This window comes from Callionymus lyra, chromosome 13 (assembly GCF_982586985.1).
Source record: "Callionymus lyra chromosome 13, fCalLyr1.hap1.1, whole genome shotgun sequence".
Lineage (NCBI taxonomy): Eukaryota > Metazoa > Chordata > Actinopteri > Syngnathiformes > Callionymidae > Callionymus > Callionymus lyra.
Window position 1 is genome coordinate 10,801,435 of NC_141830.1, and position 65,048 is coordinate 10,866,482.

The window sequence follows — 65,048 nt, forward strand, 5'->3', positions numbered from 1 at the left end:
CCCTTAAATGAGTCAGTTCTCTAAAAGAACATCTGGAATATATGGACTAGAATGTGGTTTGAGAGCAAGTTATTTATCTATAAGCTTAAAAAAAAGAAGTAAATGTTTACGCTACATTAAGCTACATAGCTTCACTGCGCTTATGTCTACATTAAATAAACACACTAAGCTATATTTTAATGGAAACCTATCTTTAAAAAACGAGTCTTTGTGATTCTCTGCTGAAATTCTCTGTTGTTTTTCTGTCTCGACTCTGGACCCGGGGTCACAACCTCAACCTGTCTAGGGGCCACCAGAGGTCATTCCTGGTCGGGACTTTACTGTGGTCGGGCAGTATTCCCATTGTTTTTTTTTCCTGCAATTTTTATCTAACTAGATTCATATTTGTCCTTTAATTTTTTGTAAATTTTTGTGTAGTTTAATCGTACATTTGGACGAAGTTTGTCAAATAATGTTTTTGTTATAACTTATATATAACTATATACTATAATCAAAGCTATATAATTCATAACATTTGATTTAATGATCGTAAAAACTAAACCATCTGACAAGATAAAGTCTCTTGTTCGGCCCAGATATATAAAAAAATAAAACTCATATGGGGGGGTGCCGCAGAATATCATCTCATAGGCTGTGTAGTCGTCACACTTTAGACTTATATAATTAAAAATAATGGCCTTAATAATAATTTAATATTTTTTTAAGCATTTGAAATAAGTCCTGCACCACGGAGAGTGACTCATCCTTCAATGATTTGTGGATCCAGATGGTGATTCAAAACTCGACAGGGATTTTTATTCATCCCTAAATCTGTTAGTTTTGTACACAAAAATACAGACAAAAACAAAAACCACCCTGGCAGAGGCAACACAACTTAAGTGCAGGAAACCCAACTGGAGAAAAATAAATACAAATACAGTTCTGGAGGTTTTTTTTTAAGAGGATAAGTTCGGGTCATAAATGTGCTCAGAAAACTTGCAGCCAAGCAGGACTTGGCATCCAGAAAAGTCAAGTGGTTTCATGCTAGCTTGAAAATGTTGTCACCTTTTCTCCTCTTAAAATGTGAAACACTAAACACGTGTGAGAGGAGAGAAAAAAAAAGACTTTTGAACCGCTATTAAAAGAAAAGACAAATTATTTTTCTTCGTAAAACGCCTTGATTGATTCACGGCGCTCGTTACTCCGGTGTTACTCTATTAGGTTTCATGGTTTTATGTCAAATGATGTCAACTTTTCCCACGTGTGAATTCGCTCCGGCGCACATTCATATCGCGGGGAAATGACGGCGCTAAATCAAACGAAAAGGTCTTTATAACGCTCCAATAAAACACGGAGAGAGAAGTCTGAGAAATGTGCGTAACATCAACAATCCGCTGTGAAGTGAAGAAAGTGACCCACGGGCGCTCGCCGCGCTGCCATTCATCAGCGCGGAGGCTCCACTAAAAGCAAGGCTTTACAGCCGCTCGCTCTTTAAAAGTGTGGATGAGGTGGTGTTTCTCAGGCCCCACGTCTTCTCCGTTATCACAGGATGTGGAGCGAGGCAGCAAGAGTGGGGAGGAGTGCAGCCCTAAAGCATGATTTACTTGACCTCGCTCTGCTGGAACTGGCGGCCAGAGCCTCATTCATTCCCAGGGTCATTCCTCTCGGACATATTATGGGTAAAAAAAAAAAAAAATCGCAAAGGCATGGACGAGTTCCAGACGAGAGTTATGAAATCTCTGCACCGCTCCCTCGCCGGCGTAAATCACGCTCTCCTCATCCCGATCGCCGGGAGGAGGCTGACGGAACATTTTGTGCTTATTAGGCAGCATTGTTTTATGAGATGATCAACTCCGAGTGATTCTTCTGCTCTCGGCCGGTCCAGCGTCTTGGCTTGCCTGGTGTTTTTCGGGGAGACAGAAGAAGCAGAGAAGCCAGAGAGGGAAGCCCAATAAATTACACTAATGCACACGTTTTAAAGAGGCTCATGTTCCCTCTGGCCCGTTATCAAGACGAGCGGCGAGAATGTAAACCAGCTCGCTCACAGCTCCCTTGTTTTCATCACCGAGATGGACGCGGATCATCGTACGAGGATTATACTTTATGGCTGGATTTATGAGCGGCGAGTATGTTGTGTGTGTTTGGGTCAGCAAGGGTTAGGAGGTCTGCTCTCATATCTGACCCAACACCCTCCAACAACATTAGTTTATGCATTAGGATCATTTCATAAGCCCTCTAATAATTCCTAATCCCGCAAAGGATCGACGAAGATCCATCCATTCATCCATTTATCCAAAATTGAAGCGATCAAAACTATTTTCTTAACCCTTGTGGTGTTTCCAGGTCAACGTGAACAAAAGGGATACCACAAACACATTTGACCCTGAGATAGGGTTAAGCATTATGAATGACTAGTTTGATATCATTGCAATTGTAAATCTACATTTATTTAGTTTTTTTTAGGAAGAACTTGGACAATTTACGCACGTCTGGAAAGTACAGAATAAGACACAAATAATAAAAATGTAACCGAATTCCAGTTATTTCATTACGTCAATAATGTTATTTGTAAATAAAAATAAATGTTAATTCTGATATTAAAATTCTGATTTTTGCCTTCCCTCGGGTTTTATGTTCGCCCTATAATTTACATGTTCTAGCTATTAGAAAAACACGGTTTCTTTGACAGCATCAGGCACAGCAGATCATGGCTGAAACTCTTGTAGGAGCCAAGGTCTTAAGCATGCATTAGGACGATAAGAACCTTAATACTTTTATCCTTATTTAATTAAATGACATTTATTATAGTATCAAATCAAATGGAGGACACAATTAAGAAGTGAAACATTGAATGTTTTGAAATAAATAAAGGCTTCATGAATCAAAAGGAGTTCATCCTTACAATACACAATACAATAAAATAAAAAAGATAATATTGGATATTTATGCATGAGGGGGTTTACTAACAACCACTGTTAGATAAAGTGAGTCTTAATACTTCAATAGTTTATTTATAAATCCCATTGAAGATGGAGGATTGACTGAATGAACATATAACCATTATGACGCGTCTCATTCTTATCTACAAACATGTTTGTATAAATGAAAATGTAAACAGGCTCAAAGTGGAGGTTGTGATAAGATCAACCTCAGGTGTGTTTCACTGGTGAAAACCAAATCAAGCAGTCAAAGCAGGGAAATTTAGACCATAAAGTTGTTAAATCTGACAAGAACATTTCAACAACTAAAAATAAATAAACTGATGTATTTTAAATGATGGTTAAATTATCTAAATTGATAGAACCTAAAATTCAAATTTCAAAATGTTTGTTCATTTTAATGTAGCGTCTGGAGCTAAGTTGTCTTCGTCTTCATCTATTAACACTTCAAATACCTCCATACTGCTCGTCTGTAACGTCAATCTTGTATTGAAGCCTCGACATTAGTTAAGCGAGTCTATATTTTAAGTTTGATTGTAGCATAAGCTACCATGCTACATGGTCAATGCTAACATGCTATACAGACAGGATACACCCAGTATGCTAGCTCAGCATTCTGAGATAAGATTGCTGACCATGTAACACTTAACCTATATTTTAAGGATTAGAATATATATTGTATATCTGTACATTTCCAACAAAAAAAAAAAAAACGGTTTAACGATCTTTGTGAATTGAGAGAGCACCACATCGCCACCTACAGGCCTGGCATACGCACTGCATCTAAATCAGTGTTCAGTGGGTCTTGTGTTTTGAAAATGGCAGGAGAAAAGATCCGATAGGAATAGATAAGAGTTGAGATTACTCCACAGACTCATCAGGCACGTCGCTGTCAAGGGTAGGGATCATTCACTGTGGCAGATAGACTGGGACTCGTGTAAACATGCTGGTGAATCACACCTCCAGCTTACAGAGACCAGACAAAAAGGGGGGGAAGAGGCTCTCACGAGGCCACACAGTCGTGGAAAGAAAAACAAGCATAATCCCGCTGATAAAAGCAGGATTGTTTAAACGTTTATTTGGATACGCGGTGCCAGGCCCGGGTTAGACCCTAATGAGACAGCAGCCTGTCCAGAGTGGATTCATCGCCCCGAGATCGGGGTTATCACCCACCGCTGTGCTCCTCTACTTTTAATCAGGCTCCTCTGCGGTCACTCCCTATCAGCGGCGGTCCATCGCCTGGAGCTGTCGGCATCTGTCACGACCCCCAGACAGAACCAGGGAGCGGCCCGGGAGTGCATTAGTAAATTATGGCCCCGCGGTTTAGTGTGAGCCCAGTCACGAGACGTCCGTGAAGTGATATATTTATGACAGAAACTGATACAGACAAGAGAGGAAACTCTATACGTCCACGTCGAGTTGAGGAGTTTAGCTCAGGCGCTGAAGAGGACAAACTGTCTGAAACTTAAAACTATTGTAAAAGAATATATAAATGTAAAGCGCTATATAAATAAATATTACTTACTTACTTACTTACTTACTTACATGCATGATGTTAAAATAAAATACCCTCTTTCTTTCTGAAAACATTTTGGGAACTTTTGATATTTGTCAACAATCTCTTTATAGTGGGAACTTTCTTAGCACGACTAAAAAACGACATCTTTAGTAAATCTATAGCAGTCTTGCGGAAGTTTCGGCACACTCCCGCCAGTCTTTCCTCAGTTTTGGACTTCGTAACGTGACGTGGCACGATCAACAACCAATAGATAAGCACTGAGGAAAATGAAGATCGAGCATCAGGTGAAAGAGAACTTTTGAAGTTTCTTTTGCGGCCAGAAAGCGTTTGTCTGTGAGTTTTTAAACTTTCAAAAAGCTTGCTGTTTTAAGAAGTTTTTAGTTATTTTCAGTAAAAGTTTATAGAAAATTTGAGTTGCAAGATTGCCAAATGTTAGCGTCGCAATGCAATCTGCCATTGAAGTTAGCAATGAGCTAGCGGACCTTTTCATTGGAGATGATACAATTTGTGTTTATTAATGTAAATATGAAATGACACATATCTGTTTGTTGGTTTAGTTTTTGAAACCCTGTTCGCTATCCGTCGAGCTGATGTAGCAGGCTGCAATGTTCCACACACAACAGCAGGGGCAGAATTCATATATATATATATATAATTACTTGGTATATTAAAAAGTATATTACATAAAATTATATTGTTATTTTAAGGCTAAAATAATCAAGTTGTAGTCTTGAAACAAGATTCAGTCTTCGCAAAATCTTTAGTCTGAGACTAGTCTGGGGATTTAAAATGTTAAACACTAGTCTTTAAATATGAGCCAATAATCTTTAAGAGTAGAGGTCGATGCTCAGTCATCCAAGAGAGACTCAGAGTGGAAACAATCATCATCATCATTGAGAGAAACCAGTTCATGGCCAGATTCTGTCCCTAAGCCTTAAACAACAAAGGTATTAATATTTTCGGATGAACGTAGTTACAAAGTGTTGACCATCCAGTTTGTACTTGACAAAATAAAAACACATTTAACCGTTATGAACTTGTGTTTAATTATTTTCAAAAGTAGATCATTTTTATTGGTTAAAAACCAATTAAATGTAACTTTGATATAAAATGCTGTCAGTGAAAAGTGCCCATTGGAGGATCAACCTCAGGTGTGTCTTGTTACACAGGTGAACCCAATTCAAAGTAATGACAAAACAGAAATGCAACTCATATTGTATATATCATATCATATTGTATATATATATATATATATATATATATATATATATATATATATATATATATATATATATATATATATATATATATATAAATAAAGTAAATATCAAGATATAATTAAAAGCAAATAATCAAATTAGAATTTATTATCATTATTATTAATTCAAAGCCTGAGTTGACTCAAACTTGGACCACAATTCAAGCTAATAACTGCTGTAGAATCGAGATATTGAACAAGAACATCTCGCTCACAGCTTTCACACGTTGGTCCAGCGCAGACGCACTTATCTCCGGCCCTCCTTCGCGTCTGTCTGTGTGTGTTTGCTGTCGGATTCGTTTAGCTTTCCAGGTGATTTAGTGATGTTAGTGTTGCTCTCGCCACCACGACCCGACCCACCTCATCAACGACCCCCTTCTAACAAGCCAGTCCCGACAGCTCGTACCGTTGTCTGGAGGGCGACGACCGGACCGACGGGGTGGGCCGCACTTGTCCCGCATCAGCCCTGAGCTATTTCTCAGACTACTTGAGGTGGTTAAACACGTCGAAAGAGGAGGCCGTAAATCATTCAGCGGTGATGTTTAGGCCAGTTAAGTCAATAATCTCCATCGTACCACAGTGATAATTGATATAGCAGAGACACCACGTTTTCCTCTCTAACAGCTCAGGGACCACATACACATCAATGTCTGAGGAAGACCAGGTTCTGAAAAAAAAAAAAAAAAGTTCAAGGGGTGAGAAATGATTGACACTTGACATGTGATGGTCTCTTTCTTGAGCACAAGGTTGAATGATTCTTACTTCTGCCCAGGAGGTTGTGTTTTTGATTCTGGTCTTAAAATAATTCACGATGTAAGCATCATATACATGGATTTCTTTAGGGGATTTAATTATTTTGGTGTTATGGTGTATAGTTCCATCTGGATTTAGGAGAGTTTTGAAGGAGCAACTTGAGTTTCTTCTAATCGCTGCTGCTTCTTCGTTCAGAATTTATGAAAAAAGAGGAATACATGGACAGAAAATATAATTGAATCACTAAAATACATTCACTTTTGTAAAGGCCTTCGGTGGTCTAATGTTTCAAGTGATAGTTTACTCAAAATTCAAACTTAGATCATTTTCCACTCGCCCTCATGTCGACTAAGAGTTGGGATTATTTCAATGTAATAATCAAGTGTCTATTGTCTACACACTGAGCTCACACAGGATCTATTCAGGGTGTTTCCTGTCCCTGTAACATGTTAGCCTTTAGCTTTGGCTAAAAACAAGCTTAAAATATAAACTTGAAAAAAATGTTTTCGAACAATTTATCATATTGGGACTTTAATAGAAGAGGGGCGTTAGAGATGAGCAGTATGGAGGTGTTTGGATGTTTTTAAGTTGATCTTTTTGGACAAAGCGGATAAAGCAGAACGGGCGTTGTCATACATTTACGCCTATAGCTGCAAAAAGACACAGATTGACTTGAGGGCGAGTAGAAAATGAGTGAAATTTGAATTTGGGGTGAACCATCATTTTTCTGTCATTGAAATTGTATTTTTTTAATATGAAATTAAAGGTGTTGGTGGAGGTATGACCCGTGTTTCTGTAGCTTGAGATGCTAGCATAACAAAAGAACAATCTAAAACCTTGTATCTGGTGTAATAAAAATAATTGTGCTGTGTCTCAAATCGCATACTTCTCTTAGTATACTAGAAGTTAGTATGCATCAGGATAGTGTACGTACTAACTAGTACGCAAATTCTCAAAAGATAGTGCGTCTCAAATCAAACACTGTCGCTACGCACTAACAGGAAATGACGCGACAGCTTCTTCTTCTACTACTATTTAACGATGTTTCAAGCAGCTGTTGGAACGCTTTTGCAAGTTTGGAAGAAGAAATAAAGAAAAAATATGACAAACGAAACATTCGCGAGATATTTACGGCGATATCAGCACTGAAAACATGTCGTCCTTCTACTGCTGGCTGAAAATGCACCTGTAAGTATATGCATATATATATATATATATATATATATGCATATATATGACATAACTTCCGTTTACAACGTCACTAAGAGGGCGGCTGTTTAGGGTGGTTTGTGTCCATCGAACCATACTTAGTTTTGTGGGCGTTTTAGTACGCCAATTTATTGTGCATGAGCACTAAATTTCGCATACTAAGAATTGAGACGCATTGGTTTCCTCTTAATTACCCTGTTTATTCAGCGTTATGTCAGAAGTAGACGTTCTCAGAGCAACTTCCGCTCGACTCGCTAGACGTGAGGGCATCCCTACCGTGGGAAAGTTAATAAAACTGGATGATTGTGGTGAAGTTGACGATGAAAGTACCTCACCAGCCGTCTGGCACTGTCCCTCCTCTGAACCACAGAAGCAATGTGACAGTGTGAGATAAGAAGATGGTGTCTCCGCTCGTACCAGCCTTCTTCACGCACTCTTCTGTCTCAGAGATCATTAATACACTCGGTGATGCCTGGTTAGATTGTTTCTACAGTGTTTTCTCGCCATATCAGTTCATGCAACGTAATCCCTTTTCAAATAAACGAGGGAGCAATGTACTCCAAAATCATACTACTGTCCATCACGATTTATTAGCAAACAGCCTTATCAAGTCGAGATTGTACTATTGAAATGTCAGGTACAGCCCATTCGGAGTGATTTCACTCTCCCACCCCCCCAATGTTTGGCTTCCTATAAACATCTAAAACCCCCGAATCTCAAATACATTTCCTTCCTACCAGGCTTCGAGAAGTGTAGATGAAACTGCTTTTGTCGTGACCCTGGCGAGGCCTCGTCCACACAAAGACAAAACTTATACAGACAACCAGTATTCTGCTGTATATTTTCTCTGCTGCGGTTTCCAAACAATACTGCCACACATCCACCGAAAATATTGGTCAGTACCATCAGCATAGTGAATGGTTGAAACTTTGTTTTTTTTTGTAAACTAATGAATTTGTTTTGTTTTTTCATAGAAAAATGTAATACAATAGTTTGTATATCGAAAGTATAATTTACAATTCAATAATAAAAATGTTATATTTTTAAAATTATTAATTTATTAAGACATTGTTTGATATTCCTATTCCAAAAGTTGAAAAATAATACATTTAAATTCTGTTAGTTTTAATTCGTAGCATCTTAATCCAATAGAAGAATGTTGGTATAAAAGTGCAGGGAGTATATACTTTATTGAATATTGTTTTGATTGTTTAAGCGCTTTGTGACCCTGGTCTGGAAAAGCGCTATACAAATAAAAATTACTTACTTACAACATTTGTATATATTGATTGATTTTAAAGGCTACATATATCTTTGGTATGATTTTTTGTGTAATATAATTGTAATAAAAGTGCATCCAGAAAATATTGAAATTCTATTTAGGTCACTTTTGTGAGTTTTCTACCCACAATAAAGGCCCCCAAATGCCGCCGCCTGGTGGGGGAACGTGCCGCCTGGACCGGTTCTATTTTCGGTCAGTTTTGTGAGTTTTCTACCCACAATATCATTTTTTGCATTGGCAAAATGCTCAAGAGTCTGAGAGTTGCATGCAAGGAACAACTTTGTTAACATGGCAAGCAAAATTAAAATATTATTGTAGACGTTAGTGTGGACTGACTAGGGCATTAAACTCTTATTGTATTAAAGTTGTCAACAAATGAACAAAGCATTTAAAGGCGAGGGACACTAACGTGTAGCCGGCGAGCACTAGCCCACCAAATTGAGAGCTTACCATAGGAAAATCTAATATATATCATTTTGCATTAGCCCTCTTGGTGTTTTTAACTTTTAAACAAATGCGCTGACTCAGCACTTGGGTTGCCGACTCAGCACTGTTCCTGTAGTCACTGCCGTCCTTGTTGGTAAAAAGAACAGAGAGGCGGGGCTACAACATTTCCAAGGGATAGTTTTTTACTCTTAGTTGGAAGCATTTCTTTAATATCTTCGTGTGGGTGGGTCCTAATATCTAACCGATAAAGACGACAGGTGTTTGTCCATTTCCAAATTCCTACAAGTACCACATCAGACCCCGAAACATACTCTTTATTTTCTCTCTCAAATGTACATGGAGTAGCTGAAATGGAATGCACAGGGTCACACTACTGACCTCCTTCAGCGCCACTGGTGACTAAATTCACTGAAACCACGACTCAAGGTTTAACTGACAATCGAGGGCTTTCGGTCGAACGGAAACTTTGCTATTTATGCTTGGAATCGCACACGGCATCAGCCCTCACGGCTAAGATCTTCCCTCACGGGCATTAATTACAGGCTGTGTAACATGTGTCTGTGCATCGTGTGGCCTCAGCGCCGGCTGCCGAGGAGTCCTGCTTCCCATCAGCGGCTGTAATGGAATCCAGATGTCTCTCTGTCTGTTTAAGTCTCTTAATCAATAGCCTCACTGAGAGCGGCTCTGGCCTTCCCTCCCGCGACAGCTTGTTATGAGAAGATCAGTGAAGGAATGGTGTGTCCGTGGTACTAACAAGTGAAAGTGTGCCAAGAGTGAGATTAACTAATTGGATTCCCCTCATGAGTTTTTGTTTAAAGGAGAAAAAAAAATAAAGGGTGATGTGAAACTGAATCCTCTTGATTCCCTCAACGAGCAACACGACACTGCACGCATGTTCACCCGCCGACTCGGGGATTCCAAGAGCGAAAGAGGAAAGGGAATTCCCGTGCAGAAAAAAAAAAAAGGGAAAAACTGTCCAAATAAATAACCTGAAGTGGCAATCGACACGGTGCAGTGCATCTCCATTTCCTGCGACTGTTTCCTGCAGTCAGTCAGGTTGGCTTTATATCTTCATGCTCGGGGCCGGCGTCCAGGGAGACGTTACGAGGATGATGACTTTTTAAGGGAAGGAAAGGCTCAGCGTTAGCGCTGGTACAGGCAGAGGTGTAGGGAGATGGCAGGTCGTGAACTCCAGCGTGTAATGATGACATTGTGGATGTAGCGAGGTCAGATGGGTGTCAGGAGAGCGGGTGAAGGGAGGCGAAGGAACCGATGGATGAAAGGTTAGGGGCCTCTATGTATACCTGGTGGTAGAAGTGATGCTTTACCAATTAAATTGAGAGATTGCGAAGGCTTGTGGAGTTACATTGAAAGGATGGCGCAAAATAAACATTTCCCTAACCCTTTTAATATAATACAAATATACTTTTTTTTTTTTACAGATTATGAAAGGGTTAGTATTGTATTTGGATGAATGTCGAAAGACCACAGTAAAGTTTTATTGGGTCACCCCAGCCTTCTGGCTCTTTACGAACCCTAAACCAGGCTATCTGAGGCATCCAGCCAGATAATCCCAACACATCAGGATACTGTCCCCCAATCGGTCTAGAAGATAATCCTCCAATTCAGAAATCTCACCTGATAATGTGATTAAACAAAGATAAAACATTGCAAAAATTGGGATACAAAACTCACCCTTTTATTCAGGGGTATTCCAGAGAGAAACAAATAATTATTAGGGACAGTAACAGCTGATTTAATGTGTAATGGTTGGCTAACCTGCTCCCTTGTTTCTCAGTCAGCTTTTGCTTCGTGGTTGGTTGCATTCCATTCCACCTCACAATGAAGTCGGACACTTTGGTTTACCCCACAAACGAATTATTGGGCATGTTTAACATTTATGATTGTCAACCAGTTTTAGGAGCCAGAAACATTTTCACATCAGACCATAGGATTATCTTAAAGAATAACCTTTTTATAAGCAAAGACAACCAGGACTTTCTTAACTCGGGATATGTTGAAGTTAACAAGACAAACGTGATCAAGTGAGTTAAGTGTGCACAAGCGTAAGGACCAAAAACAAACTTCATTCCACTCCAAAATCCATTCTGTTCTCCTTGTTCCAACACTGGTACAGTAGAGATGAGGGGAATCAGACCCAGGGTTACTGTTATAATGCCTCGTGGGATTGTCATTCCTTTTGACTGAAATATCTCCCACACAACTTCCACAGTAGCTACACAAGAATACACTCTTTACAACAGAACAGGACTCGAACCAGTTTTTCCAGAAGCAGAGGGAAAGCCAAAAATAGGAAATCAAAAATGGCAACGTGGTAGTTATAAGATAGATTTTGTTTCTGAGAATTTTGATGAATTTAAAGTAGATGTGAACAACTTTTGAGGTGCTTACAACAAATCATTTTTTCTACGAGAACCATAAAAAATAACCATTTGAACTATTTGGCAAAAGTTATTGGTGTGGCTAAGGCAGACACAAACTGAAGCAATATGTACCTAAATCTAAGTTAGCTAAGGGTTTAGTTATAGTACCCTGAAAGTCAAATTTGAATATGAGACCAACGTCTTGATGTTCTGATGAATTTGTTGAAATTACCTTTATTCCTTCTACTTTGGGGATATCAACATAAGCAGTGTTCATTGAAAGACAATTTGATTTGCCTCCTCTTGGCTTTCAAGCGGCCATAAACGTTACAGCCGAACAGCCTGATTGAAGGCTGCATCTCAAATCGCGCACATTACTTGCACAGTGCACAAATTTCGAGAGAGTAGTACTGTCTCAAATAAAACGCTACCGCTATACCACATCGGAAATGACTCGACAGCTTATCTTAACTACTTTTTAACGCTGATTGCAACCGGAAGTTGTTATCCCCAACACTTGACAGCTATTTTCACCAATCGAAAAAAGTTATTAGGTTGTGTTCCATTGTGCCATCATAGTTGTTGTGTTGTTTTGTAGTAAAATTAGTGTTTTCTCAAGACATTTACGCCGATATCTGCTCCGAAGACGCGTTGTCAGTGACGTCCATCGATCCACACTCAATTTTTTGGCCGTTTGAGTGCACCGATCTAGTTTACATTACTCAATGTAGACGCACTAGTGTACTCAAAATATTAAGTGTAAGTGCCGAAGTGCACGATTTGTGACTCACCGAGAGTCTCCACCTCCGGACTACTCTTCGCCTCAGAGCCCCAACTTTGGTTCAGCCATATGGATTCTTCAGTGTTGTTGTTAGTGCTGCCACTTAGCATTTAGCTACAGGCAGTATGCATGGCATCGATTGTCATGCAAACCCTGCATTGCAATGCATCCCATAATGGATTATTGTTGACACCACTTATTAGCATTGTGTATTTTACCTTAGCGCAATGTTAAATCATTCTTTTTTGCATCCCATAGTATTCTAAATAATCAATCATAAGTATTTTACTGAAGTCCGTCACGGCCCCTTGGACTGATCTTGAGGTTCTGGTCATGGTTTTTAACAATTCTAAAGCTGACTACAGCATTTTTTGGCTTAAAGTTGAGATCCAGTATATTCCGATTATTTATCGTGCGGCGTGTTGGTAGTAAAATGTCGTTGGCTATCACATTCTGCTGCGTGTAAAATAAAGAGCGATTTGTTGGCGTGTGTCTGCGAGTGAGAGGTTGATTTATTCGATATTGCCTCCCCTGTTATTGCTCTGTAAGGTGGAGTCCGATATTCGGGACGACTGTTGATATTTGAACTCAACATGCAGGGAAATCCACCTCGGCCCTCAGGACTCCTTATAAATCTACCACTCACAGTTCGCTGACTGAAACAGAGAAACTTAAGGCTGCTAAGAGAAGCGAGTGAAAGAGAAAAATATCAAATTATGGAATATCTGTCAAACTAATAAACAGTCTGGATAATTAAATTCCGGGCAGGAAACCAAGAAATCTCATCCATTCTCGTTACATAAACTTATTTTTTCACTTTCTCTCCTTTAATATTTCACTACTTTTGGATATAAATAACAAGTAAACGCACAAGCATTATTCAAAGTCCATTTCCTGTTGGAGAATGTCATTCAGGCCAATTCTTTGAGTTTCGCTTCCATCATTGCTGGGGTTAGTTTCCTCTTTTGTTGTTTCACATTTACAGAGCCAAGCTTGTTTTTGAGCGCATTCTTGTGGGGGCTTCCTCAACCGTGAGTACTGTTATGATTGATGAAGCTACAAAGAAATGGGGAACAAGAATGGTTTCTTTTGTTGTTTCAATAATTGTACTCAAGTGATGAGAAATAGTTTGGAGCTGCTCATAAAAGTGGCCACAGATGAAGCTCAACACCGCCAGCGTAAATGTTGTCTCCAGATGAGCACTGCATTAGCAACCCCGTTACAGACATGCCAGACGAGTCTTCCTTTCCAAAAGACGTCACATCGTAATCATAACAATACAGAGTCGTGCTAATTCTTTATCAGATATCTTTCATTTTAAAGGACAGCAACCATTTGTGTTCACAACACTTTAAGCTGTTAAAATAGTTAAGGCAAGTAAGTAAGTAACTCATTTTGATTTGTAAAGCCACTTCCAAAGACCAGGGTCACAAAGCGCTTAAACAACCAGACATTACACAATTAAAATTAATAGATATTTAACATACAGCCCCAAGAAAATTAAGAGTAAGCCTGCACAAATAAAAAGGAGGAGTCAGTAGATCCTTCAAACACAGAGGGAGAGGAAGATCGTTCCAAAGCTTAGGAGCAACAGTCTGGAAGGATTTCTCTCCTCTGGTCCTGAACCGTGTTAAGGAACCATCAGTAGATTCTGATCCACAGACCTCAGAGCCCGAGCTGGGGTGTAAGGCTGGATCAGATCAGTGATGTAAGGAGGAGTCTGACCATGAATAGATCTGAAAGTAAGAACCAGAATTTTAAAGTTGATCCTGAAAGAAACTGGAAGTCAGTGAAGAGTTTTAAGGATCTGAGAAATGTGAGTTCTTCTACTAAAGCGGGTCAGAATTCTCACTGCAGAGTATTTGTTTTTTGACTTTGGAGCAAAAATTAAGACGATGACAACTGAGCACCAGTTGCTACATTAAAATGAACAAACATTTTTGTCTATAAAAAAGAACATGTTACTCCGAAAACAATTCCAAACCTTAGTAGACAAGTAAAAATTTTGGATTTTTTTCTTTTCTTTTGTCACATTTCTACTGCGTTTATCTTGCTCACTTTTTACCGTAACATAAATATCATCCATTATGTCACATATCAACTAGTCTTTCACACTGGAGGTTGTGTCGTAACCAAAATTTGAACAAACGGTTCACTCTCATGTCTTTGAGTTGTTTTTTCATCATGTTAATAAGTTGGATAAAAAGTAATGAATACGTTTGAAATAAATATGTTACTTTCATCGCGTAAACTGCTAGAAATTATAGCGTTAAAATCGTCAGAGTGAGCCATCATCATATTTGAGGATCGTTTAGTTTCTTAGTAGTCGTTGATAGTTGACAGTTTTTAACATACTGTATTTATTCTGGCGTTCTAACTTCGTAGTAGAATCAAAAACTGACTTAATGTGTACCAACCTCTGGGAATGTTCGTCTTTGTAAGTATTTATCTGTTGAAGGAAACTACTTCCTGTTCGTTACGTATTCTCAACGCTATATATTCTTGTATTAGTTTCAATAATTTATCAATACAAGGAACATCAAGTAACATAAAGAAAATAGAGATTTGTGTCTGGAGGTCAGGTCACCACACTAGTCACTTGTTGAGAGGACAAAACATTCAAGGTCACAATGGGGTCAACGACGCCGGGATGTTCTGGTAACGCTGCTCAGCACTTCCACTTTTTTTTAAGTTGGAAGTTTGGGCTCACCATGTGAATTATTGTTTCTAAACTGTCAGGATATCTGGACAATCGTTTCAGTCCAATTTTACTTTTATTATTATTTTATTTTCAATGGAAAAACCATGCTACACTTATTTAATGTCCTTTTTATGAGGAGATTTAGAAAGTCTTTGGTCAATCTGACTGTAGGATTATCATTATTTAAATACTCTTGTGTCCTCCTGGCATGTGACACTACAAGAAGTATAGAAATCAAGGACTTTTTCGCTGTATTCTTCAAGCTTGATGAGAAACGAGGTGCCTCTAGGATCAACTGTTGGACCCTTGTAGTTCACTTCAACGGAAATCCTATGAAACCTTAACAAACGTTCCATGAAATCCTAAAGATTTAATAAAACTGTCCTGCATTCCGCACTTCCTGGGAGGGACTCTGGAGGTCGGGCGGGTTGAGGCCTCAGTCAGTCCGGAGAGGGAATAAATCCATCTCCTTGGATAAAAGCAGCTGGCCCGGCCGACGCTCGGTTAAGTTTTATAGTCAGATATGCACAGATGATTAGGCCAGCTGTGAAGTGTCGTATAATTCTAAACAAACCCTGCAGGAGCTGAACCCTCAACCCCCGGACACATGTGGGTTGCAAGTCTTGCGCTCTTATTCATGCACTTAAATATGTGCAAACATTACACACACAGACATTTATACAAGGCCCCTGACGTCACCGTCTCCGACGAGAACCGCACAGATGCGAATCAGCAGCAATCACGATCCGCGGCCACATCTGAAAGTGTCTCCGGCATCAGTTGAAAGGGAAGTGGGAATGAAGGATGTGAAACTCAGCAGCGCTTTCTATAAATCACCTGTTTTCCTCTCCTATATGGTCGCCACGGTGACGAGAATGCAGTTCCCTCAGTATCCACCGTCGAGCTCCGTGTTTATTTTGAAACACAAACAAGACTCATTTATTCCACGGCTCCTGCCCTCACCTCCCAGAACAAGGAGACGAACTCGACGATCCATCAGTGTTGACGCCACACGGTCGCACAACACTCGCGCTGATAGCGAGGGCGAGAAGAATGATGGCTTCGTAGGTGGTCCACAGCTCACTTGAAAACTGTTTTTAAAATAAGATTTAATAATTTTATCTGTTGAATTTAGAATTATATTTTTATACTCTATTATTTAACCATTTTTAAATTATGTTTTATTAGTGTTTTTTCTCCAATTGTGTGTTATAAATCACTAGCTGAAGTACCTGGTGTCACCCAGGATTTTAACAAGGTACAAAACTGCGAAAAATCTGAAAAATGACACGAAAGCTGCTAAGGTTTGAGGACTTGCAACTTTTAAAAGGCTGTAACTTTTCAAATATTCTAGTTCAAAACCTTCCTTGGACAAAGACGAAGAAAATATATTCACGCTATTGTAGCATACCATTTATAAAAATAGATTTTGTCAAAATTCAATCAAATATTTTGTTTACTTTATAAAAAAAAAAGTCCATTATGTTGTCATTTTTCTTGTGTTCAAAATGCTAACTTCATTTATATTTCTAAATATTCAGATAGAAACGGACAAGAAGATTTACTTTTTGATCCCACTACTTCCTGTCGTATAATTTAGCTTAGCCTAGATTAGCCTGCGCAACCTAGCTTGCGTTAGCCTAGCAATTCTCCTCCGAAACAGTTTGAATTTTTTGTGTCAGTCACTTCTTTAACAAATAGGTTTTGATACCAATCTACTGGAAAGACATTATCTCCGACATAGTTCCACATCTGGAACGTTCATCGTCAGCGGCCGAAGATAGCGAAACGATTTCGACAGAACGCATTGAAGTCGCAGTGAAGCGGCAAAAAACCCTCTTGGGGGCAACAGAAAGGTCACTTTTAAATAATACGCCTGACTTTGACTTGTTCCCCATCAAACGGGGCCTGCGAGCCACGATAAGGAGCAGAAAGAGGAAACGTGGAAACCTCAGGCTAAACTTCACTTTTATCTCCCGAGAGGACGTCCAGGTGACCTCGGTTGCATCATAACTCAAGTTTGGCTGCGGCTGTTGTCGTTTTAATGTGTTTATAATTGTGTAGTCGAAACCATCAATTCTTACCGCACGAGATGATATTTGCATTACTGGAAGAATAAACAATAATCTTGGTGCTGCTAACTTAAACACAGCAGCCGCTCTGTCATTTGCAGCCACATAATGTTCCTGCGATCTGATGCGGCGACCAAACGTGCCATTATTTTGAAATCCTGGTTTTACTGAGAGATGAGTAGAATGTTGCTGCTGATGAATGGTCGCGCTAAATGAAAGTGTGGTATTCTCTCTTCTTATCCACTTGAAAGGGTTTTATTTTGAGATTTATTTATTGCGGGCTTTCTTTCAATAAAGTGTTAAATCGTTTTTTTTCTGTGTGTTTTATTTGTTTTCTTTATTTTTTATACCATTAATTATTATTTAAGGAAAACTATTTTTTATTCTATTTGTCCATGAAGTATATTTTCCAGGAATTCATTTTAAAATTTGTATTTATTTTTGGAAAACTTCCCTTTATAATTAAATGTATTATTTAATTTTAAGTATTATTTTAGTGTTCATTTAAAGTATATCAGTATGTAATATTGTAATTAGTTTATAATTGAATAATTGAATTAAATTATTTCTATATTACATTTTTTATTATTATTAAATGATTTTAAAAATGTTTTTTTTTTACACATAGAGTTTGATAATCCCAATAATCCACAAATAAATGTTCTAAATTCCATATTTTTGAAATCGTAGCCTTTTAAATTCAATATAAAAATGTTGGGCTAAAAGTGCCATCAGGAAATACCAATTGAATACCGAGCTACTTGAACTAACTTTCAGCCAATCATGGTGGAGCTAAAACTGCATTTCAAAGTTGAAAAAAGGAAGTATAAAATTAAATATTCAATAAAGAAAATGAGTCATGGGATTTAGTCTGGGAAATGTACAGGAACTTGTCATCTTTGTGGTGCTTATGTGTTTTATTATGTTTTATGTAGAATGTTTAAATGATTTGTTTCTATTGTTTTTTCTTAAGCCAATCTAAATGTGCATTTCTTTAAATTATTATTATTATTGTAATTTGTTCATTTTATTATCTTCCATGTTGTGGTTGTGCATGTGTTTGGATCTAATTTAGTATGTATGCATTTATTTAAAAAAATAAATAATATCAATAATATAATATCAATTTAATAATGTATTTTCCGCAACTTTTAAAAATTAAAAATAAAGATTTCCAAGATTTTTCCTTTTTTAAACAGTGTTTTTTGCAGAATCAGTGGCTGCCAGATACATTTTTCACTGATTTAATAGACTTTTAAAATAATTCAATGAGTAATAAAAATGTGTTTTTTTTTTTTTTTTTCAGAATCAGTGGCTGCAGAATACCTTTAGCTCCACTAATTCTAAAGATTTTTTGTTTATATTATGTATATTTTTTCAAGTATAATGTAATACAATAAACGCAGAAATACTTCAGGAAGTAATAAAAATGTGTTTTTAAATATTGTAAAACTAAAATATTACATTCTCTCAATTGTTAAAAATAACAAAATATGTTAAATACTCAATTTAGGGAGACAAAATTGCAATTGTTTTCAGAAACCAAGACGTTTCCAGGATAAACACTGACGTCCAAAGCCTGCTGCTGCAGAATATTTAATTTGTGACTTTGACAAATGGGTCTCGGGACCGGCTCCAGCTGCAGCATGTTCACCGGGGGCGCCTCGTACAGAAGCTGTCGCCACATTTCCAAAAAAGCCACATTATTGAGAGTTTTTCTAACATGGTTGCAGTTTCCAAGATTCAGAACTCGACAGAAAAAAAAAAAGAGTTAAATTTAAAGATGTGTTTCTCTTGGACGCTGCTCTGCTATAAACCAAGGGAGACATTTTCATGCTCCACATTTTTCATGGTTTCTCTCCTTGTCCCCTCCCTTCCTCTCGCTCCACCTTGGCTCCTCTGGTACCTTCGGCTCGGGAACCGTGAGGGAGGGCGGCGGGGTCTGAGCCTGGACCTCCCTTTCCCGCTCTGTCCTTGGATGGCTCCGACCGATGTCCCACCTGAAGGCCTCTCTTTCACCAAGCCTTCAACCCAACTGCTCCGGCTTCATGTGAAGGAACCGTTTTATTGCCGGCTGCAGACTGTTGTCATAAGTGTGGTGCAGGCTGTAATTTGTGAAGAGGTTTTGCTATTAATTAGAACCCGAGAAATGGCGGCGGTTCAACCGCGGCCTTGTTTTCACAGAAGTCCACCCGTGTTTCGTCCACACCGCTGTGCTTTTTGCTCTGTTTAGAAGCAGAATCTTAAAGAGCCCAAAGAAACAGATCAGTTTGAGATCTGGAGTCTGATGCTAGGTGGCTAACGCTAACAGGTGATTGGAGAAGATGGTATAGAGATGTCGTCGAAGAGAAGGCGGGTTGACTTGAGGCATCTGGCTACTCAACTAGTTTCTTTCCAGAGTCTAAAACCACATGATCGGTGAAACCGCCGCCCATTTCTTCACTCAGTGGAACTATTATTTTGACCAGGATCTCTAAACAACTTTTCCCCGCTAGGAGAGTCTGGATTTGTAAACAACTGGACACATTGGAAAATTGGCAATTGGTGAACTAGAGAGAAGTCATTGCAATGACCTATTTCTGCCATTAGGAGGAGCCAAAGACGATCTTTTTAACCGTACACCTTGCTGCTTTAAGAAAGCTTTATATAAACAGCTATTTTATTTTATTATTTTTTCATCTGAACATAATTTCACAGCAGAATGACTGTACCTAGCACCGACACTTACTAAAGTATCTTAACTAAGGTCTGATAATGGTTCACTTAAATAACCTTATTGTCCTGTTATGCTTTTATTTTGGTTTTAATTTGTAGTGAACTTCCTGTTCATCCCTCTCTTGCCTAGTGATCCTTCAAAAGGCGTTAAAAAGTAGTAGAAGAAGAAGCTGTGGATTCATTTCCTGTAAGCGTGTAGTGAAAGTGTTTGATTTGAGACGGTACTACATGTCGAAATTTGCGCACAGGCCAAGTACATGCACTTTCTTAATGTGTACTGTAAACCAGTGCACTCGGAGAAGTGTGAACTACAGTGAACTACTGTGTTTGGACTTTGTTTTTGGCCTTTTTCGTCCGCAAAGGTCAAAATGGCCGAAAAATGTTTGTGCCCTTAGCTACATCTAGTACAATAGGCTAGTTTTGTTTGTCGAAACAACACAACAACCGTAATAACAAAATAAAACGGAACTTAAAAACTAGTTTCAATTGGCAAAGTGCTGTCAAGTATCAGCGTTAAAAAGTAGTAGAAGAAGAAGCTCTCGGTAAATGTGTAGTGAGAGTGTTTGATTTGAGACAGTACTACCCTGGTAAAATGTGCGCACTGGGCAAGTAAGTGCACTTTCTAACAGTGTACTGTAAAGCCGTGCGCGATTTGAGACACAACATGATTCGTTTTTTGCCTTTTTAGCTGTTAGCATCTGCTACGTCGTTTTTCGTCTTGATAGGCTGGAAAATTATGCTAACCCCCTTACAATGCCTTTGCTTTTTTTTTTTAAGTACTTCAGCTTGAAATTTAATGAATGAAAAAATGTTTTTAAAGTACATTTTGAACACATTAGCTGCTAATTCCATGTGTAACTTTCCAGACGTAGAAAACATGTCCATGTTCTTAATAAAAATGACTAAAAAGTGTTTTTATGAACGATGACGTTGAAACATGAATCACCCTTTCAAATGAATTTTCGCCCCCAAGTTTCTGGGACCGACTCCAGCGACGCACAAGCCAGTTAAAGGAATAAGCAGATGATTATGAATTAATGGAAGATGTCCTGATGGTGCGTTCGGGGACCACGTAGTTTCCATTCGTCGGATTTTATTTCCAGTGAATTAGACGTCTCCGAAAAGCAACAAACTCCCGCTACGCAGCTGAAGGAGAAAAAGCGAGTTTTTGTTTGGAACGGAGACATAAATAAAAGACTCAATTCTGTTTATTCCGCTGAATTGGATTTAAATGACAGGGGCAGCTGGAAACGTTTTGGCCCGCCATCAAATCGAAGGTCCAAAACCGTGTAATAATATTTTGCTAGTCTCAAGAGGAAGCCATCTCTCATGCTGATGATTCGAGGCGCATTTAGGGAACGAAGAGCAGCTCTCGCTCGTAAATCAGCGTTTGATGGAACAAACATACCTCCGAAGGAAGAGAGTGGCGGCCAGAGTCGCTCACTTCTGGTTACAATGATTAAATAAAACGCTCCATTGCTCACGGACACACTGGGCTGTAAATTGCGACGCTGGTAGGATTTAAATTGACACGTCTGAGCGCAGAAGGAGAAGTGAAACCTGAATGTTGAGTTACAGGGAGATAATGTAAGCTGAGCACGAGCGTAAAGAAGCGTGAAAGTGACGCGTCGTTATGTTGTACTACTTTTATTGTTTCACTCATTGACATCTTTTTTTTTCGTTTCAGAATTGAAAAATGAATTCATGAACAAAATAATTTTTGGTTTCCAGAAAATCTACTGTGGAAACTTAACTTTATTATAAATCAACTGATCAATTATGGGTTTTTATCATAAATTCAAATTAGGTATAAATAATATTTAAATAAGTAGGTGAATACTAATCAAACATTATAATACAACTGTATATACTGTATATATTGTGTATATGTTTGCGTGTATAAACGTGTATGTATATTGTGTATGTGGATATACGTGTATATATATTGTGTGCGTGGATATACGTGTATATATATTGTGTACTTGTATATATATTGTGTACATGTATGTACGTATATATTTGTATTGTGTATGTTTATATACGTGTGTATGTATTGTGTACTTGTATATATATTGTGTACATGTATGTACATACTGTATATATTTGTATTGTGTATGTTTATATACATGTGTATGTATTGTGTATGTTTATATACATGTGTATGTATTGTGTATGTTTATATACGTGTGTATGTATTGTGTATGTTTATATACATGTGTATGTATTGTGTATGTTTATATACATGTGTATGTATTGTGTATGTTTATATACATGTGTATGTATTGTGTATGTTTATATACGTGTGTATGTATTGTGTATGTTTATATACATGTTTATGTATTGTGTATATACATGTGTTTATATACATGTGTATGTATTGTGTATGTTTATATACGTGTGTATGTATTGTGTATGTTTATATACGTGTGTATGTATTGTGTATGTTTATATACGTGTGTATGTATTGTGTACAAATATATGTACGGGATCTTTTTAAGAGCAGCTAAAAAAATGTTAAATAATTATTTTGTACGGAGAAATCGTAATTAGTCATCTATCTGTTGACATCTGGCTTGTCCACTTCCTTCTTAATAGTTTTAGCAAATGAATATTCATTAATTATGTATATTAATGGTCATATGAGCTCTTAATCATCGCGCTGTATCAACTGGTGGAAATAGAGCTGAGCCAAAAGAAAAGGCTCTACACAACCACAATTTCAGCAGTTTGATAGATTTTCCTTTATTAGTCCCACAGGGGGAAATATTAGTCGTCTAGTTAAGTGTTAAACTCAATCACACAGTGGCCCAAACCTTTTTTCGCGGGACAAAAAAAGTCTTTATTCACAGAAAAGTTGAGTTTTCATATTGTTTTATTTCATTCTTTCAGAAAAGGGAAGATTTAATGACTCACTCTCATGTTTCAAATGTTGAAGTCTTTCTCTCCAAGATGCAGTAAGTCCCTCATCATGACCATGTTTTTAACTTATTCCTTTATAAAGTTCTCCCCCGTCTGAAATCTGGGCGAACGAGAGGTTACGAGAGCGGAGTTTATTATGATTTTTTTTTTTTAATATTCAAATTTTTTTCCTTAAGTCTCTGAGACCATTTTTAATCCGACCTTTATGGCTGTGATGTCAACACCAGTGAATGACTAACTTACTTTGTGGTCAGTTTTATTTCATTCCACTAATGAACCTCAAATCCTCGAAGACGTCAGAGGATTCAGCCCCCCCGCCCTCCTTCTCTTCCTTTCACGGAGGTCATTTGTTTGACTTTTTCAAAGGCCTAAATGTAGGCAAATGTGCAGAGCTGCTTTGTTTTATGGGTCGCTCCAACTCAAGTTGCCAAGGGGAGGTGAAGGGAGGGGGTGGGTGGGTATATATGGGACAGCTTTAATGGAGTCTGACATTAAATACAGGCCAGATGGACTTTCTCCTGTCCGGCTCATAAAAGTGGCAGGACAGTTCACAAATCAAGACTTCGCAGGATTTCCTTCAGCGCTCGCATCGCTATCAGAAGATGTTTCGCTTGAGCGTCGATGGGTTGTTGATCGAGGGGCGCACAGCTGCGGGTTACACAGTAACATGTTGTCGGCAGGTAGAAGCAGGAAGTCGGAGGGAAGTGAAATTCAAGATGGAGAGGATACATCGCGGCGCTCTCCAGGGAGTTGTGGCTCGTTCTTTTCGTCCCTAGAAAGTGGGGCTCGCGCTCGTGTTGGGGGTCAGTAAGATAATCCTGAAATAAACACTCGCTGCATCACAATCAAGATCAGCACCAACACCAACAGTTTCATCTGATACACTTTATGTTCTTAAACTTTACTGGTTTCAAACTCTGGGCAGGACCGGTCTTACCATTGGGACATGTAAGGTTATCTACTGTAACCATGGTTCTATGAACATTGCGAAGTCATCAAACCAAGCTTCACTATTGGTTAAAGTGCTCACGGGTAGAACACCATAAACAAGCAAATAAATAAAATTTATTATGGATTTATTAAATTGTCACAATTAAATAAATTACGAGAAATATTAATTAAATTTGCTCAATATGCAATAAAACATGGTTGAAAACAAAATACTTTTCATAAACTTCTGATTAATTAAATGCTCAAACACAAAATATTAAACATTGTGGTCTGTTGTGCAAAATACCTTAATCTAGAAACATTATTCAATCGTTTCTAAAAACCTGTTTAACAAGATTAGATGGTGATATGTCAATCACACTGATACGATCTAAAAAGAGGGGCGGGGCTAAACTTCGGAATTCATAATGTAAGTAATTGATATTGTCCCCTATATCTCCTTCAAACAAATATAGTGAGATAATAGACAATAAGCCTTTTAATTTGTATTTTCTGAGGGAAATTAATTGTAATTAATTAGTAGTGGAATATTGAATTAAACACGTGTATCAGGGAGGGTAAGAACTCGATGACATTTAAGATATTTTATCATTTATAATATAGAGTTAAAGTTAAATAAAACTTGAGTAGAAATTAAGTAGAAATAAAAACAAGCTTCAAATAAAAGAAAAATTAAGACTAAAATAAATTATATAAATATAAATTATAGGATAGGCATTTGTTTACATTTATCATTCTAATGAAATGATTTTTATAAAAAAAATACACCAGTGTTAAATATAAATAAATGCGTGTTTGCGGTACAATTACCTAAATAGTATTTTTTTAAAAACTAGCCAACAAACCCTGAACATTTCTCGAATCAGTTTTCAATTCTGTCATGAACGAGTTCAGTTTATTTATAATTTCTTGTCAGATATGTGGTTTGTGTTTTTATTTCATTACGTTTATTGACCTAATAATAAGACATTCACTGTTTATCTCGGTGTAAAGTCGCTCAAAGTGCGTTTCACAGTGACTCAGATCATCTCCATACGCAACAAAAACAGAAGCTATCGTCGAGTTCTGGTCATCATGATGGCAGAGGTTGTGAAATAGAATTACAACATGTTCACGTTGATGTAAAGGCTGCAGTGGAGGAGGACGTTTGATAAGCATGGAACCATAAATGCCTCATGAAGGTATGAAGCTGCTGGAAACTGTAAATTCACTGCGAGGCGGAAAAGCTGCACAAACTTTTTAAAACTTTTTTCATATGGTCAGGTAGAGGTTGTGGAACGTTTAAATGAAGTTTGTGTGTTAGTTTTAACAAGAATCCATAATAATTTACTTGAAACGTTTAATTTATTATTTAAGGGTGAACATGACCTTTTTGTTTATATAAATAAATGTATTTTTAAGATTTATCCACGAACCTTAAAACAAGACATAAAGTGTAAATATTCAAAAAAACTATTACATTTAAATCTAAATTGTCATAAATGATATTTTAACATTTAAGAGCGTGATGTCAAATAAAACCTAAATCAATATGACATCGTAATAAATTTGAAAGTGGGAAGATCCACATAAAAAACTGAGAATCTAATATTTTTTCTTTTTATATTATATATATTATGCTTTTTTTTAAATGTAAAAATAAAAACATGTATTTATTTTCCCTACTTCGTTCATGTATAAATATTTGAATCTATATATATATATATACATTTTTACTATCTTTTTTTTTTTAATAAGCATTGATCGTAAGTGCATTTACGACTATACGCTAATATTAAAATGTTAAACATTAAATTAATTTACACCCGTGAACAAATCTAATAAAGCTATAATATCGAACTTGTTTAAGCATTTTGTATAAATAAGTAAAAAAAAAACTCCGTAGACTAAATGATTAAAGAAGCGCTACAAATCCATTCAAATAAAGAAAACTTTATTTACACAGAACCAAACCATTATTCAATAAATACAACTTCCGGGAAAAGGAAATAATGAAAATATATCTGACACGCGATTTAAATAATCGTCTCTTCAGGTGATCGTTTGTCCGAATGAAAGTCCGTTTCACCTTCACTATACGAGCACCGGGGAGGAGGCCGGCGTGTCGCTAATCGAGGCCGCTGCCGGTGCGCTGCTCCCGGCTGCGCTGCTGCTGATGATCACGCTGGTTTTATGGAGCTCGGAAACGTCCAAATGTCCGGAGCCGGTCTCGTCTGGACCGTCGTCGGATTCGCACTCGCTTCTGTCCTCGCTTTCACACTCGGACTCCGCCGGATCTTTGGGGTCCCTGGTGGACTCTGGGTTCTGGTCCGACTGGTCCTTGTCCTTCTGGGCCTGGGCCTCCTTGGAGTGTCGCCACTTCATGCGCCGGTTCTGGAACCAAACCTTGACCTGCAGACACCAAGAGCGTCAGAACCGCGAATAAACACAAAATAAACGAACATTTGAAAGCGAATATTTACAGAAAAATATTGGCCTCTAAGGTTTTACTTAATAATATAAGATGTTCTGACACATTTGAAATTAATAAATTAAAATAAAAACACGAAAAAAGGATCAAAATGTTCATAAAATAATCCACATTGGTTATAAACCTTATTTTCCTTCTAAACAACTATATTTAAATACGTCTCTAATGTATAACTTTTCAACAAATAAATAGTATATGAAATATCACATTTAAATTATTTTTATATTTTCAACTTGACTTCCATGTTATTTTCAAACCGAATTTTGTAATTAAAATGTAGATTTGTAATTAAATACAGCAAATAGCATACAATAAATAATAAAAAAGTACAATCATGGATATAAAGTGTGATACTTTATATTGCAAAAGTGAAGCACGTTTGCATCCTCACTTTTTAGATGCTGTGGTTTGTGGGGAAAAGAGAAAACCTCACAATATTAACTAGAAAATTGGGTTTTAAACAACAATGTCGAGTTCATGTTTAGACCATTAAATGCTACGACTTTTATTTGACCACATCTGAGAAGAAAAAGCTTCTTACAATGACATTTCTTCTAAAAAACACTCCACACGTGTGAATAACTTGCTTATTAACAGCTGGATTTATTTGTTGGAGTAACATTTGTATCTTCCACGATAGAATGGAGGTTTGAACACATGTTCACTGTCATGCAGTTGTTTAGAAGGAGGTGTCAGAGCGAGGAGCTGCTTCGGTGCCTCGCTCCAGTAGACGTGCAAAGACGGTGAACTCACAACATTTTCATTCCTCGACTCTTCAGGAAGTGAACCATTAACCCTCCGTTCTCTGAACCTGACTCATCAAGGATTGTCATCCCAAGGAGGCCGTGGAAGTTTTTCTGTTACAATTATGGTTCATGTTTCACTTTAATTTTTTTGGACCTGGTTTTGTTTTCACCGTCAAAGTGTTCAAAACATTAAAAAGAACATATTTGTCGGAATAGATTAAAAAAAAAGTCACAATAAAGATAAATATATGTTTTAATATTACATTAAATGCAACATTTTAACAAAATGGATCATGAATATTGTTTAATTAAATTGAATGTATTTTGATTTCTTTTGATTGTATTCATATTCATATTTAATTTTATGTTGCCACCTCAAAACAATCCAGTGCTGTGTTTACAAAACTCGAAATAAAAGTTTTATTATTCTGAAAAATACATATTTTCTGAACACATTTGATTTTTAACCAACTTTTTAAATAGCACTTTTGCTAATTCTGTTGTTTTTTATTTACTAAAAAAGAGAACATAACTCATACGTGTCTTTGCAAACGTCTTCCACTGGAATTCCCGACTCAAGTTTGTTTCTCACCTGAGCGTCCGTCAGTCCCAACATGGCCGCCAGCTGCTTCCGGTCCGGCTTGGTGACGTACTTCTGGATCTCGAATCTCTTCTCCAGGCCTTTCCTCTGCAGGTTGGAGAAGACGGCTCTGGACCAGGAGCGCTTCCTCTTGTAGGTCTGCGGCATGGTGTCTTTGGTGAGGACGGCGTACGGACCTGCGAGGAGGAGGAGGGTGAGGCTCAGGTGAGTACGCGAGAACAGAGGACGGGGTTTTTCTGTCTAGCCGTCTACCTGGGAAGGAGTCCTGAAACTGATGCTGGCCTGATTGTCTGCTGCTGCTGCCTAGTGAACTCATCATGGACGAGGCGTCGCTCATGCCGGCCTCTATGGTCGAGAAGTACTGAGCGCCGGCCGCCGGCTGAATGAGGTGCAGCCCTGACTGACGACCGGAGCTTACGATGCTGCCGAGATCTGGTGCAAGAGCAAGAGACGGACTTCAGTCAGGACGCTGGCAGAGAGGCTGACCTTTGACCCTCGCTGACAATACAACTCAACCTTCGCTGGCTAAAGTCAACCCTGAGACGTACGTGACTCGTTGGGTGAGAAACCGAAATATAATCTGGATTAAATACATTTATATCAACGATTTATCTGCTTCTTTAATTAACATCTTTAGGTGAAATAAAAGCTTAAATAACTCGCCTTCTTTTTGAGTTTGGCTCCACTTTAAGTGCTTTTAAAAATTTAAATTCTAATCTTCATATTCATTTTTAATTGTAATAAAATGATTAATAATTTTAAGTGTTTAAACTAAACTTTTTGAACCATATTTCTTTCAACATTTATAAATATACTAAAACATATTTATAATAAATATTTGTGATAAATGATCTAAATGTATAAATGAGTAAATATAAATGCACTTGTTTAAAAACAAAAGTTTTAATTTTATGGTACAACATAATGAATTTGAAATTGCTTAAATAAAGTTCTCTGTGCACGAAGACATACTTATATTGTATGGACAGTGTATTTACAAATAAATAAATAAAATGTATTATTGACTGGAATCTTCAGCTCGCTTCTCGTAAACACTTTGACTGACATGGAGATTTATTGCGTCTATAAAATAATACAGTTTTTAGATTTCGAGTTCGCAGCTGTTTGGATAAGATCCCGAACTTTAGAGTAAACTATTTATTGGAAGATTTGTAAACATCTTGAAGCTGAAATAAGATTTGTTGACCCACTTGATGATGCTTTTCTAGTAAATGATGGTTTCACTTATGTATTGTTTTGTTAAATTACAATAACTAAAATGTTCTAGATTATATTTGGCTTAATATTGTCAAAGCGTCTGATGAGTGTTTGTTGGATTAAAGGTTGACTCGTGAATCAAAACTTATTTATTTTCAACTGACTAGTAAACATGGTTTGTGATGAATTTGCTTTGATGTAAACGTTAGGAAAGTCTGCGGTTGTTTAGAGATGTTGAACTTTGACCCTTAGTCGTCGCATGCTTGCTTCAATAACCAGGAAGTTGTGATGGTAATAAATGTATTACGATGATTAATAAACCACATAAAAGAAGGCTTAATAGTAGTATTGTATCTTAAGAAATATTTAATAATTTATACTTGTTATTTATTTACTAATTGACCATCTCGCTTTGTCTAATTGTTTAATGCTGTTGTTTAATGTATTCTTTAATTTTTTTTGTTTTTTTTATTAATGACCTCCATGTTTATGTTTAAAATAACTCCGTATTCCCATCTTATTGCATCTTATATAGTATTATATAAAATATTATACTACAGTCAATCAATCTTCTACAGCGTTCTTTCGTTCTGACCTATTCCAGAATATATTGCCGTATGTCTAGTAATATTTGCGCAACAGGACTAGAAGATAAACAGTGTCTAGATCGAGTAAACAACAGAACACATCCCATAATATCATCTCCTTCTCAACATCTGCGTAAAATCTCTGCTCACCTCTCAGACACGAGCGCTCTTTGCTCTTCGGGTCGAAATCTGACGATAATATCCGATCAATTCCGAACTTGAGGTCTTTGCTGGAGGTCACGGGGACGTGCTGGGAGTTGAAGGCGGGGGTCCTGGAGCCCACCTGCAGTAGTCCGTGCCGGTGGTGGTACGCGGCGGCACCGGGACCGACCCTCGCTCCGCCGAACACCGCCGAGTCCGGGGCCACGGGCGAGGGGCGCAGCGGGGACCCCGGCACCCGGTGGTGGTGCGCCATGTGGACCATGAGGGTGGGCGACCCCGGGAGGTTCTCCGCGTCTCCCGCCTGCAGGATGTCCGCGATGCAAAAGGAGGGTTTCTTCATGGAGTCCACGGAGAAGCCCGCGGAGCAGTACGCGGACCACAGGCTGAAGTTGGAGGCGTAAAACGGGCTGAGTCCGGTCGTGTACATCCCGGAGGTTCGAGTGGGTCTTAAGTCGTTCTGGACATGAACTAAGATGAGCTGGAACCTCCTCTCCCCACCGTGTGTGTTTTCCTGACTATGTGTGTGTGTAAAGGAGAAAGCAGTGTGTGTGTGTGTGAACTCTCAAACTACACACTTCCATCTGGACTGCGATTGGCTGACGTGTAAGCCAATGAGCGTTCGCGATTCATCCTCCATCACCATCAACACACACACCCAAATAGTCCACTTGTGGTTATAATATTTTATTTCAATAATTATAGTTGAATTATAGAACTAACTTCCGTTTGATTTTGTGTTTACTAAATATACATTTTAATTTAAATATCAGGGTTTTTATTAGCCAGAAGTAGCTTAGGAAGTAACTCATCACCGTCAAAAACTATTAAATAAATATAACCTAATATTAACGTTGATAATAAAATCAAATATTCTCACTGATGATAATATTTAGAATCGTCTGTTCAATTTTCGAGTTTTAAAGCGGGAAATAAGGCCTACAGCAGGTTAGCGTTGAATCATATTGGAATAGAAAATAAATCCTTATATTTTAAGGATTAAATGGAATTTAAATTATTTAACTGCGTTTTAATATAATCACCGATCAAAGACCCAACGAACTGTATTCATCCTACGCCTTACAACGTGATGCTGGAGACTTTCCCAGCTACCTAGGGTGAGGAGCGGGAGACACCCTGGGCACCAGTTGACCCGCAAATTCGGACCAGTGCGTGGAATTTTGCGTCAATTTTCCAAACTTTTATAGCATTGACTATATTTTATCGAGCGGCACAAATCAAGTCTTGTTTGAAACAATCGAGAGATAAAAATAAAAACGCCATTAAAGGTGGAGACGATAACAGGGAGTCGCTGCTAATAATAATCTCCTTCTATGAGTTTCCTGTTATTGATGGACTGGGCTTCGTGTTAAATGAGCGGATCTTCCTGCGAGATTTCTTCCCAAAATAGAAGATGTTTAAGTATTTTAGGATGCGACACAAATCCTTATTTCTTCCGGAGCAGCGGGGGTAAAGGTGGAGGGGGCTCTATAATGACTGTTAGAACTTCCCTTTTTCAATATTTGTGCAACTTTATCTCGACCTGCAAGTTGCATCATGACGCAAATCCGCCGCCAGGCTCATAATAAACAGAGGAAATCTAACACACAAACACGCACGCACGCACGCACGTATCTCAAGAATAATTCAAAAACACAATCAGCTAACATTTATGTTTTCACTAAAGTGTAAATGTTGTTACTTGTACTTAAAGGATGTTTAATTTTTAATTATTATTGTCTAAAGCATCATCTTTTATACGTTTTTAGAAGTAAAGAACATATTCATTTCCAACGATGAAATTATAATTAAAAAAAATACATTTAAAAAATAAAATGCACCAGTTTTATTTAAAATAAATAGATAAGGGCATTTATAAGTACCACATAACTGAATAATAATAATAATAATTAAGGGATTTAAAAACATTTTGGGGAATTAAATACGTGTACACAGAGTTTTTAAGCCATTTCAGGTTGATTAAATAATATTAATATCAGTATGGAAGGCATTGCCCCCTTAAATTCCATTCAAAGTATAAGAAAAAAAAACACTAATAAAAATAAATTAATAAATGAATACATTGAAAATCTGTTGATGAAAGTCAATTAATGAACAATATAAATATTACGCACTTGGGAAGTCAAAGCAGAACGATGAATGAGTTTCCATTCTTTAACAACAAAGATATATTTATTTTTGTTATTGTTTTATTTATTTTTTACGCCTTGCTCTGTTCTGGAACAATGGCCTCTGAAGTCTGTCTCGACTCATCCAACCCGTGACCCCGACTGCCTCCTATCATGCTGTTTTTTTTTTTTCGAACCGACGCTCTTCCAGGTTTAAAATTAGACAGAGGTCTCCTCCAGCGTTCGTCCTTCACAGAGCAGTCAAAACAATCCAGGGAAGAGGAAGTGGCAGCCTCTTGTTTAGGTGCTTCAGCTGCAGACCTCAGATCAGCCGCACTGATCGGTTTCACTCTTTGTTCAGCCATCGACTCGCGGAAAGTTCAACTTCTCAATCCTCAATGGCGCAGGATAAATACGAGCTTTTCCTGCTGGTTTGTCCGTCCATTAAGGCTTCATCCATCCATCCATTGTTAAGCTTCTCCATTCATCTGTTATTGGTGGGTAAACCCATCATCCCTGTATCCATTCAGTAATGATCCATCTATGGATCCATCCATCCAAAGTAGGCCACTTTATTTGTTCATCTGACAATTAATGTGGCCATCTTTGAGTATAGGTACGAGTCTATATAAGGGTCTAAGTCCAATTATAGTGGTTTTTTTTAGCCTTTTTTTCAAAGTGAAAGTTTTTATTTTCCTATGATCATCTACGTATTCCTCCCGGTAACAGATTCATCACATTTTGAGGCAAACAACCTGAAACTCTTTTTCTAGGGAGGTTGATATGTGAGATTTAAACCTCCCGTGAAAGTAAAGTATCCATCCAGAGCTCTGCTGGACGCTATCATTCACCTTTATTTCTCTTTTCGGCAGCTTCTCTGTGGATTTGTGTAAATGATTACAGCTGCTGGTGCCATCGAAGAGCGTCTCCACTTTCACTGTCTGCGCAGAAGAAGAATCCGGCGTTTTCCCCTTTTTTATTTGGAAACGGATTGTAATGTTTAAATAAATCTTTCATTGGTTATACTTTTCCTTTTGACATCGTTTTTATTCACGGCGTCGTTTATTACAGATATAAAAGATATACAAGATATATGCTGGTTTTTGGATGAGGCGCTCCTGCTGTCATGTCATACGAAAGGATTCAGTTGGTTTTTTAGTTATTTTGTGAAAAAAGTAGGTGGATTTATTTAAACCCTGCTCCTCCATCAATACTCCTGAATATGTAGTTCAGTAAACAATGCTGTTCCAGATAATATTTCTCTGCTTAATAATTGTCTATTTTTGTGCTAGCATTTAAACTAACAAGTAACTACAATGCCATGTTGGTGTAGTTTACTATGTTGTTAACAAATAAGACGCTAACGGCGTCATCAATCTTGTTTGGATCATCGAATGTCACATTATTGACCAGTTTTGACAGATTTGATCAAATTTATATCCACGCTTGGGTCCATGCTAACAAACAAAATAGCTTGTTAGCAGCTGCCAACAATAATGAATTCATGCTAAATCCCTCCTTTGCCACATACTTGGTCAATATTAGGGGATTTTACAACAGACAAACTTGTTCAGTTGTTAGCATCTTAGCTAACAGTAATTAGCAATAGATGCTAAATCTTTTCTTATATCTTCACTAGCTCGATCATTGTTTTGTTTTTTGGTATGTTAGCATTTTAGCTACCGACAATAACTAATAGAGGCCATATCCTTAGTTTGATTATCATATGTTTGAAAAATATTGGCTCATTTGACGCAACAAAAACTAACTTTTTTAAGTTAGCAAACAAAATTAGCAATATACGCTTCATTCTATTACACTAGCTCCATGATTGTTGGTTGATTTATCAAACTTAAATCTATGTTCAGATATGTTCAAAATTAATTTGTTAGCATTTAAGCTTCCGAAAAAGTAATAGAAGCTAATTTCTTCGTCACGTTTGATCAATATTGGCGGATTTCACACAACCCAGTCAATGACAGCAGACAAACGTTTTTAGTTGTTAGCGTCTTAGCTAACGGCAATTGGCAATAGATGCTATAGCCTTTGTTCTATTTCACCAGCTCCATCATTGTTAGTTGATTTTTCAAACTTAAATCCATGTTCCCCAACAAAACCGTTTGTTAGCATTTTAGCTACCAACAAAAGGTAGTAAAAGCTAAATTATTCGCTTGATTTTTATGTGTTTGAACAATATTTGCTCATATATTACCACAAAAATACTATTATTATTTAGCTTTTTTTTCTAACAATTAGCAATAGATGCTACATCCTTCATTCAATTGCACTTGCTCCACCATTTGTGGTTGATTTATCCCACTTAAATCCATGTTGTATTAGCAATAGAGTTACCGGCAACAATTAATAGATACTAAATCATTAGTTTGATTATCGCATGTTTGATCAGTATTGGCAGATTTTACGCAACCCAGTCCATGACCACAGACAAACCTTAGCATCTTAGCTAACAGCAATTAGCGATAGATGCTAAATCTCTCATTTTATTTCACTAGCTCCATCATTGTTGGTTGATTGAACTTAAATCCATGTTCCCAAACACAAACAACAAGTAGTTTGTTAGCATTTCAGCTATTGACAATAAGTAATAAAATCTAAATCCCTTGTTTGATTATCACACTTTTGATCAGTATTGTCGGATTTAACGCAACCCAGTCCATGACTACAGACGAACCTTAGCATCTTAGCTAACAGCAATTAGCGATAGATGCTAAGTCCTTCATTTTACTTCACTAGCTCCATCATTGACATCACATGTTTGATCAGTATTGTCGGATGTAACGCAACCCAGTCCATGACCACAGACAAACCTTAGCATCTTAGCTAACAGCAATTAGCGATAGATGCTAAGTCCTTCATTTTACTTCACTAGCTCCATCATTGACATCACATGTTTGATCAGTATTGTCGGATTTAACGCAACCCAGTCCATGACCACAGACAAACCTTAGCGTCTTAGCTAACAGCAATTAGCGATAGATGCTAAGTCCTTCATTTTACTTCACTAGCTCCATCATTGACATCACATGTTTGATCAGTATTGTCGGATTTAACGCAACCCAGTCCATGACCACAGACGAACCTTAGCGTCTTAGCTAACAGCAATTAGCGATAGATGCTAAGTCCTTCATTTTACTTCACTAGCTCCATCATTGACATCACATGTTTGATCAGTATTGTCGGATGTAACGCAACCCAGTCCATGACCACAGACGAACCTTAGCGTCTTAGCTAACAGCAATTAGCGATAGATGCTAAGTCCTTCATTTTACTTCACTAGCTCCATCATTGACATCACATGTTTGATCAGTATTGTCGGATGTAACGCAACCCAGTCCATGAGCACAGGCGAACCTTAGCGTCTTAGCTAACAGCAATTAGCGATAGATGCTAAGTCCTTCATTTTACTTCACTAGCTCCATCATTGACATCACATGTTTGATCAGTATTGTCGGATTTAACGCAACCCAGTCCATGACCACAGACAAACCTTAGCATCTTAGCTAACAGCAATTAGCGATAGATGCTAAGTCCTTCATTTTACTTCACTAGCTCCATCATTGACATCACATGTTTGATCAGTATTGTCGGATGTAACGCAACCCAGTCCATGAGCACAGGCGAACCTTAGCGTCTTAGCTAACAGCAATTAGCGATAGATGCTAAGTCCTTCATTTTACTTCACTAGCTCCATCATTGACATCACATGTTTGATCAGTATTGTCGGATTTAACGCAACCCAGTCCATGACCACAGACAAACCTTAGCATCTTAGCTAACAGCAATTAGCGATAGATGCTAAGTCCTTCATTTTACTTCACTAGCTCCATCATTGACATCACATGTTTGATCAGTATTGTCGGATGTAACGCAACCCAGTCCATGACCACAGACGAACCTTAGCGTCTTAGCTAACAGCAATTAGCGATAGATGCTAAGTCCTTCATTTTACTTCACTAGCTCCATCATTGACATCACATGTTTGATCAGTATTGTCGGATTTAACGCAACCCAGTCCATGACCACAGACGAACCTTAGCGTCTTAGCTAACAGCAATTAGCGATAGATGCTAAGTCCTTCATTTTACTTCACTAGCTCCATCATTGACATTACATGTTTGATCAGTATTGTCGGATGTAACGCAACCCAGTCCATGACCACAGACGAACCTTAGCATCTTAGCTAACAGCAATTAGCGATAGATGCTAAGTCCTTCATTTTACTTCACTAGCTCCATCATTGACATCACATGTTTGATCAGTATTGTCGGATTTAACGCAACCCAGTCCATGACCACAGACAAACCTTAGCATCTTAGCTAACAGCAATTAGCGATAGATGCTAAGTCCTTCATTTTACTTCACTAGCTCCATCATTGACATCACATGTTTGATCAGTATTGTCGGATGTAACGCAACCCAGTCCATGACCACAGACGAACCTTAGCGTCTTAGCTAACAGCAATTAGCGATAGATGCTAAGTCCTTCATTTTACTTCACTAGCTCCATCATTGACATCACATGTTTGATCAGTATTGTCGGATTTAACGCAACCCAGTCCATGACCACAGACGAACCTTAGCGTCTTAGCTAACAGCAATTAGCGATAGATGCTAAGTCCTTCATTTTACTTCACTAGCTCCATCATTGACATTACATGTTTGATCAGTATTGTCGGATGTAACGCAACCCAGTCCATGACCACAGACGAACCTTAGCATCTTAGCTAACAGCAATTAGCGATAGATGCTAAGTCCTTCATTTTACTTCACTAGCTCCATCATTGACATCACATGTTTGATCAGTATTGTCGGATGTAACACAACCCAGTCCATGACCACAGACGAACCTTAGCGTCTTAGCTAACAGCAATTAGCAATAGATGCTAAATCCTTTGTCGTATTTATAGGAACTAGTTTTTGACACTTTGATTTGACGGATTTGTTTCTGGATTACAAGTGAATCATCCTCTAAACGCTGAGTAATGTTCCCGCCCTGGACCGACTGAGAGTTGATCAAACTGACATGTCAAAACAATAGCGAGTCACTCGACAAAAACAAAATCTGCTGTCGACCACCTGAAGCCCGGCGTCCGCCGAGGCCATTGTTGGGGCCTGATTGCTGTCCGGGTGTTTTTCAGGAAGTCTTATCAGCCACAGGAAAAGTGAATGAGCGCCGCGGATCAGCAGCTCTGTGAGATCAGACAGAATTAAAATGATTTCCATTATTACGCGCAGAGTTATTGCTCCCCTTCGTACGGGCTCCGGCTCGGGTCCAAGATTACTATTTCTGGCAATGTTTTGCCTCAGGAAGGAAAACTTTTGGCAGATTTAACGGGGAGCCATTGTACACAACCTTCTGTGTGGCACGCCGCCATCGGCCCCGAGCAGAAGAAAGAGATCGACTCCATTGGAGACCAGAGAACCGAACACATCCAGTCGTCCTCCCTAAGTTGAGGTCAAAATCCTCACGAGCAGGAGCTGTTTTTTAAAAAAAAAATCTCGCTGCACAGGAAGCGGCGGTCACATGTTTGAATCCAGAGAAAGTTGCAACAAAAAAAAAATGCCCGCGAGTTCACCGGTGACTGGCAGCTCGGCCGTGTCACAATAAAGTCATTAAGTGGTGGTTAGTTGGACGCTGGAGTGGCCCGGCTCATCACACTCACCCCTCTGCTGTAAACAAAGCCAAGAGGGAGCTTTTCATGGAAGCTTTTAAATATGACGCTGACTCAGAGCCCACGAGCAAATCCGTGTGTTTACACCAGGACAGATTAGTGTTACTTACTTGTGTGCGGGAGGGGAGATCGGAGGGGCCGAGGGGTCCCCACAGTCACGAACGTACACACGGCTAAATCACTGGAGGTGACTAATGGAAAAGGTTGTGGTAACAAACCATTAAGTGTGACGGTTCTTCTCCGCAGGTCACTGACAGGGACGGAGACTGTGGGAAAAATATATCAACGCAGGAGAAGAAGTATTTCTGTGTTGTTGTTGAGAATCTATCACAGACGCCTTTATTGGTTTCTTTTTTAAATATTCACAAAATTAACTTATATCAAAAAACACATTTTTTTGGGTAAGACATATTTTTAATAATCGTTATTAATTATCCAGATTATAAAAAAAGATGGTTAATCACCATCTATTTTAAAATGTAATTTGTTTAATTATTTGTTCAATAAAGCATGTTTTAGGCTGTATTTATAACAAATTCAATTATGAATTACGTATTTTAGTAAATATTAATACAACATTTATGAGGGTAAATCATTTTAATGTGTGTATTGAATTATATCATCATCGTTTTCATACCGTTTTAGTCTAAATTCCTCGGCCCACCAAAAAAATACGTTATATAAACGTGTTATTTTTAGTTAAAAAAAATAAAACGACCAAATCCCAACAGAGCCATTTTGACCCAATAAAACTTTCCCTCAACAATGTCCCAGGAGCCTGATTTGTTTATAGTTATTATTATTATTATTAAGTACAGACTTTATTGAAAGTTGAGTTTATTAGTTGTGGCGTTTGCATCACGTGATTAATCAAAATACGTTTTTTAAATACAATTTAAATTACAATGTTGTTCTTGCGTTCATGATTATTTATCTCATAATATTGCTTTATTTTTCTTTGGTACGTTATTTTAAACATGTTCAATGCGTCTATTATATTTTAGTTAAACCAATTTTCTGTTGACACGCTGTCCTCTAGTGGCCATTATTAACATTTCTGACAAATACATAAACGTGTGAAAACATTTAGTTCCATCATCATCAATTAATCATCAATCAATGATGCAATTTAAAAATATGTGGTTGAAAATATTTTAATTTCAATGAGGAAGGAAAGAGTAAAAGAAAACAACAACAATATTAAAAAAAATCCTAAACTGCAACAACACAAGTTGATATTAAGACATTAATTAAATATATATATATATATTTTTAAGCAGAATAATAAATACTTTCATTTAAAAAAATGTTTAAAACGTTTTTTTCAATGCAACCGCAGTGAATAAGATATTTTTGGACAAATGATTTTCTAATGCATGCTTCGGTGTAAATATCAAAGCAAGTATTTTCTTTTGGATCCGTCCTCCTGTGAGATTAATTAACATGTTTTCTTGCGCTGGGCTTCTGAAGGTGGACGAGGTCGTGAGGACAACCCACGCGGGGTCTCACCTTTGACCTCAGTTAGCGGTCCTCCGGGAGGATGTGCGAGTCGCGTCAGGAAGTGCGAGTGGCAGGTGTCAGCTGCCGGTGACACTGGACTCTGTCGCCACTTCTGAAGGTTCGACAACACATTAGTGCGCGGCAGGTGGTGTGAAAAAGAGCTGAGCCAGAAGCCTCACTAAACATGTCCTGTGATTAATAAGCATGATTATATTCACCCTGGTCGCGTTTTCCTGAAAGGTCTTCCCCGAACTGTAACTTATAAAGTAAATTTTCTTACCGTGAGTCAGTTATGCTAACATTATATTGCTATGCTAGTTAATAAGTTTCCCTTTATAAGCTACTGGTCAATGCTAACTTATGGGAGTCATTTTTAGATTTATTTTATTTATTTTTTACACGGATCTCTTTGCACATGGAAATGTAGTCTGAATTATTTTTTACTTTCAAAAAATAGACAGTCCTGTCATTTTTTTATTGTTGTATTTCTTTCTCTTTTTTTTTTACATAGAAATTTATTTTAATTTACTTCAATTAATTTTTACATTGAACAAAAATAGATATAAAATTATGGTATTTTTTGTTAACAAAGTAGAAATAAATTCAGAGTAAATTCATCTTGAACAAAAGTTTAAAAAATAATCAAACGCCATGAAAATAAATGTAATTAAAAATTAAAAGTCTTAATAAAAAAATCTGTGCTATAAATGTATGTTCAAAGATATGTATTTCTATATTCCTTGATTGCCTGAAGGTAAACCCAAATTTCCCCAAATTATTTTTTTTACATTGCATTTTTTCAAATTTAAATATTTTTACATCATATTTGATTTTAAATTGGATTTGTTACTTTTTTTTTTACAATAAATTATTAGAAATAATGCAATTTCATATCAATGGTCCAAAAAAGTCTGATGGATTCTTCTTTATACGCTCATTAACAACAACCAACACATTATAATATATTTATCTTTAAAAAGTTATGATTTCATTTACACAACAAGGTTCCATGTAGAGAAAAAAAAAAACAGCCATTGTGATTGATTGATAGATAGTTCCCTTTGTTGTTCAAAAGCTATTATTTACAAAAACTAGTGCGCATCACTTGTCTGAAAACATTTCGATTAAAACAGTTCATTTACAATCTTTTACAACACAAAACAGCAGGATTCCAGTAGATGTGGCGCCCCCTCCTGGCGATGTATTAGATTGCACATGTAGAAATGGCTTTGGCACAAAAACACCACTGCAAGTAAAAAATAAAAAAATCTAAAAATTGCTGTAAATCAGTGTAAAGTACCCAACATGAGTCAGTATTAAGAATTTCAAGAATAAATATCTAAAAAGTGAATTTTTAAATCAGAGGTTCAAGCGTGAAGGTGCAGCGTTCCGTGTCGTCGTCGTTTAACTCTCTTCCTGAACGTTCCCATTACCCAGAAGTCTTTCCGTCTCACCCGCGCTACTCTCAACGTCCAGGCGGAATAACCGAACGCAGAACGGGAACCTGCCCAGCAGGGGGCGGTGCAGTCCGTTGTAGAGCCCGGCTCCCAGGAGCAGGATGATGAACCCCAGCACCTGCAGGTAGTGGAAGTGTTCCCAGCCCAGCGCCAGGCTGACCACCCAGATGACCAGCGTGCGCAGGCTGTCCAGGACCATGCGCGTGGTGGCGCTGATCTCTTTGGTCACGCTGATGCCGGCGAAGTTGAAGAAGGCGATGCTGACCGTGTTGCCCAGCAGCGCCAGCAGGATGAGCGGCTGGTTGCCGATCTGGCAGAAGGCGTCCAGGGCGTCCTCCAGCACGTGGCGAGGGTTCTCGCTGAAGGTGCCCACGTAGATGAAGTACATGGGGATGAGCAGCAGCGACAGGACCACGAAGCCGAAGCCACCTGAGTGAGTGAGAGAGAGACGACTTTAAGACACAAGTATTCCCTGGTTTACACGTTTAAAATATTAACTTCCGTAGATTCCACATCATCCATAACAATTATACACTTAAAATCATATACCGTACCAATATTTAACAGCAATTATTACAAAATAATGACTTTATTTTATTAAAAATGATTTTATGGTTTTAAATTTAGTACAGACAACAATATCATTCTTTTATAAATACAGTACATATAAATATATTCACCGTTTTTGTTCATTTTTGAGTTGCAATTAATCGTCCGGCCGCTAGATGGCATTACTTTCCCTGCTCAACCCTCGAATTATCTCAGTGTCAAAGTGACCCGAAAATGTGTTTGTTCTATCCCTTGTGTTGTCTCTGGGTTATGAATGTCTTTGTTGATATTGTTGCAATTTTAAAACTACTTTCATTGGTCAGTTTAGCAAGAACTATTTCCTCATGTCTGGAAAGTCATAAGCTCACACAAGAGTTAAGGAACAATCCAGCGAAAACCCTGACGATAACTGAGGACGGGAGGATACAGTCAACTCCAGCAGCTTTTAAAGCTGATAGTATATGGTTATAGTAAGTACTGTATAGCATTTACTTAATTTAATTTGTTGTAAATACAGCCTAAAACATGCTTTATTGAACAGTTTCTATTTGTCTAATGTTTAAACTAATAAATGTATTTTAATTGAATGATATGTTCTTAATAATTGCATTTATAAGATTCTAAAGTCATTTTTTGTTGTTATTTAGATTTGGCTTTTGTTGGCATCGTTTACTTAGCTTTAATTAATTACATCAGTAATTATGAAAATTACTAATTTAAGATTTCAAATGTTGAAATTTTGAACCTGAATGTTTTTTGTAATGAGATGAAAGAAAGGTTAATGTAAATGCTCTACCCCCCCATCCTTCCTCCCAGCCGGTCAAAGCGGCAGGCCGTCAACAATGAGTCTGGTTCCGCTCGAGGTTTCTGCCTTCTAAAAGGAAGTTTTTCCTCGCCATTGCTCACTGTACAGTGTTTTGTTTCTTGCTCTTTGTTGAATTGCTGGGATCTATTTTTCCTTAATCAACTATAGTCTTATTTCAATTGTATAGTGTCTTGAGATAACTTTGTTATGATAAGACACTTTAAATAAAATTGAATTGAATTGAAATGATTGAATTAGAAATGTGTAATATTTTCAAAATAATATTGCTTAAAAAAATTAAAAAAAATTGAATACAATTTAAAATGCTTTTTAATTTAATTTAATTAATTTAATTAAATGTTTTAATCAAATATTAATAAGTTGATACCATTAAGCAAATGCATATACATGTTTATATTAAAAGACTACAAATGAATCTATTATTGTTTTTATTATATTTATTCTTTTAATTTGGTCATTCAAAAAGAAAAATCAATGCTTTAAACAACATTTTAGATAGAAAAGCTGTTTGAAATGTTAAATTCAACCATAATATTCTGATATACTTTGGAGCTCTATTTGTTCTGTGTCTGTTGTTCGACCTCAAGTATGGATCTCAGAGTTCACAGGTGAAACTTCGGCCACGTTGTGTCATAAAAAAGACGAGTCAGCAAACCTTCGGTCCCGACAGCCTTGAGCGGATGCACGTCATGTTTGTAGACAAACTTCTCCTCCAGCACCATCTGCACGGCCACGATCACCTGCGCCGTGATGATGAGAAGATCACCTGAGGAAGGAGGCGAGGAAGAGTCACGCGTCTGCGGCCATCGAGCGAAACCGTGCGAGCGGCGCCGCCTCACCTGTGATGACGTCGCTGAGCTTGTGCGAGTCGTCGCGGTTGCCGTTCAGGAAGTCGGCCAGTCCCACCACCACCAGGCCCAGGATGGTGATGAAGATGCCCGTCCACTGACTGGCCACCAGGCGGCGCCTCAGGAACGCCACGGAGAGCAGCCCGGTGAAAACGATGACGGCGCCGCGCAGCATCTGGAAGCTGGAGGCGCTGGTCATGTTCAGAGCTGCCGGACAAAGAGAAGGTTTGAGTTGATGGTTCTGATCCTGAACTCTTGGCTGCTTCTCACTCACCGATATACATGGTGGACGTGGCCGTCATGTCGCACATGGCCGGAGCCAAGAAGAGGATGGGGTTGAAGCTCTGGCCCGGGTTCATGGTGGGCTCTGGTTTACGCTTGTCGAGGCACAGCAGGATGTAGAAGACGGCGAGGCAGCTGAACTCGCCCAGAAACATCCCGACCGCCTGCGGAATCAACGGTTAGTTCGTTTCACGAGAGATAATCTGTGTCGTTCCTCGCTTTACCTGCACAAACGGGTGAGAGAACTGATGATCGGGGACGTCATGGCAACCCTTCGCTGAGAATAAATCTGCCCACCTGTGGAGGAGAACAAATGAAATGATATTGTTGCATTTTAATAAACGTAAAGATACGAAAAACATAAAGTCTGTCCGTGAAGGTTCTCACATTTTAAACAGTCAGAAGAAGTTATTACAAGAAGAATTACACGAGGAGGTAGAGATTGTTGACATGAGGAGGTAGGAAGCATTTATACAAGGAGGTAGGAAGCAAATATACAAGCCAGTAGGGGGCATTAATATAGAGATGTAGGAAGAATCAATAAAAAGAGGGAGCATTAATACAAGGCGGTAGGAAGCATTAATGCAAGATGTAGGGAGCATTAATACAATGATGTAGGAGGCATTAATACAAGGAGGTAGGAAGCATTAATAGAATAATGTAGGAGGCATTAATACAAGGAGGTAGGAAGCGTTAATAGAATAATGTTGGAGGCATTAATACAAGGAGGTAGGAAGCATTAATAGAATAATGTAGGAGGCATTAATACAATGAAGTAGGAGGCATTGATACAAGGATGTAGGAAGCATTTATATAATAATGTAGGAGGCATTAATACAATTAGGTAGGAGGCATTGATACAAGGATGTAGGAAGCATTAATACAAGATGTAGGAAGCATTAATACAAGATGTAGGAAGCATTAATACAATTAGGTAGGAGGCATTGATACAAGGATGTAGGAAGCATTAATACAAGATGTAGGAAGCATTTATATAATAATGTAGGAGGCATTAATACAATTAGGTAGGAGGCATTGATACAAGGATGTAGGAAGCATTAATACAAGGAGGTAGGAAGCATTAATAGAATATTGTAGGAGGCATTAATACAAGGAAGTAGGAGGCATTGATACAAGGATGTAGGAAGCATTAATACAAGATGTAGGATGCATTAATACAAGATGTAGGAGGCATTAACACAAGGATGAAGGGGGCATTGATACAAGATGTAGGATGCATTAATACAAGAGGTGGGAAGCGTTAATAGAAGATGTAGGAGGCATTAATACAAGGAGGTAGGAAGCATTAATACAAGATGTAGGAAGTATTAATGCAATAATGTAGGAGGCATTAATACAAGGAGGTAGAAGGCATTAATAGAATAATGCAGGAGGCATTAATACAATGAAGTAGGAGGCATTGATAAAAGGATGTAGGAAGCATTAATACAAGATGTAGGAAGTATTAATGCAATAATGTAGGAGGCATTAATACAAGGAGGTAGGAGGCATTAATAGAATAATGCAGAAGGCATTAATACAATTAGGTAGGAGGCATTGATACAAGGATGTAGGAAGCATTAATACAAGATGTAGGAAGTTTTAATGCAATAATGTAGGAGGCATTAATACAAGGAGGTAGGAGGTAGGAGGCATTAATAGAATAATGCAGAAGGCATTAATACAATGAAGTAGGAGGCATTGATAAAGGGATGTAGGAAGCATTAAAACAAGATGTAGGAAGCATTAACACAAGGATGAAGGGGGCATTGATACAAGGATGTAGGGGGCACTAATACAAGATGTAGGAGGCATTAACATAAGGATGAAGGGGGCATTAATACAAGGATGTAGGGGGCACTAATACAAGAGGTAGGAAGCATGAAATGAGGATATAGGAAGCATTGACATAAGGGTGTAGGTAGGAGAGAGAGAAAACTGATTCGCAGTAATAAGCGTTATATCATCATCAACAAGGTGTGTATGAGTACAAATACACGCTAAATGTCAACTGGGATGGTTCCTAGACTTGTCGTGGATCAGTCAGAGTCAGACGTGACCTCAGGACCACATGATGTTCTCGTGCTGACCGAAGAAGTTCTTGTTCGTAACGACTCATAAACTCACATTCATTGACACGGACTAGTCAGAACCAGACTTGATGACCTTGCACTTCCTAATAAAGTTCCGGTGGTCATAATGAAAGAGTTTCTTCTTCCTCCCAGACGTATTTGTACCAAAAGGAGAACTTGATTCTGCACTTCAAGAACATAAGATGCTGACACTTGTGCGGGCGAGAAAGCTGAGGAGGCAGATCTTGGAAAAACCTGCTGACTTTCTACACTTCCTGCCGTGACCATCTTAAGATGAATTAGTCATCATGGTCACGTGATTTACTATAATACGACTTCTAATAACAATTAAATAATATTATTTTTGACACAGTTATTCTATGTAATAACAGTGTCACATCCAATAATAAAACTCACTTCCTAAAATTCAACTAAAAGATGATTTCAGGTGGATTTTTTTTTTTAAAGAAGGGAAGTGAAAATAAATCATAAGTGAGCCTTTTTTAAAGTGTGTCTTTGTGACCTTTTCTCACCGAGTTGCGACACTTCCCAGCGCCAATCCCATCCCCGATCATCGATATCGATTATGTTTAACTTCCGAGCAACAACAAAAAGGTTGCAGCATTGTTAGCTTCCATTAGCACCGGCGGCTAACTGCTAATGTTGTAGTTATAACGTGATAACAAACGTGTAACGACGGTGTAGTCATGAAGCTAACCATGCTAAGCTAGTCTTTGTTTTAAGGTATTTGTTTGTGTTAAACGTAAACAAAAAAGAAACATATGGTTTAACAAAAGAAATAAGAAAAAATACTCACTTCGCCGATAACGTGTTGATGGACCCGGTGGTCAGCATGAGTCCAGCGAGCAGATACTGGTATTTGGTCCACGCCATGATGTCTGGAGTCCAAAACCCAAACAAAAAAAGAGTGGGTTCTGGTCGGAGCTGCTTGTTATTGAGCAGGCGCTGGCTGTAAACGCCACGTGACGATGCAGTCAGCTGACCTCGGTGCTTTATTGTATGCTGCGTTCACGGACCATAGGAAAAAACCTTCGGCGTCTTCACCAATCGCGCATAAGTGGCGCTGATTAGCACAACAATGGCTCGGATGAATAAACAGCTATTAGAGTTGATCAATGGGTTCAATCCCTGTTCGCGATGAGTATTTGCTGATAAAAATGCGTTTTATTTTAGGTGAAACACCTCTTCATGGAAGACAATCTACCCACTAATGATTCCATTAAACGTGACCATATAGCTTTATATAAAGTGGTGGGTTTGATGATAGAACCTTTAATGAAATACATTTTCATTTTTTGTATTGAAATGTATTTTCTTTTCTGTCTTTTATAACTGAATACAAAAATAATTTGGGATTGGAATGTTACACTATGTTTACAAAAGAAATGTTCTTATAAAAATATTTCAATACAAACTAATTCACCCTTTAAATAAAGATATTATTTAATTCAATTATTTAATTAAAAAAAAATAAAAAATTAAACGATTCTGATCCGAACTGATATACACTTTCCCTTGTAATTGTCTTTAAATGTTGATGCAAACTGACACTACAACTAGATGTTTAAAATAATACTTTGTTTCACATTTCTCATTGTTATTGTACCTTATTTGATGCCTTAACAAGTTTAAGGTTCATTTAAAATATAAATATAAATCTATATAAAAAATAGATTTGTCGTCATATGGATGAGATAAACAAACTTAATTGTTCATTTTTAAATATTGTCAATATAGCCCCTTCATTTTACAAGTCATTTATTTAATTTGTTTTTAAATTTAATGTTTAAAAAACAACAGCAAATTATTAAAATAAAATGTAAATCTATCTAAATATGCTTCAGATCAACACTAGAGGGAGACATAGACAAAGAGAATTTTTATTTCAAGTTTTTAATCATGGTTTTACTTGAAACACACTTAAGTAATCCAAAAGTATACATTTAAATAGAATCAAATTACAATAACAAGTAGAATGATCATCCATAAAAGTAGAGTTGGAGATGTTCGCAGATAATGCTATTGTTCTATGACACTATAATCAAACTGACACGTTACAACCTCCATCTGACGTTTAATCACTGAAAGTCTTCATCAATTAGTTTGGTGTGATTAGTATCCGCTCTTTAATAAGAGAGATGAGAACTGAAAGAAGATCAACCGTCTTCATCTTCAGCCTTCAAGTGTGAAGTGGATGATGCGAGTTAGTTATGAAGCTTGTTCGAAGTCGATCATTTAACACCAAAAGAAAGTATTATTTTTATTGTGCATATTCAACAATATATTTACACCGAAACGATTTTCAGTTTCAATCTCAAATATTATTTTTACTAAACTGATATTAGTCCTTATCGTACACATAAAACATATTTATATTCATTTACAAACATGTTCGTTTTCACTTTTTACTTAGTTATTCACAATCATTTATTTTACGTCATTTTGTTCATTCCTTTCTTTCTTTTTAAAAAAAAATAATGACAACACAATCTGGGTAACAAAAACATTATAGTACAATAATACAAAAAAAAAAGCATTAAACCACATTAATAATTAAAAACATTTATACATTTCTGAAAACAAAAAACACAAAGATGAAAACATTAACATATACATTTCTTTTGAAAAAGTAATTTTCAAAATTAAAAAAAGAACAAACATTTTCAAACCCTTATAAGGTAAGGTAAAACTTTATTGATCCCTCAGGAGGTCTCCTTATCTGAGGTTATGAGAACTCCTTAATGTGTTGTGAGGGAACAGCAACATGTCCTCAGGTCTGCCCTCGGGTATTTGTGACAAATATCTAGAAAATGATAAGTAAATGTTGCAATCAATAAAATGAAATGAGAAATATGTAAGAAATGGAAAAACTGAGTCGAAAAAAATGTGTTTTTCTTTCAAGCCAGTTCAGACTCTGCTTTCCATTTAACTGTGAAATTTTAATGAGCACTTTAGTTTGTACCAAACATCACCTCTGCTCTGTGTTGTTGCAGCAGAGTCCCTCAAACACAGACTTTCTTTTTAAAATGAATCAAATGGCGTTTGTAGTCGAGGCTTGTCGGCTCAAACCTGATATGCATAGAACGAGGAGGGCTTTCGTTGGAACAACTTACAGGTGATTTAAAAATGGAGCAGTAAGTCAGCGAAGGTCGTTTTTAAATATTAAACTCAGCATATAGAGCGACATGTGTTATTCATGATATCTCAGAAGTCTGTCAAAGTCAGGAGGTCTTCGCAGGACAACTTGGCGGTGAGTGAGTGAGCGGCAGCTCGGCTCGAGTGTTTGCTGAAGATCAATAACGTTGATAACTCTCCGATCGGCTGATTGCTTCAGCCGTGACGGACCGTGATGACCCGGCATAATGTATGTCGTGATGAATGGGTCACGTGATCGACTCTGGTTCTCAGATGCTCAGCAAGTCCTTGAGAGAATAATTCATGACGGCGTCTCAGCGATGCTCGCTTGGTCCGATTTCACACTCCGCTGACCCCCGACCCCTGGTCTTATGTAAGCGCACGTATGGACGACTCATCCCATCAGAGATCAGAACTTGACTCCCTTTGATCACCAGACGTTTGTTTAACTGCTCAACAGCTGTGAGAGTGACATTGGATGGATGGATAGACACGTGTTTAAATAGAAGGTTGGATGGATGGATAGACACGTGTTTAAATAGAAGGTTGGATGGATGGATAGACACGTGTTTAAATAGAAGGTTGGATGGATGGATAGACACATGTTTAAATAGAAGGTTGGATGGATGGATAGACACGTGTTAAAATAGAAGGTGGGATGGATGGATAGACACGTGTTTAAATAGAAGGTTGGATGGATGGATAGACACATGTTTGAATAGAAGGTTGGATGGATGGATAGACACGTGTTTAAATAGAAGGTTGGATGGATGGATAGACACATGTTTAAATAGAAGGTTGGATGGATGGATAGACACGTGTTAAAATAGAAGGTGGGATGGATGGATAGACACGTGTTTAAATAGAAGGTTGGATGGATGGATAGACACGTGTTTAAATAGAAGGTGGGATGGATGGATAGACACGTGTTTAAATAGAAGGTTGGATGGATGGATAGACACGTGTTTAAATAGAAGGTTGGATGGATGGATAGACACACGTTTAAATAGAAGGTTGGATGGATGGATAGACACGTGTTAAAATAGAAGGTGGGATGGATGGATAGACACGTGTTTAAATAGAAGGTTGGATGGATGGATAGACACGTGTTTAAATAGAAGGTTGGATGGATGGATAGACACGTGTTTAAATAGAAGGTTGGATGGATGGATAGACACGTGTTTAAATAGAAGGTTGGATGGATGGATAGACACGTGTTTAAATAGAAGGTTGGATGGATGGATAGACACGTGTTAAAATAGAAGGTTGGATGGATGGATAGACACGTGTTTAAATAGAAGGTTGGATGGATGGATAGACACGTGTTTAAATAGAAGGTGGGATGGATGGATAGACACGTGTTTAAATAGAAGGTTGGATGGATTGATAGACACGTGTTAAAATAGAAGGTTGGATGGATGGATAGACACGTGTTTAAATAGAAGGTTGGATGGATGGATAGACACGTTTTTAAATAGAAGGTTGGATGGATGGATAGACACGTGTTTAAATAGAAGGTTGGATGGATGGATAGACACGTGTTAAAATAGAAGGTTGGATGGATGGATAGACACGTGTTTAAATAGAAGGTTGGATGGATGGATAGACACGTGTTTAAATAGAAGGTGGGATGGATGGATAGACACGTGTTTAAATAGAAGGTTGGATGGATGGATAGACACGAGTTTAAATAGAAGGTTGGATGGATGGATAGACACATGTTTAAATAGAAGGTTGGATGGATGGATAGACACGTGTTAAAATAGAAGGTTGGATGGATTGATAGACACATGTTTAAATAGAAGGTTGGATGGATGGATAGACACGTGTTTAAATAGAAGGTTGGATGGATGTATAGACACGTGTTTAAATAGAAGGTTGGATGGATGGATAGACACGTGTTTAAATAGAAGGTTGGATGGATTGATAGACACGTGTTAAAATAGAAGGTTGGATAGATGGATAGACACGTGTTAAAATAGAAGGTTGGATGGATGGATAGACACGTGTTAAAATAGAAGGTTGGATGGATTGATTGACACGTGTTAAAATAGAAGGTTGGATGGATGCATTTATGGAATGATGGCAAATTGGCGAGGAGGATGAATGTGTGAATGGTGGAATAGATGAACGATAAATGGTTGAATGGTAGAATAAATGGATGGAAAGTTAGATAGATGGGTTAATGGTTTAATAAATGTATGATGGATGAATGACAAGGTGGATGTATAAATGATGGAATGAATGGTGGGATAGATAGACGAATATTGGATTGGATGGATGGATAAATGATAGATTAGCTGGATGGACGGATGGTGAAAAGGATAATGGATAGTGACAAGGTGGATGGATGAATAGTAAAATAGATGGATGGATGGCAAGGTAGATAGATGGATGAATATTCAAGTAGATAGATGGATGAATATTCAAGTAGATGGATGGATGGCAAGGTAGATAAAAGGATGAATAGTGAAATGGATGGATGGCAAGGTAGATAGATGGATAAATATTCAAATAGATGGATGGATGACAAGGTAGATAGATGGATAAATATAAAAATAGATGGATGGATGGCAAGGTAAATACAAGGATGAATAGTGAAATAGATGGATGGAAAGTTAGATAGATGGATGAATAGTGAAATGGATGGATGGCAAGGTAGATTGATGAATAGCAAGGTGGATGGATGGACGGTGGAATGGATGGATGGATGCTGGATTAGATGGATGGAAAAAATGGTTGAAATTTTCCAATGGCAAGGATGATGGATGGAGGAGTCGTAGAATTGATGGAAAGAGAAATTGGTTAATAATAGTTGAATGACAAGGTGGATGGATGAATGTTGAAAAAGATGGATGGATGGATGACCGGCAAGTTACATGGATGGGTGGATGGTTGAATTAATGGGTGGGTGGATGAATGGTGGAATAGATGGATAGATTGATACATCGATAGATGAAGGATAGGACGGACAGAAAGAAAACAAGGTGGATTAGGAAAGAACAAATGATGAAAGTGTGTGGACGGATGGATGTACCTATAGAAAATGATGGATAGAACCTTTGACTAATGTTTGAAGAAAGGATGCACTGGATGTCATTAGTAAAATAATGGACCAACAAATGAATGGAGGTTGGATCAAATGTTGGATGAATAAACTGGACTTGATCAACTTTATTACTGTAAAACGATTAATCCATTAATCAATCAAAGCGATCAATAACCAATATGTTGCTGCTGGTCCTGAGAACGTCGTGTCACCTGCTGCTGAGATGATGCTGCGTCACGCACCCACATCGCTCCGGCTGTGATTTACTGTTATTTATAGTCGCGGCTATTTTTAGTCCTTTTGTCAGGCAGTGTGTGCGACCCTCTGCGCCCCCAGTGTCCCCCCTCCGTCCTCACATCCCTGTCACAGTCGCTCACATCATCGTCGCCCCTTCATCTCCGCTCGCCATCCCATATCAGCTCTGGAGCTCTCATGGTCAAACTAAGTTCACACCGAAACCATTGGACTGAGTCAAGGTGACAGTTTGACCTTCAGGACCCCCCGTAGGTCGCTCCCAAGGTCGACCTCTTGCGACCCGTGCGGCGTCTTTATTTTCCTTATGAAAGCGTTTATTCAGAACCTTTTTTTAAAATCTTATATTTAAGTTATTTTTCGCAACCTTTTGGTTGTTTTTTTTACCCTTGTTTTTTCTTTTATAATATATATAAGACATGACTTGTCTCCAATTTTACCTTTTTTATGTTTTAATTATTGTTCCAGTTTCAAAACAGCCTTTTCTACTTCATCTGTTAAATGTTCTTTAAAACAATAAATCCATCTTTTTTATTCCTGCTTGTCGAAGCATTTTTTCACTTCAATTTCTCATTAGTTTAAGTTAGAATGATTGAAATAATAACAATATAAAAACATATATTAATAAACCAGAGAATGATTGAAATAATAACAATATAAAAACATATATTAATAAACCAGAGAATGATTGAAATAATAACAATATAAAAACATATATTAATAAACCAGAGAATGATTGAAATAATAAAACTATAAAAACATATATTTATAAAACAAATAAACCACATAATAATTTAAATAATAACAATATAAAAACATATATTTATAAACCAAATAAACCACATAATTATTTAAATAATAACAATATAAAAACATATGTTTATAAAACAAATAAACCACAGAATGATTGAAATAATAACAATATAAAAATATATATTTATAAAGCAAATAAACCACATAATTATTTAAATAATAACAATATAAAAACATATGTTTATAAAACAAATAAACCAAAGATTAATTAAAAATAATTACAATATAAAAATATATAATTATAAAGCAAATAAACCACAGAATTATTTAAATAATAACAATATAAAGACATATATAAAGCAAATAAAACACAGAATTATTTAAATAATAACAATATAAAAACATATATAAAGCAAATAAACCACAGAATTATTTAAATAATAACAATATAGAAACATATATAAAGCAAATAAACCACAGAATTATTTAAATAATAACAATATAAAAACATATATAAAGCAAATAAAACACAGAAATATTTAAATAACAAGCAATATTAAAACACACATGTAAACCAAATTAAGTACAAATAATGAAAATATATAAGATAAATAAAGAGACAACATGCCATATTGAATTATTTAGAGTTTCTTCTATTGTGTCCCTAAATTCAATTAAATACATATACAGATGGACAGGATGACAAACTATATTGAATAGATTCTTCAGTTTAATGACATCTACTGGTCATAAGGCGTCACTACAGAAAAAAAGGTCTACAGACGTTATTTTAAGTGATTTATAGTAAAGTGGAATCATGGATTATTATAGCGTTGAATGTACATTTCACAGCAACAGCAGGAAGCCTGGTTTGCATCATTAGCACAGATCCACGCTTCATCCTTTTAATTCATTTTATTCAAAATAAAACCAATAGTAATTCGAATAAATTATAAAAATAAATAATAAATAAAGCATATTTTCCTTCTTCTCTGGTGGGAAACAGTAGTTATGTTCTGATGAAGCTTCATGAGGCAGTGTCAGTATTTTCAGTGTCCACTAGATGGCGGTCTCTGCTTTAATTTCCTTTGTTTTGAACAACTGTTCTAATTAAATAATTTTTAAAGTGATGGCGCCACCTACTGACCTCTAAACAACATGACACTGTTTTAAATTAAGCTTCATCACTAGAAAACCGACAGCAGACAACTGTGGTTCATCGCTGCCAATACATGGATGTGTTTTTCAAGCACCATTGCAACGCATTGTGGGTCATATACATCCCTGAAGGGGGGGCATCAATGTTCACATCGACCCCTCTGCCTTCAAAGTTCACTTCACCTGTTCTGAGGATTGGAACGACCCTTAAGACGGCGATCTTCTTCCCCACATCCCACTGGTGATATAAAGCTAAAAGAATTTGACGATAATTGTTTGGTGGAAACCGTTGCATGTGCTTTTATTTTGTCGTTTTCCTTCCATGTTCCTCCTCTTGGTCGTTCCCTTGACAGCCTAATGACGCCCAGCTGGAACCAGCCTACGATCTTCGCCCCTGCAGCTGCTATTTAATCTCACTGGTGTCAGACCCTCTTCGCTTCTGCTGGAGACGACCACGTTGTTGTTGTTTATTGTTTATTCCTGCTTTTCTCAAATATTCTGGGACTTTGATCCTCTTTAAGTTTCTCCTTCATACTTTTATTTTCTTCTAAGTATTATACTTTTTTCCCCCCCATGTTGATTTTTAAACAGGTTTTGTCATATAGTCGCTTCACCCACTTGTTGTTTTTTTCAAGATAACAATAAGTTGCTTGGAGGAGGTCTGCGACCTCTCTTTGTTTTTCTTTCCATCACTCTTTTCTGAGAGATTAAAAAGGTATCCCTTGTTTTATATCTGGGTCAAGGTGACCCGGAGGCCTGTAAACAAATGTGTTTAAGGTATCCCTTGTTTTATATCTGGGTCATGGTGACTGGTAGGCCCAAAAAGCAAATGTGTCTATGGTATTCCTTGTTCCATATCTGGGTAAAGGTGACCCGGGGGCCTGTAAACAAATGTGTTTGAGGTATCGCTTGTTTCATATCTGGGTCAAGGTGACCCGGAGGCCTTTAAACAAATGTGTTTAAGGTATCCCTTGTTTTATATCTGGGTCAAGGCGACCCGGAGGCCTGAAAACAAACGTGTTTGTGGTATTCCTTGTTTCATATCTGGATAAAGGTGACCTGGAGGCCTGAAACAAACGTGTTTGAGGTATCCCTTGTGTTGTTCTTTCTCTCCTGCAGCGACAGAACGTCATCTTCAGACAGAAACAAAGTGTAATAACAGTTTGTTTCTGAAGAAGAACAGCAAGTCTCCCACTTTTTTATAAGGTTTCTCTGAAGATTTATGATCTTCACATTTGGCTATTCATCACCGGGCTGTGTGGCCTTCCCAGAATGCACCTCCTTATGAGACCGCCTTGTTTGTAAATTCATATCAACAATTGAATTTATCGCCTCCACTCCTCTCGACCTTGAGACGCTGGTCCAGACTCCTGCGGGGAAAAGTAGTGAAACGTTCCTCCTCCTCTGGCCTCTCGTGGAAAGGTCGGCAGGAAGCAGTCAGGAGGTCAGATTGCGGAGTAAAGGTCTCAGGTATGCAGATGTGAGGGAATATTTATGTGTGGAAAAATCTATTTTTAGTTGGTTTACTTACTCAATCTCTTTCGTGCGTGCACGTGAGGCGGCGAGCTCCAGTCCTTATTTGGCCACGGTGACTCAGACGCCAGGTTTTCCAGGAGTGGAGATCAGATGTTTACGGTTTTTATGATGATCCAGACATTATTATGATGGCCATGACTCTTATTTGAACCATAGATAACTGGAAATGAGATGCTCTTCGGTGGAAAAAATGCAGCAGGGAGTCGTATTTCAAGCTCGTACGTCCTCTGAACACTTGAATAACCATTTTCGTAGCTGGCAAAAGGCTAGTTTAGAAACACAATAATGTTCTGTATCACTCTGTTGTCATGAACAAAGATTTGTATCACTTCCTGTACGGTCAAGTAGCTTGAGTCATTGTGCCTCAACTGCAACTTGCGTCATAGGGACATTCATGACCTGTATATGAAAGAATCAATACAGAGATAAACAATCTATTTCTGCAATTGGTGAGTAAATTGGTAAAGAATTAATTACTTTTTATTTTATTTATTATATATATCAATTTATTGTGAATGTAAAGGGAATAATGCGAGAGAAAATCCACCAAAATAATGAAATATTTGTATTTATTATTTGTTATTGTAATTCTTGTATTGACATGTTGAATTTGTTTATACTTTTTTTTAAATAATCCTTTATTTTCTTATATCAAGTGCATTGATTCTGCGAATGATTGGCTTAAAGTAAGATAAACTAGCTCAGTTATCTTTGGTATTGTCTTGATAGTCCCTTTATAAAACTTTTATACCAAATGTAATGGATTCAATTTAAAAAAAAGAACATTTATTCTTTAATTAATGGAATTAGAATTATAAAAAACAAACCTTTCACATTTTTCACTCCTGAGCCAAAGTTAAACCTGGAGAGTTCTCGCTAAACTTTATCCTTATTTCCCCAAACGCCATTTAATAGGAGGAAATAAACGCTGGGCTTTCAAATTAAGAGCATTGAATCAGCTGCGTCTTCCTTGTAATCCTTTTCTATCACGGTCGCAGTCGTTACTGTTTAAATCCATGTTTGCTAATCCTTTTAAAATTATTTTCTTTCATCTTTTTCTATATCTATTGATTGTTTGAAACAAATTTAGATTTTCAGCCAATTTAAAGGTTTTAGATCATTAAATATTATTTGAATATAGAAATTTAAACATGTTGATCATTAAAACTCAATAAAATCTTTGTCAAAGATGAAAGTTTTATGAAGCTATAAGTTAATATTTATCCACATTCGATGACTGCCATAGATCTAGAGCAGGTCTGGGCAATTCAATATCCTCTGGGGCCACATCATATACTGTTGTGAGGGGCCGTCGATCCAAAGGAGAGGAGCGAAGAGCTAAAATATGGCAGAAAAACTTTAAAAAACAGAGATTTCAGCATAAAATAAACCTGGCTTTGTCAAAACACTTTTATTAACCTTTCATGTAGAAGAAACTGATAGAAAAATAACATTTTCCTCTAAATATGATGTCAAAAAAATCAGAAACTTTTTTTTTTTTTTTTTACAGTTAATACAATAATAAACGCAATATTAAATTGTAATCTGTCGGAAAGAATGTTTATGTTCTACTCTGACCTCTTAAGGGGCCGCATGAATACAGTCGAAGGGCCGCACACATCACAACAATTCAATATCGACTTGTTGAGAAATTATTAATTAAATCATATATTTTTTAAACTTCATATGTGTGTTAAGAAAGCTGATGAGATATGAAATAACCAGTCAAGTCAATTGAACAAGTTTCCCTTTTGGGTTCATATAAATCCGACACTAAAGGAGTCAGTGCCTCACCAACCATCAACCTCACCGCACGTCACTGAAACTGCTGTGTGACAAGAAACAAATATCCATCAAATCAAATGATCAAATCCATGGTTATCTGCTGAGTCAGCAGGACAGTGATTATGATTGACACGAGTCTTATGCAAGCCTGTGTTTACAGTTGAGCCTCCATTTGTGTCCATGGATTTTTCTGCAATTCCATCTTTCAGGAAAATGGTTTGCACCGTTATTGACATTTCTGGCTGTGGATTCGGCTGAACAGGTGACAGCGACACGTTGCTGACTCGGCTCAAAACGTCCGGCCGAGAGACTGTGAGATCAGGAGTGATATATTTCAGCTGTCTAAGCGGAGCCGAGCTTCCAAGGTTGACATGTGACAGAAGAGCCCTGGAGCGCCCACTCCTGGTTTGAACCCGATGTGCCATGACAGTTGGATGAGAAGAGTGTGAAGCAAACAAGAGGCCCCCCCACCCCAAAAAAATAAAATAAATAGGTGTATCACGAGACCCCCATCCAGCATTACACATCCATCCGTGCTCGATCTAGTATCGGGAGCCAGTTTTTCAAGACATGCAATAGGGGTCAAAATGACCCTCCAGGATGAAGTAATGGAGTTGGATTACCTTGAAGACACACAGTTTTGAAGATGAGCACATCCATCCTTCTTACCATCCATCCATCCATCCATCCATCCATCCATCCATCCATCCATCCATCCATCCATCCATCCATCCATCCATCCATCCATCCATCCATCCATCCATCCATCCATCCATCCATCCATCCATCCATCCATCCATCCATCCATCCATCCATCCATCCATCCATCCATCCTTCTAACCATCCATCCATCCATCCATCCATCCATCCATCCATCCATCCATCCATCCATCCATCCATCCATCCATCCATCCATCCATCCATCCATCCATCCATCCATCCATCCATCCATCCATCCATCCATCCTTCTAACCATCCATCCATCCATCCATCCATCCATCCATCCATCCATCCATCCATCCATCCATCCATCCATCCATCCATCCATCCATCCATCCATCCTTCTAACTATCTATCCATCCATCCATCCTTCTAACCATCCATCCATCCATCCATCCATCCATCCATCCATCCATCCATCCATCCATCCATCCATCCATCCATCCATCCATCCATCCATCCATCCATCCATCCATCCATCCATCCATCCATCCATCCATCCATCCATCCATCCATCCATCCTTCTAACCATCTATCCATCCTTCTAACCATCCATCCACCCATCCATCCGTCTAACCATCCATCCATCCATCCATCCATCCATCCATCCATCCATCCATCCATCCATCCATCCATCCATCCATCCATCCATCCATCCATCCATCCATCCATCCATCCATCCATCCATCCATCCATCCATCCTTCTAACCATCTATCCATCCATCCATCCTTCTAACCATCCATCCATCCATCCATCCATCCATCCATCCATCCGTCTAACCATCCATCCATCCATCCATCCATCCATCCATCCATCCATCCATCCATCCATCCATCCATCCATCCATCCATCCATCCATCCATCCATCCATCCATCCATCCATCCATCCATCCTTCTAACCATCCATCCACCCATCCATCCGTCTAACCATCCATCCATCCATCCATCCATCATCCATCCATCCATCCATCCATCCATCCATCCATCCATCCATCCATCCATCCATCCATCCATCCATCCATCCATCCATCCATCCATCCATCCATCCATCCATCCATCCATCCATCCATCCATCCATCCATCCATCCTTCTAACCATCTATCCATCCATCCATCCTTCTAACCATCCATCCATCCATCCATCCATCCATCCATCCGTCTAACCATCCATCCATCCATCCATCCATCCATCCATCCATCCATCTAACCATCCATCCATCCATCCATCCATCCATCCATCCATCCATCCATCCATCCATCCATCCATCCATCCATCCATCCATCCATCCATCCATCCATCCATCCGTCTAACCATCCATCCATCCATCCATCCATCCATCCATCCATCCATCCATCCATCCATCCATCCATCCATCCATCCATCCATCCATCCATCCATCCATCCATCCATCCATCCATCCATCTAACCATCCATCCATCCATCCATCCATCCATCTATCCATCCATCCATCCATCCTTCTAACCATCCATCCATCCATCCATCCATCCATCCGTCTAACCATCCATCCATCCATCCATCCATCCATCCATCCATCCATCCATCCATCCATCTAACCATCCATCCATCCATCCATCCATCCATCCATCCATCCATCCATCCATCCATCCATCCATCCATCCATCCATCCATCCATCCATCCATCCATCCATCCATCCGTCTAACCATCCATCCATCCATCCATCCATCCATCCATCCATCCATCCATCCATCCATCCATCCATCCATCCATCCATCCATCCATCCATCCATCCATCCATCCATCCATCCATCCATCCATCCATCCATCCATCCATCCATCCACCCATCCATCCATCCATCCATCCATCCATCCATCCATCCATCCATCCATCCATCCATCCATCCATCCATTCATCCATCCTTCTAACCATCCACCCATCCATCCATCCATCTATATTGTGGGCAGACACTATAGTCTAGTTAGCATCAATGCTAACTCCATGTTTTTACAAGCTTCTGTTTTGCATTGTGTTTACTTAGGTTGTTCTTGGAGCCCTTCAGTCGTGTTTTTAAATACACATTTTAACATTCTTTCACCTGTTATCCCACTGGGAAATTATTATTTATCAGCGTATCTTTTTCCTGGATTTCTCTAGATACTCTTAAACAGAAGTAAGAATGGAAATAAGAAATAAGTCAGTACTGCAAAAAGTATGTTTATTTGTCAAAACAATGACATACAAAAAGTGTTCGGGCGACTACGACTATCCGACACATTAACATTTAAATACCTGCTAGCAATAGCTAACAGCCGTGACAACATTGTCACAGAACACGGATATTAGCTACCATTAGCTTACCTTCATACGTCCTAACTTAGCAGCTATATTACTCTTTTCATAGCGCTGTATATTTCTAAAACTCTGAGTACTTCTCTTGTGTATTTTTCCTCGCTTCGTGCTTCCTTTTTTTGTTTTTCTTTCTCATTCAATCTGCGATGAAAAAACTCCCCAGCAAGTTTGTTTGTATTATATTGTTCCTTTGTAGAACCAAAATGGATTACTTGATCCTGTATAGAAAAAAATAGGATTTCTAAATCCTGATAATTTTAATCGAGGGTCACACTTTTTGAACAACTGGCGATCACAGAATAGATCTTTGTGCTCTTGTTTCGTCAGTTTTTGGTCTGTTTTTCTTTCACGTTTCCTGCTAAATAATGGTCGGCAGCACCAGACAATGGAACACGGTCGACCCACGATACGCATCGACGCTTTAATCCGACGCTGCTCTGTCACTCTTTTAAACAACTGACATGCTTTTTTCGTGATGACTCAGCAGGACGCTGACGTTTACCGACAAAATGAACCTTTTATTTATTGAAATAGAAATAACAAGTGAATGCAATGAATTCAGAACCAGAGGAAAACGTAACACTTCTTTTGTCGTCTAGATGTGAATGAATTGAGTGAAAATTAATGTTTGAAATTGGATAAATTGGATGTAATTTGATTTCTTAATGCTTTTTTATAGTTCAAAGAGGATGTTAAAAACTTCTCTAAGGTTCATCTTTACTTATATGGCTTCTCTTTGTGCTGCTCACTCACTCAGCTCTGGCAGGAGAAACAACAAAATCTATATATTTGACTGTTAAAAAACACACTTTACAACACAATCACTAAAAGAAATCAACTTTACGATGACTTTGGGATAAAACACAACATATATATGTTGTATAAAACGAGGCCCCCGGCAGAGGTTTGCAATGTCTTAGTGCTTCTCCAGCTTGTTTTGATGTTCTCAGTGATTATCATCCAGAAGAACTGGCGAGATGAAACAACACGCTGCAACTGTCACCAAGAAGCATCCGAAGTCGACTCTAACACGAGTCCAAGTGCGACTCCTCGGAGCCCCCCCGAGGGAACATCTCACCCACCGCCGTCAGGTTGTTCGGTCGCAAAGCTGGGTCCGTGTCAGGAGCCGAGCAAGCATAATAATTATACCACGAGATGTGAGGTCGAGGGAGGGGGGACACTGTTCCTGTGTCAGAGGCAGCAACGCTGCAGGTCACAGTTATGCAACACTGCTAATGTCAGCCCATCACATAAGATGAGACCCCCCCACTGCCCCTCATGCTGGGTGCCATTTTCCCTCTTTATCAGCTGAGATAATCACATTAGAGCCTTCAGAGAGAGATGGAAGCATCGGGTCCATCACATCTGACCTTCTACCTTTGCTCTGAAAATGGATAAAAAACATTGATTATAGTGCAAATGAACTCTGAAAATCTGTTTTCCTCTCATACAAAGTGTTATTGTATTAATAAAAAGAAAGAAAATAAACAAGAATCTGACTCCGGATTTGTTTCACGGCGGTTCAGTTTTATTATAATATCTTTCATATTAAAAGGTTGAATTTGTTTTCAGATAAAGGGCAACACATGATTTAAGTGTCTCTTAACCACACCCACTCTGCTGTGATTGGTCAAGCATCAAGTTTTGTCACCATGAGTCGTCAATCCCGGAAGTCTTCACCTCCAAGGGACTCGTTGTATAAACAAAGCGGGGAGTGATTTCAGCTGGCTGGAGGAGAAGTGAAGATATTTTTACGCCATAATGGGCCCTGCTCTCGTAACCTCTTGTTTGCCAAGATTTCAGACGGGGGGGTGGGGGGGTACTTTATAAGGTAATAAGTTGGTCATGATGAGAGACTTACTGCATCTTGGAGAGGAAGACTTCAACATTTGAAACATGTGAGTGAGTCAGGAGAGTTGGAGTTTAACGTTAGTTGACTTTTAATACATACATTCAATATTTTCTACAATTATTTCTTTTTTTAAATTTTATTCAAAAATGTGAATATTTTCAAAATGATGAAATTTCTTCGTACATACAGTTTGATATTTTCATTTCCGATAATTGAAAAATACATTTTTGAAATTCAACAAGTTATTTGACTGCATTGTTTTGCGACACTTGTTTAGAGCACAATTTGAATTATAAAACTTGATGTTCATTTTGAAACAAACTCAACCCTATACAAAAAAATGATTGAATTCAATGATTTCAAAAAGGATGTAATTGATTAAAGTAAAAGTGAACTTGTATTAAAATCAAAAGTTCAACCTTTTAATTGCTCGGATCAACCCGTCAATATGGCACTAATATAATTCCATAAACTAGCTTTTTTAAGGCTTTATTTGGTTATTTTTTATACCTTTATTTAATACTGGATTTTCAATTATTCTGTATGTGAATCTGTACCTCATGTTGGTCGGCAGATAATTTAGCAAGAAGTGGTTTTCGACCAGGACTTTATTTGTAGTCCTGACATCAGTTCACTATCCTGCCGCAGACGAAAACCTTTCCTCTCTGAGAGATGACCCGACGGCCCATTATCGCCGCTCTGCTGGTGTGATTAAAGTCGCCGAAAATCCTCGGTGAAAAACGAGTCGAGCGATGCAGGCGTGACATTCTGAGGTTTGGAGATAAAACCTCATCAGGTGTTTTCTTTTTTCGGCTCCTCGTCTCCGACCGCAACTTCTCAGGTGGTGGAAGGTGAAAAAGCGTGAGGCAAGAATCCCGTCCGAGCCTTCTGTCTTCAGTGGCGCTCGAACCTTGGTCTGGATTCATCAGCCTCTGATGATGCTGTGATCTCTCTAACCCTCTCTTAGCAGGCAATGATGAGCTCTTCAAACTGCAAAAATCAAAAAAGATTGTGACTCTTATCACGCTCTGGCCAAACTTCTCCCCTGCTCTGATCAAAGCTGGTATTTCTATAGCTGTTTAACTGCTTCCTGTTGGGCTTTTATTTTGAAACTCTTTTCTCATCCTCTTAGTTGAGGTGGGATAAAGGGTGAAGCTGTTGAAGATCAAGGATTACATTTATTAGACGACTGGCGATTATAGAATAGATCTTTGTGCTTTTGTTCATACACTTTTTCACGTTTCCTGCTAAATAATGGTCGGCAGCACCAGACAATGGAACACGGTCGACCCACGAGACGCATCGAAGCTTTAATCCGACGCTCCTCTGTCACTCTTTTAAACAACTGACATGCTTTTTTTGGGATGACTCAGCAGGACGCTGACGTTTGCCCACAAAATAAACCTTTTATTTATTGAAATAGAAATAACAAGTGAATGTCATGAATTCAGAACCAGAGGAAAACGTAACACTTTCTTTTGTCGTCTAGATGTGAATGACTTGAGTGAAAATTGAGGTTTTGAAATGGGATAAATGGGTTAAATTGGATGTAATTTGATTTTTAATGCTGTTTTATATAGTTCGATTTCAAAAACTTTTTTAAGGTTCATTTTTACTTTTATGGCTTCTCTTTGTGCTGCTCACTCATTCAGCTCTGTTGGGAGAACAAAACATTTGACTTGTGTAAAAAACAGTTTACAACAAAATCAACTTTACGATGTCTATGTTACAAAATATAACTATATAACAAAATCTATATAATGTTTAAAATGAGGCCACTGGTAGAGGTATGCAGTGAGTTGATGTTCTCTGTGATTGTCGAAGAGTCTCACATCCATGTAAAGGAGTCAACGCAAATGTAATTCAGAACCGGCCGAGAAAAAACAACCCGCTGAAACAGTCTCTTGGCTCAGCTCATCACCACAATAAGATACTTGCACGGATTTATTAACAATACTCCAAACACATGATTAATACTGAAGGTAAATCTGCTCCAAATAGTACATGTGTATTGAAATAAACTGACGAAATGATACATATCTGATACAGGGGCAACGATACAATATATTGTGAAACTGTAGTAACAAGGATATATTTGTAGTAAAGTCGAGTACCTGACTCTTGAGTTGCAGAATTTACAGACCACTCGACTCTTGACGAAGTGGAAACTGCTTTAATTTGTTTCAAAACCAAAATATGTCCAAACATCTGCTTTAAAAGATGCTCGCGTCAACTGTATCCTCTCGTCCTCAGTCATGGCCGGGATCTGACAGGATTTCATTGTTCATTTAGCTGCATAGTGACATCTAGCGGCTGGAATTGCAGCACAACAATGAACAAATCCTTGGAATAATTGCGTGTTAATTGTAAATAAAGAATCAAATGATTTAATTTTAAACACACTTTATTAACTACAGCACATTAAAGAACTATGGTAAACAATAAAATATGATTTGAAGCTCAATAAAAAAGTTTTCCAATCGAAACGGTCGAATATCGAAACAGTATTGTAAAAAAAGGCGAGATATCGCTGTGTCAATATTGCTTTACACTCCTAATAGAAATTACAAATGACGAGTTTTGGCTGCATGAGATTCTCTCAACGACAAAAAAAAAATGTTCTCTGTACAACAGTAGAACCGAACGTGCAAAGGTCACATGGGTGAGTAACCTCAGTGTGACCCCCGCAGCTGCTTGTATTTACATTAACCAAAAATCCCCTAAGAAATTGAAATTGTAGAGTTTGATCAAAGATACGCGATGAAGGGACAAAGTAATGACATGAGTAGTTAATTTATTAACTAGTCCTGGGTTTGTGTTGAGTTGCACATTTGCATGTTGTGTAATCGTGTTGAGGCTCTCCAGTTACACATTAGGAAATATACGCTCTGATAAGAAGCCCCTTCATTCTGAAAAAAAGCACAGACGAGTCGTGGCTTGCGGTGTCGTCTGACAGGTTCCCTGCCACTGTAGTGAACAGGAAGACAAATAAATAAATATCTATAGATATAAATGACTCGAAAATATGAATAAAACCCAATAAACCAACATTGGAATACATGCACATGAAATGACAAATCTAAAGATAAATTATGATAAGGAAACCTTTTTTTGATAATTTACTTTAATGTTAAATAAAAACAAACAGACAGATAAACATCTCTGGGACTGAAGAATTAGACGACATATGGAAAAATCCATTTGGAAATGGGAGATAATAGATGAAATGAAAATATGAAAATGATTGACTTGTATGTAGAATATAAACATATAATAAAAAGCTGATATAAATACATGAAAACAAATATATACTTTATATATATATATATATATATATATATATATATACAGTTGAAATTAAAATATAATAAATATAATTGGCCTTAAGGAAAGAAAGAATATAATATATA

General features: G+C 37.9%; 2 protein-coding genes across 3 annotated transcripts; both read right to left on the reverse strand.

Annotated features, from left to right (window-relative positions):
• Nucleotides 1-25,821: 25,821 nt before the first annotated feature.
• hlx1 (H2.0-like homeo box 1 (Drosophila)) lies at nt 25,822-30,166 on the reverse strand. Of its 2 annotated transcripts, XM_087805546.1 has the most exons (4): nt 29,682-30,166; nt 27,979-28,158; nt 27,718-27,902; nt 25,822-26,300 (listed from the first exon to the last, which is right to left on the reverse strand). In XM_087805546.1, exons 1-4 carry the CDS (start codon nt 30,118-30,120, stop codon nt 25,983-25,985), a joined length of 1,122 nt encoding a protein of 373 aa, XP_087661672.1. In that variant the 5' UTR covers nt 30,121-30,166; the 3' UTR covers nt 25,822-25,982. The 2 variants fall into 2 exon arrangements, with proteins under 2 accessions (XP_087661672.1, XP_087661673.1); XM_087805547.1 differs by lacking the exon at nt 27,979-28,158.
• A 9,797-nt stretch (nt 30,167-39,963) lies between these two features.
• Nucleotides 39,964-46,018, reverse strand: slc35f6 (solute carrier family 35 member F6). The gene is made up of 6 exons (XM_087806369.1): nt 45,864-46,018; nt 43,199-43,271; nt 42,967-43,138; nt 42,684-42,899; nt 42,500-42,610; nt 39,964-40,898 (listed from the first exon to the last, which is right to left on the reverse strand). The coding sequence occupies exons 1-6, from the start codon at nt 45,938-45,940 to the stop codon at nt 40,417-40,419; spliced, it is 1,131 nt and encodes a 376-aa protein (XP_087662495.1). The 5' UTR covers nt 45,941-46,018; the 3' UTR covers nt 39,964-40,416.
• Nucleotides 46,019-65,048: the final 19,030 nt, after the last annotated feature.

Bases quoted from the DNA above. Each gene is read 5' to 3' on its own strand.
- hlx1 (XM_087805546.1), bottom strand. From the start codon at position 30,120: ATGTACACGACCGGACTCAGCCCGTTTTACGCCTCCAACTTCAGCCTG. The intron at 28,159-29,681 runs GTGAGCAGAGAT...CTCTTGCACCAG, and splicing joins AGAGCGCTCGTGTCTGAGAG to ATCTCGGCAGCATCGTAAGC. The intron at 26,301-27,717 runs GTGAGAAACAAA...TGGTGTCTGCAG, and splicing joins TGGGACTGACGGACGCTCAG to GTCAAGGTTTGGTTCCAGAA.
- slc35f6 (XM_087806369.1), bottom strand. From the start codon at position 45,940: ATGGCGTGGACCAAATACCAGTATCTGCTCGCTGGACTCATGCTGACC. The intron at 43,272-45,863 runs GTGAGTATTTTT...TCTCCTCCACAG, and splicing joins ATCAACACGTTATCGGCGAA to GTGGGCAGATTTATTCTCAG. The intron at 43,139-43,198 runs GTAAAGCGAGGA...TTGATTCCGCAG, and splicing joins TCTCTCACCCGTTTGTGCAG to GCGGTCGGGATGTTTCTGGG.